The following is a 71,128-nucleotide window of genomic DNA, read 5'->3' as shown; positions in this document are numbered from 1 at the left end:
CGCGCCGGAATTCAAATTGGGCGGGTAGGGGGCGTGTTTCATTTAAATGAAGCGCGTCCCCGCGCCGAACGAACTGTCAATGCGCCGTCTGTAAAAACTCCCAGGGTGCATTGCTCCAAATGACGTCGCAAGGACGTCATTGTTTTCAACGTGAACGCAAATGGCGTCCAGCCCCATTCACGGACAACTTACGCAAACAACGTAACATTTTCAAAATTATACGCGGGAACGACGGCCATACTTAACATTGAGTACGCCACCATACAGTATAGCAGCTTTAACTATACGCCGGAAAAAGCCGAACGGAAACGGCGTAAACAAAATGCGACGGCCGGTCGTACGTTCGTGGATCGTTGTAAATAGCTAATTTGCATACTCGACGCGGATTACCACGGGAACGCCACCTAGCGGACGCCGAAAAATTGCATCTAAGATCCGACGGCGTAAGAAGACGTACGCCTGTCTGATATAACACAGATGCCGTCGTATCTTGTTTTGTGGATACCAAAACAAAGATACGACGCGCAAAATTTGAAATTAGGCGGCGTTTCAAGAGATTCTTTGAGAATCTGGCCCAAACTGTGCGACTCTGACCAAAGATGAATAAAGCCCTTACTATAGGTGTAGAAATGGCCAGATGTAGGTCATTTATGTATCACACGAAGCCTGACTGAAAAACTCCCTCTCCTGCCTTGTTGACACTCCCAGCCGTCAGCGCTCACCTTCCGCCATCACAGGAGTCAGCTCTTAAAGCTGCACAGTTTGCTTTAATCTACAGGCACCAGTTATCTCCATAGGGATTGTTTTTTGGTAAAGGTAAACTATACCTTCAAAATTTGGCGGTAAAGATGTCCTCTCTCAGGAAGTCGAAGCTGTGATACCAAGAGAGAGGTCATAGATGCAGAGCCGGCCCTATGATGGGACCCGGTGGTACCATGGGTACCAGGCAGCACTTTTAGGGGGGCAGCATACTGATGCCCGCCAGCCCGTTCCGCCAGCTCCGCTACCCAAATAAAATTGATGTCCTTTTTTTCCCACAAATAGAGCTTTCTTTTGGTGATATTTGATTTTTTTAACTTTTTGCTATAATAAATATCCCCAAAATTTAGAAAAATAAACAATTTTCTTCAGTTTAGGCCAATATGTATTTTTCTACATATTTTTGGTACCAAAAAAAAAAAACACAATTAGCATACATTGATTAGTTTGCGCAAAAGACATTGTGGCCGCCAGCAATTCACAGGTCTCTTTATACTCCTGGATTCATGTATAGAGCCCATGGCAGGTCCTTTTATACGCCTATGTGCATGTATAGAGCCATGGCAGGTCCTTTTATACGCCTATATGCATGTATAGAGCCATGATAGGCCCTCGTAATACTCCTTTATACATGTATAGAGCCATGACAGGTCCTCTTTATATTCCTTTACATGTAAAGAGTCTCGACAGGTCCTCTATATACATGTATAGAGCCATGACAGGTCCTCTTTATACTTCTTTATACATGTATAGAGCTATGACAGGTCCTCTTTATACTCCTTTATACATGTATAGAGCCATGACAGGTTCTCTTTATACATGTATAGAGCCATGACAGGCCCTCTTTATACTCCTTTATACATGTATAGAGCCATGACAGGTCCTCTTTATACTCCTATACATGTATAGAGCCATGACAGGTCCTCTTTATACTCCTATACATGTATAGAGCCATGACAGGTCCTCTTTATACTCCTATATACATGTATAGAGCCATGACGGGTCCCCTTTAGTTATCATGATATAAAATAATGAATGTGGGGGCCTTTTGGTTGGCGTGATTTTTTTTCTGAGGGGGGGGGGGGGGGGCAGCATTTCATTCTTGGTTCCAGGCAGCACAATGTCTTGGGCCGGCACTGCATAGATGTACAGTCCAACATGAAGCTGTGATACCAAGAGAGAGGTCATAGATGTACAGTCCAACATGAAGCTGCTCCAATAACCAACGTAGAGACCCAATAAACCACGACCAACTAGCAAAAAAAAAACACACACAGACTCTCCTCCTCACAAAGGAGCCACAAATATTAAAAATTTGAGAAATTTTACTTGGATCTTGGTTGTTGCAGAGAGAGAGTGAAAGGGAGGGGGGGAGAGAGAGAGTGAAGGTGAGATAGAGGGAGCGGGGAGGGAGGGGGGAGAGAGAGGGGGAGATAGAGGGAGAGAGAGGGGAGGGGGAGAGAAAGAGAGGGGAAAGGAGGGGGAGAGAGAGGGGGAGATAGAGGGAGAGAGAGGGGAGGGGGAGAGAAAGAGAGGGGAAGGGAGGGGGAGAAAGAAAGGGAGGGAGGGGAGAGAGAAGGGGAGAGGGGGAGCAAGAGAGATGGGGGGAGAGAGAAACGGAGAAGGGGAGAGAGAGAGGGGGTGATGGAGAGAGAGAGGGGGAGGGAGGGCGGAGAGAGGGAGGCAGGGGGAGAGAGAGAGGGGGAGGGAAAGAGAGAAGAGGGAGGGGAGAGAAAGAGAGAGGGAGAGAAAGAGAGAGAGGGGAAGGGGGGGGAGAGAGAAAGGAAGGGGGAGAGAGAGAGGTAAAGGGAGGGGGAGGGGAGAGGAGAGAGAGGGGGGAGGGAGAGAGAGCGGGAGAGAATGAAAGAGAGAGAGGGGGATGAGATAGAGGGAGGGGAGAGAGGGAGGTAAAGGGAGAAGGAGGAAAGAGAGAGGGCGATGGGGGGGGAGGGAGGGCGGAGAGGGAGGCAGGGGGAGGGAGAGAGGAGGGCGGTTTAGGGAGAGGGAGAGAGAGAGATGGGGAGAGAGAGAGAGGAGGATTAGGGTTGGGAGTTAATATTAGGGTTAGAAGTTAGGATTAAGGTTGAGGGGTTAATATTAGGGTTGGGGTTTTTTGTTTATTTATTCTATTATTTATGTGTTGTATTATTTATTTTGTTAGGTTAGAGTTTATAATTAGGGTTAGGGGTTAATATTAGAGTTTAGGATTAGGGTTGGGGGTTATTTTATTATTTATTTATGTATTTATCTATTATTATTTGTATTATTATTTATTTATGTATTTATCTATTATTATTATTATTTGTATTATTATTTATTTATGTATTTATCTATTATTATTATTATTATTTGTATTTGTATTATTATTTATTTAAGTATTTATCTATTATTATTATTTGTATTATTATTTATTTTGTTAGGTTAGAGGTTATAATTAGGGTTTAATAATAGGGTTGGGGGTTAATATCATGGTTAGAGTTTAGGATTATTGTTATTTAGAGTTTATTTATTTTATTACTTATTTGTGTATTTTATTATTTATTAACTTATTTATTATTATTATTACTATTTGTGTTAATAAAATTATAGCATTTGAGCAGAAAAATGCTCAGAAACACACAACAAAATGCACTAAAACGCTCATTGACTCAGGCGTTTCCATGCATTTCTATGGAATAAACAAACACTTAAAAAACGCACCAATCTGCCCGATTCGAGCTCCAGAACCCTTTTTGATCTTCAGGCGACTTGTAGTGGAGATCTGAACCGTCTCCAATAGAAATACGTTACGCCGCTGTAACTTATGACGCAAGTTCCGTATTCATAAAGAACTTGCACCCTAAGTTACGGCGGCGTAGCGTATGTGGTCCGGCGTAAGCCCGCCTAATACAAATGTGGATGATGTGGGCGTGTTTTATTTAAATTAATTGTGACCCCGCGTATTGGACGTTTTTTACGAACGGCGCATGCTCGAAATTACGCCAGCAAATCGTCAATGCTTTAGACGTGAACGTAACTTACGTACAGCCCTATTCGCGAACGACGTAAAATTTTCAAAATTCGACGCTGGCCCGACGTCCATACTTAACATAGGATACGCCTCATATAGCAGGGGTAACTTTACGCCAGAAAAAGCCTAACGTAAACGACGTAAAAAAATGCGCCGGGCGTACGTACGTTTCTGAATAGGCGTATCTACCTAATTTGCATATTCCTCGCAGAAATCGACGGAAGCGCCACCTAGCGGCCAGCTCAAATATGCAACTAAGATCCGACGGCGTAAGAGACTTACGCCAGTCGGAACTTAGCCTAATTTCGGCGTATCTTGCTTTCTGAATACAGAAAGAAGATACGCCGGCGCAGCTTTGAATTTACGCGGCGTATCTATAGATACGCCGACGTAAATTCTTTCTGAATCTGGCCCACAGAATAGACCGGTTAGGTTTGTCCTCATACTTGTAGATCAGAGTTTTGGAAACTTTAAAGCAACATTGTGTGGGGATTGTACAATCTGGTTGTATGGAGTATGGCCAGTCTTATGCACTTTGCCCCTTATCTCTAATCTTTATGTTGGTGAATTAGTCCGATGTCGGTGCCGATCTCTGCGCTCGCCTCCTTCCTCTCTCACAGTTGATGTAATCCTCTTGTGTTGCTTCACTCGTTTCCTCATTACATTACCCAGATACCACTTCCCCACCATCGCATACAGCAGCTTGTTCCTCGGCCCCCTCGCTCTCCGGTGTCCTCACGTCCTGTCCTAACTTGCTGCATCGACGACATCCGAAAAATCCACAACACTTTGGCATCTAATTTTTTTTTTTATTAATTGGATGAATGTGAAAACCTTCGCTGGCCATACCGAATTATGACCATCCTGTATTTTCCTGAGTTTGTTGGCTTCTATGATCGTCGGCTCCATCTGGTGGCCACAATGCATTTCTTTTTTTCCCCCTGAAGTTACCACACTAGATGGCGCTGATGATCAAAGGAAATCAACATATTAACCACTTAAGGACCGGACCAATATGCTGCTAAATGACCCAAGGGGTTTTTACAATTCGGCACTGCGTCGCTTTAACTGACAATTGCGCGGTCGTGCGACGTGGCTCCCAAACAAAATTGGCGTCCTTTTTTTCCCACAAATAGAGCTTTCTATTGGTGGTATTTGATCACCTCTGCGGTTTTTATTTTTTGCGCTATAAACAAAAATAGAGCAACAATTTTGAAAAAAATGCAATATTTTTTACTTTTTGCTGTAATAAATATCCCCCAAAAACATATATAAAAATGTTTTTTTCCTCAGTTTTGGCCAATACGTATTCTTCTACCTATTTTTGGTAAAAAAAATCGCAATAAGCGTTTATCGATTGGTTTGCGCAAAATTTATAGCGTTTACAAAATAGGGGATAGTTTTATTATTATTATTTTTTTTTTACTACTAATGGTGGCAATCAGCGATTTTTTTTGTGACTGCGACATTATGGCGGACACTTTGGACACTTTTGACACATTTTTGGTACCATTGTCATTTTCACAGCAAAAAGTGCTATAAAAATGCATTGATTACTGGGAAAATTACAATTGCCGTTTAGGAGTTAACCACTAGGGGGCGCTATAGGGGTTATGTGTGACCTCACGTGTGTTTCTAACTGTATGGGGGGCGGGGCTGGACTTGTGACGTCATTGATCGTCTATCCCTATATCAGGGAACAGACGATCAGTGACACCGCCACTGTGAAGAACGGGGAAGGTTTGTTTACACACAGCTCTCCCCGTTCTTCAGCTCCGGGGGGACCGATCGCGGGACACCAGCGGCGATCGGGTCCGCGGATCCCACGGCCGCGGTCACGGAGCTTCAGGCCAGGTCACGGGCGCGCGACCCACGGCTGGGCACTTAAAGGGGACATACCTGTACGTGCTTGTGCCCAGCCGTGCCAATCTGCCGACGTATATGTGCAGGAGGCGGTCCTTAAGTGGTTAATTGTCGCTCTTTTTTTTGTTTATAGAGCAAAATATTAAAAACCCACAGAGGTGATCAAATACCACTAACAGAAAGCTCTATTTGTGGGGAAAAGGAAATACGTTTAATTTAATGTACAGTGTTGCATGACGGCGCAATTGTCAGTTAAAGTTGCGCAGTGATGTATCACAAAAAATGGCCTGGTCATGAGGGGGGGGGGGGTAAATCTTCCGGAGGACAAGTGGTTAAACGCCATTTGTTGTTTTACATTACCGTATTTATCGGGGTATTGCGCGCTCCGGCGTATAGCGCGCACCCCTAAAGTTGCCCCGAAATTCCTGTGGAAATTTTTTTCTTTTAGTACTTACAGTTTTGGTGTCTTGCGCGACGTCCATCGGCGGCCTCGTCGGGTCCGGCGTCCTTCTGCGGCGTCCTCCCCGCTCGTTTCCCGCTTTCCCGCACCGAGTTTGAATACTGCTCCGGCATATACCGAGCGCAGTACACTCGTGTATTGTCGGGCAGGCTCGGCTACTGTCGCGCTCACGTCCTGTACGTTCAGGACGTCAGCGCAAGAGGAGCCGAGACTGCCCGACTATACACGAGTGTACTGCGCTCGGTATATGCCGGCGCAGTATTCAAACTCGGCGCGGGAAAGCGGGTATCGGCGTATATTGCGCACCCACGATTTTGCCCTGATTTTCAGGGCAAAAAAGTGCGCGGTATACGCCGATAAATACGGTAATTAACGGCTAGCGTGGTACTCTACTTCTACTGCGGATAACAAATCGTCCACAAGATGGCGGCAGGACTTAAAAAATGAATTCCACCATGGGATGCAGAAACACAGAGGCTGGTATGGAAGAATCCCGACCGCCGTCTCGTGCGCGGCCGGACTTTCTCATACTTTTTAATCTGGAGGAACCCTTGGAATCGCTTTTAGATTTTGGGGCAGCCCTGCTAAAACTAATTCATTTTCCCTGCTGGGAATAGGTGCAAGCCTACGTTTTTGGCTCCCTCCGGTGGTTGATAAAAGAAACTGCAGTTTCTAAATCTTCCAAGCCTTTTACATGCAATAGATATTTATATGGGCACCTTGATTGTCCTACGACCAGTGGCGACTGGTGCTCAAATTTTGGGGGGGGCGCAAAAAAAAGAAAGAAAAAAATTGCACCCTCACTGTGCCCATCAAATGCAGCCACTGTGCCTTCAATTGTCACCACTGTGCCATGCAACGCAGCCACTGTGCCATTAATTGTCACCACTGTGCCATGCAACGCAGCCACTGTGCCTTCAATTGTCACCACTGTGCCATGCAAGGCAGCCACTGTGCCATCAATTGTCACCACTGTGCCATGCCATGCAACGCAGCCACTGTGCCATCAATTGTCACTACTGTACCATGCAACGCAGCCACTGTGCCATCAATTGTCACCACTGTGCCATGCAAGGCAGCCACTGTGCCATCAATTGTCACCACTGTGCCATGCCATGCAACGCAGCCACTGTGCCATCAATTGTCACTACTGTACCATGCAACGCAGCCACTGTGCCATCAATTGTCACCACTGTGCCATGCCATGCAACGCAGCCACTGTGCCATCAATTGTCACCACTGTACCATGCAACGCAGCCACTGTGCCATTAATTGTCACCACTGTGCCATGCCATCAAACGCAGCCACTGTGCCATCAATTATCACCACTGTGCCATGCCATGCAACGCAGCCACTGTGCCATCAATTGTCACCACTGTGCCATGCCATCAAATGCAGTCACTATGCCATCAATTCGCACCACTGTGCCATGCCATCAAACGCAGTCACTGTGCCATGCCATCAAACGCAGCCACTGTGCCATCAATTGTCACCACTGTGCCATGCCATCAAACGCAGCCACTGTGCCCCTCAATTGTCGCCACTGTGCCCATTGTTGCCACTGGGCATGTCTCTGTGCCCTTTAATTGTTGCCACTGTGCCCATTGTCACCACTGTGCCCAATGTCACCACTGTGCCCTTTGTCACCACTGTGCCCATTGATGCCACTGTGCCCTTTGTCACCACTGTGCCCATTGATGCCACTGTGCCCTTTGTCACCACTGTGCCCATTGTTGCCACTGTGCCCATTGTCACCACTGTGCCCATTGTCACCACTGTGCCCTTTGTCACCACTGTGCCCATTGATGCCACTGTGCCCATTGATGCCACTGTGCCCATTGTCGCCGCTGTGCCCTGTAAAATGCACTTACCCTACTCCTTCCACGTCCCTCGATGTCCTCTTCTCCCGCTTTGGTGACGCTACAGCCAATCAGGTTACCGATAACCAGAATCAGAGAACCTGATTGGTTGAGACGCTGGCTCTGATAGGCACTTCCGCACAGCCAACCAGCTGCCGTTATTCAGGTGGCCGGCGCTCAATTTCCAGCCACCTGAATAGACCAGCGGCAGCTGGCAACAATAACATACATTCATGCAATGCATGAATGTATGTTATTAGACTCAGTGGCGGGCGAGAGCCGGAGGGGGCGGCGCTCCAGCGCCCTCTATGGACGAACCGCCACTGCCTACGACACACTGATATTCTCAAAATCGGTGGTCCGTGTGCCCGGGTGTGTTGGCATACTGACCTGAAATGCGTTTTGGGTGAATATGCTTGTACACAGACAATTCTGAATCTCCTGAAGAAGCTATGTATTCTGGCGAAACATGTCGAGAACCAAGTTTTTGTACAGTAGTTATACTTCATTCTTTAATGTTTTGGTCTGATTACGCTATTTTAAATGAAAAGATTGTTATATGTTTTTTAACCAATGTATTGAATAAAAATGTGTTACTTTTACTATACATGTTATAGTTTTTCATTGTTTTAGGCACCTTAAAAGTCCCCTTATTTCAATTTCTATATATATAGGGGCGTATATTTTATTCTATATATATAGGGGCGCTAGAGATGTTCGGAAATGCTGGGAAAATTTCGGAAATACTCAGTTCCCGAGTCTTTCTGAGGGTTCCGAGTTCAGCCGAGGTGTCCTCAGCCCTTTGCGGGTGTTTCTGAGGCTCTCCGGCGCCCCCACCTCTGGTCACATGCGGTATTGCATGCCATTGAAGTCAAGGCGGAACAAATTATTTTCGTTTCCATTGACTTCCATGGGGAAACTCGCACTTGGCCCACATGTAACTCCATTTCTCCTCTACAAGTGCGCAAAGTTTGTTGTCCGGGGGACCTACGGCCGGGGAGCACCGATGTTTCAAACCCGGGCACCCCTTCCATAGACTCCCATGTTAAACGCCCATTTCTCTGGTGAATTTGGGGACCCGACACCAGCCGGTTGTAGGTCCCCTGGACCCGGAACTTGGCACACATGTAGCCCCATTTCTCCTCTACAAGTGTGCAAAGTTTGTTGACTGGGGGGCCTATGGCTGGGGAGAACAGATTTTTCAAAGCCAGGCACCCCTTCCATAGACTCCCATGTTAAACGTCAGTCATGGGCACAGTGAGGCATGGGCACAGTGAGGCATGGGCACAGTGAGGCATGGGCACAGTGAGGCATGGACACAGTGAGGCATGGGCACAGTGAGGCATGGGCACAGTAAGGCATGGGCACAGTGAGGCATGGACACAGTGAGGCATGGGCACAGTGAGGCATGGGCACAGTGAGGCATGGACACAGTGAGGCATGGGCACAGTGAGGCATGGGCACAGTAAGGCATGGGCACAGTGAGGCATGGACACAGTGAGGCATGGGCACAGTGAGGCATGGGCACAGTGAGGCATGGGCACAGTGAGGCATGCACATGGACACCCTAGGCTTATACTCGAGTCAATACGTTTTCCCATTTTTTTGTGGTAAAATTAGGTGCCTCGGCTTATAATCGGGTATATACGGTAATCCAAAATATATTTTCTCAGTCACCCTGTGCCAAGATGGCACAGGGTAACTTAGACATAATGGGCAGGATTCAGATAAGAGATACGACGGCGTATCTCCTGATACGCCGTCGTATCTCTGAGTGCGCTCAGTCGTATCTATGCGGCTGATTCATAGAATCAGGTTACGCATAGATCTCCCTAAGATCCGACAGGTGTAAGTGTCTTACACCGTCGGATCTTAGGCTGCAATTCCAGGCCGGCCGCTAGGTGGCGCTTCCGTATTTTTACGCGAGGAATATGCAAATTAGTATTTACGCCAATTCAGAAACGAACAACCGCCCGGCGCTTTTTTTTTAACGTCGTTTGCGTTCGGCCTTTTTCCGGCGTAAAGTTACCCCTGCTATGTGAGGGGTATGTGCGGCGTATCCTATGTTAAGTATGGCCGTCGTTCCCGCGCCGAGTTTTGAAATTTTTTACGCCGTTTGCGTAAGTCGTTCGCGAATAGGGCTGGACGTAATTTAAGTTCACGACGAAAGCATGACGATTTGCCGACGTCATTTGGAGCATGCGCACTGGGATATGTCCACGGACGGCGGATGCGCCGTTCGTTAAAAACGTCAAAAACGTGGGGGTCACTACTATTTTACATAGTACACGCCCCCAACCAGCCTATTTTGAATTAGGCGGGCTTGCGCCGGCCCAGTTACGCTGCGCCGTCGTAAGTTTCAGCGCAAGTTCTATGTGAATACACAACTTGCTGCTCAAACTTACGGCGGCGCAGTGTATCTGAGATACGCTACGCCTGCCTAAAGATAGGCGAAGCTCTCTGAATCTGGCCCAATAGGTGCATAGGGAGCTGAAACAAGGGTTTCCCAACCTTTTCCAAGGGATTCTGGGTTCCACGGGCCCTCCCGTCACAGTGCGCCTCTGTGTGTGTCTGTGTAAATCCAGGAAGTGAACAGGCAGCAGCTTCAGCTGCCCACAGTTAAGATGGCTGCAGCCAGACTCAGTGGATGGAGATTTCTGCAGCATATTTGGCAATTACAGAATCACAGTATACAGAAAATAATATGCAGAGTGGTTGGAGGGAAGCTTCAGAAGGGCAAAGATGTTTTTATTACAAATGACATGAGCGGACTGCAGTTCCCCTTTAAGGCTTTTACATGACTTGCTTAAAGTAACCTCTGGTGGAGAGAGATAAGACCTAGTTCAGATAAATGCCCAGATAAGTGGACGATGCACTTTGTGAGCAGGAGATATACATACAGTATATACACAGACACACACACACATATATATATATATATATATATATATCTCACAAAAGTAAGTACACCCCTCACATTTTTGTAAATCTTTTCTTCTATCTTTTCATGTGACAACACTGAAGAAATAACACTTTGCTACAATGTTGTGTAGTGAGTGTACAGCTTGTATAACAGTGTAAATTTGCTTCCCCTCAAAATAACTCAACACACAGCCATTAACCACTTGCCGCCCGCAAGACGCGAGTAGAGGAGAGCCGATCGGCTGCTCCTGTGACAGGGTTTTTTTTTTGCTGATCGATTATCAGCACAGCCCCCCGAGGATGCCCACTGGACCACCAGGGATGCCCACTAGACTACCAGGTATTAAAAAATAAAGGTATGCCACCCTAGACCACCAGGGATGAGGACACAAAAAATGGATGCCAATCAGTGCCGCAATGGATGCCAATCAGTGCCCACAATGGGCATCACTGATTGGCAGGCATTGTTTGGCACTGATTGGCATCCAATAGTACAACACATACAATAGTGCCCATCTATGCCCATCCGTGCCACCTATCAGTGCCCATCCATGCCGCCTATCAGTGCCCATCCGTGCCGCCTATCCGTGCCCATCCGTGCCCATCCGTGCTGCCTATCCGTGCCCAGCCGCGCCGCCTATCTGTGCCCATCCATGCCGCCTATCCAAGCCCATCCATGCCACCTATCCGTGCCACCTATCAGTGCCCATCAGTGCCGCATATTAGTGCCCATCAATGCCACCACATCAGTGCCACCTCATCGGTGCCCATCAGTGCCGCCTTATCAGTGCCCGTCAGTGCAGTACCATCCGTGAAGGAGAAAACTTACTTATTTACAATGTTTTATAACAGAAACAAAAAAAATTTAGGAGATTATGGGGCCCCTGGGCAATAGGAGATCATGGGGCCCCGGGCAATAGGAGATTATGGGGCCCCGGGCAATAGGAGATTATGGGGCCCCGGGCAATAGGAGATTATGGGGCCCTCGGGTAATAGGAGATTATGGGGCCCCCCGGGCAATAGGAGATTATGGGGCCCCCAGGCAATAGGAGATTAAGCGGCCCCTGGCCAATAGGAGATTATAAGGCCCCCGGGCAATAGGAGATTATGGGGCCCCCCGAGTATTAGGAGATTATGGGGCCCCCAGGCAATAGATTATGGGGCCACACAGTATACACACACATACAGTATACATACACAATATATATACACACAGACACACACACAGTATACACACACAATATACACAACGCCCGACTGCGCAATTGTCAGTTAAAGCGACGCAGTGTCGAATCGCAAAAACTGGCCGGGTCCTTTACCTGCCTAAAGGTCCGGGTCTTAAGTGGTTAAGTTTGTAGGAACCCTTAGCTGAAAGAAGAGGATAGCAGAGAACAATAGGCGCACTAATGCCGCGTACACACCATCACTTTATGTGATGAAAAAAAATGACGTTTTTAAAAACGTCACTTTAATTGACTGTGTGTGGGGGAAAACGTCGTTTTATGTCTTGTAAAAAACGACCAAAAAAAAATGAAGCATGCTTCAATTTTATGTGTCGTTTTTCAAAAGTGCACTTTTTACTTCACAGAAATTGACCGTGTGTAGCAAAAAACGTCGTTTTCTAAGACGTTTTTTCATCCACGCATGCCCAGAAGCTACTTATGAAGCAAGCTTCAATGGTAAAACGTGGTGGAACGTAACCTCACTTTGCAAGAACATTGTGAGAAAAACGATGGTGTGTAGGCAACTTCGTCTTTGAAAATTGAAGTTTCAAAAACGTCATTTTTTACTTCACAGAAAGTGTCGTTTTTTTCCATCACATAAAGTGATGGTGTGTATGCGGCATTAGATGTCATGCAAGAAATTTCACGTTGCGTCAAATTAGGTGAGGAGTTCCCTGCCTAAACCCCAGGGCTCTACCATTGTGTCCCGGGTGTGTCGCTATTTAGGATACTTCGGGAATTTCGGCTTATGTATAATTGCAAGCTTACGGAGCCTGTGTTTGGCACAGAGCCATCTGGCATAGGAGGCACATTTCCCTTTTTCTTTTGGCAGCAATACAGAGGCCGCCCTTTCCCTCTCAGACTGGGCCTCTCCTCCTACCTCCTGGTCTCAGAACCGATTCTGCATCTCCCCGTTCCGCACACAGAAACGGCTCGCCAACCCCTCCCGGCTCTGTCCAGTTCATCCGTCAGGTAATAGACACTTTTATGACTTGTACGTGGCACAAATGCTGGAGATCTGCCCGGTCTTAAAGTGTATGTACAGCCAAAGCATTTTGGCCCAGATTCTCGTAGATTGGCGTATCTCCTACGGCGGCGTAACGTATCCGATTTACGTTACGCCGCCGCAACTTACACGGGCAAGTGCTGTATTCTCAAAGCACTTGCTCCGTAAGTTGCGGCGGCGTAGCGCAAATCCCCCGACGGAATTTAAATTCGGCGGGTGGGGGGCGTGTATCATTTAAATGATGCGCGTCCCCGCGCCGAACGAACTGCGCATGCGTCGTCCGTAAAATATCCCAGTGTGCATTGCTCCAAATGACGTCGCAAGGACGTCATTGGTTTCGACGTGAACGTAAATGCCGTCCAGCCCCATTCACGGACGACTTACGCAAACGACGTAACTTTTTAAATTTCGACGCGGGAACGACGGCCATACTTAACATTGGCTGCGCCTCATATAGCAGGGGCAACTATACGCCGGGACAAGCCTAACGTAAACGTCGTAACTTTACTGCGTCTGCCGCGTGCACGTTCGGGAATTCGCGTATCTAGCTAATTTGCATACTCGACGCGGAAATCAACGGAAGCGACACCTAGAGGTAAAAAAAAGAAAAAGCAGTTTAGATCCGACGGCATGAGAGACTTACGCCTGTCGGATCTAATGGATATCTATGCGTAACTGATTCTAAGAATCAGGCGCATTGATACGACGGGCCAGATTAGGACTTACGACGGCGTAGATGGCGCTGCTCCGTCGTAAGTCCTTTGAGAATCTGGGCCTTTATTTTTAACTAATCTTAAGGCCTCAAATGTTTTTTCAAAAACAAAAAAATGGTTCTGGCAGAGAAAGGGTTAAGCTTAGTTTCCATCGCATTGGTGTCTTCGAGGGACACACGACTGTTAACGTGTAGCGGTCTTTTGGGACACGTTTGCGCTTTGCGCAGAACCAGGGCAAATACTGCTGTGCAAAATGTAAGCACGTTTATTCCCTGGAAGGTTCTGAATCTAGGGAAGCAACTGTCCACACTGAAAAGAATCTCCATACTTAAGGCCTTGTACACACGACCGGATCTATCCGCTGGGATTGATCCGCGGATCAGTTCCAGCGGATAAATCCGGTCGTCTGTACAGCCTAGCGGATATTTATCCGCGGAGATTCCTCGGGCCGATCGATTTCAAGCGGATATAAATTACTTAGCATTCTAAGAAATCTATCCGCTTGAATCGGCTCCAGCGGATTGATCCGGTCGTCTGTACAGACTCACCGGATCAATCCGTCCGCTCCCCTCCCTCGCATGCGTCGTAATGATTCGACGCATGCGTGGAAGTACTTACCTTCCAGCGTCGCGCACGTCGCCGCGTCATCGTCGCGGCGACGGCGCGACACGTCACCGCGGATGAATTCCACACGGATTTGGATCCGATGGTGTGTACACGCCATCGGATCCAAATCCGGAGGAGGAATCTCCGCTGGAAAAAATCCGGCGGATCGTTTCCAGCGGAGATCCGGTGGTGTGTACGTGGCCAAAGAGTTATACGTATCTGTCTGGCGCTCGGCCCATCATTTGCATGGCTCACGCCCACTTCCACTTACACCTAGGAAACCCAGCGCAGTTTTGGCAGCACTGGCTTTGTGAATCCAGTGCTTGCCTCTCTGCGCTGCGTCGGCGTATCGTAAAGGAGATACGCTACGGCGGCATAAATGTGCGCCGATGTCTGTGAATCCGGGCCCAGATGTGTATAATTTTCTTTAGATTTCATTACATAATGTTCTGTTTTATGGTGAAGATTATTGCATCTAATTGTCAAGATGTTTTCTACAATAACTTTTGCACGTTTGTACAGCAGACCGTTCTGAAGACATGAGCCGTCCTCCGATAAAAATTGTCAGCGGGATGCCGATCCTCGGACCCTTTGCTGAAAACTGGGCCAATGTTCAGGTCTTCCAGGCCAGAGAAGATGATATCATGATTAATACGTACCCAAAGTCAGGTGAGAGGAATTCCTCAAGGTGAAATCTCCCATATTAATGCCGCGTACACACGACACACATTACGTTTTTTTTAATGTCATTAAAAACGATCGTGTGTGGGCTTCAGAGCATTTTTCACGATTAAAAAAAATGGGCATTAAAAATTTCGAAAATGCTCTATTTTTTTCACAACGTTTTTAACATTGTCGTTTTTAAGGTTGTAAAAAATGGTCGTGTGTGGGCTTTAACGACGTGAAAAAAACGTGCATGCTCAGACGCAAGTTATGAGACGGGATCGCTCGTTCTGGTAAAACTAGCATTCGTAATGGAGTAAGCACATTCATCACACTGTGCTATAAAAATGCACTGGCCCAGATTCAGTAAGCAATTGCGCCTGCGTAACCATAGTTACACAGCGCAATTGCTGACTTGCGCCGGCGTAACGAGTTCTCCTGATTCAGAGAACTCGTTACGCCGACTGCAGCCTAAAATCTGCGTGGCATAAGGCTCCCGCGTCGAAGTAAGCGCAAACAAGTAGTCACTTTGTTCTTTCCCAGGAACCACTTGGATGAGTGAGATTTTGGATTTGATCCTCAATAGTGGAGACACAAGAAAGACGACCAGAGGTGCAATATATGAGCGGGTGCCCTTCCTAGAGTTTGCAGTACCCAATGTGGCCAAAGGTAAGTCAGAACATAGCACAATTTTTTTATTTTCCTGAGCCAAGAGTAAAACAAGCATGATTTTTTTTTTGCTTAGAATAATGATCACGATTCTTGCGGCGTAACATCGTCTTTCACATTACAGAAAAAAATTGGGCTAACTTTACGGTTTCGTCGTTTAATAGAGTGTGTTTTTTTCCCCCAAAAAAATTGCGTTTGAAAGACCACTGCGCATATACATTGTGACATGAAATATTGCAACAACCGCCATTTTATTTTCTAGGGTCTCTGCTAAAATATATATATATATAATGTTTGGGAGGTTCTTTAACGATTAATCGTGCAGCTCTAACACAATGCTACAGTGTCTGGCTACCATGCCAGGGCAGCCATGAACTGAGCACAGTGAACACATACTTGAATTGAGCACAGCGAACAGGTACTTGTGGTTGTCAGACAGGCAGAGTAGTCATGAAAATGCGGGTTCTGGGCAGGCTATCTGAGTGTAGTTGATATCTGATCCAAGGTTTGTCAACAAGGGAATCCAAACTAGCAGGCACAGGAACAAGGCAGGCAAACAGGGAGCTGGACGCATGCATTACAAACACTATCACAAGCAAGACACTATGGGGCAGATCCACAAAGAGAGTACGCCGGCGTATCACTACTATCTGTGAAGTTTATTCATTTAGGAGCAGTTGTAAAAGCGTCCCGTATGCATATGGAGCCTAAGGGGCAGATCCAGAAAGCGAGTACGCCGGCGTATCTACTGATACGCCGGCGTACTTTCAAATTTCCCGCGTCGTATCTTTGTTTTGAATCCTCAAAACAAGATACGACGGCATCTGGGTTAGATCCGACAGGCGTACGTCTTCGTACGCCTTTGGATCTTAGATGCAATTCTTCGGCGTCCGCTGGGTGGCGTTCCCGTCGTATTACGCGTCGAGTATGCAAATTAGCTATTTCCTACGATCCACGAACGTACGAGCGGCCGTCGCATTCTTTTACGTCGTTTCCGTTCGGCTTTTTTCGGCGCATAGTTAAAGCTGCTATTTGGTGGCGTACGCAATGTTAAGCATGGCCGTCGTTCCCGCGTCGAATTTGAAAATATTTTATTTTGTTTGCGTAAGTCGTCCGTGAATGGGGCTGGACGTAATTTACGTCCACGTCAAAACAATAACGTCCTTGCGACGTCATTTAGCGCAATGCACGGCGGGAAATTTAGGGACGGCGCATGCGCAGTTCGTTCGGCGCGGGGACGCACTTCATTTAAATTAAACATGCCCCCTACTCGCCGATTTGAATTACGCGCCGTTACTCTGCGAGAGATGCACTACGCCGCCGTAACTTACGGCGCAAATTCTTTGTGGATTCAAAGATTAAAAAAGTAAGTTACAGCGGCGTAGCGTATCTCACATACGCTGCGCCCATGCAATTGTACGAGGATCTGCCCCTGAGAGTTTGGCTGGCTTAAATCAGGTTTGGTCTCCACCCAGAGGCTGGCTACATCAATCACTGTGCAGGTGGACAGACAGACAGACAGGGAGAATGCAGCTCAGCCAAAACCAGGATGCTGGAATGAGACCAGCAGCTGTCATGGAACAGGAGCACTGCACGCTCCTGACACTATCCCAGAATACATGGGCGGCCCGTCCATTAGGAGCGCCCGGGCACCGCCCCCTCTCTTCAGGCCACCCCATATATGCAATGGATAGATTCAGGCATAGCATGTTCAAGCTGGACCAATGAAACAATATAAAAATATACAGGCCCGGATTCAGGTAGATTTGCCCCTTATTTACGGAGGCGCAGGGCAGCGTTTTTGCCCTGCGCCCCCGCAAATTTACTGCGCTACCCGCGATTCACGGAGCAGTAGCTCCGTAAATTGCGTGTGCGCTGTGTAAACTTGCCCTGCGTAAGGGCGCCTAATGTAAATGATCCCGTAGGGGGCGGGAATCATTTAAATTAGGCGCGCTCCCGCGCCGAGCGTAGAGCGCATGCTCCGTCGGGAAACTTTCCCGACGTGCATTGCAGCAAATGACGTCGCAAGGACGTCATTTGCTTCAAAGTGAACGTGAATGGCGTCCAGCGCCATTCACGAATCACTTACGCAAATTACGTAAAATTCGAACGTCGCGACGTGGGAACGACGGGTATACTTTAGCATTGGCTGCCCCTGCTATTAGAAAGGGCAGCCTTACACTAAACACGCCGTACGGAAACAACGTAAATTGCGTACGCAGGGCTCGCGCAACATTGTGAATCGGTGTTAGTATGCAATTTGCATACTATACGCTGACCACAATGGGAACGCCCCCTAGCGGTCATCGCAAGAATGCAGCCTAGATATGCGTGGCATAAGAGCCTTATGCCACGCAGATTTTAAGCTGCAGTCGGCGTTACGATGTTCCTGAATCAGGAGCATTCGTAACGCCGGGGCAAGTAAGCAATTGCGCTGCGTAACCTATGGTTACACAGGCGCAATTGCTACTTGAATCTGGGCCATAATGCCTGGAATTCTTCTTTAATGGGAAATAGCGATAGTATACAGTATTTGGATAGTGAATTGAAAACACCAAGAAACAGCAGATGATTGAAAGGTAGGAAGTGGAGGGGGGAAAAATGTACATCAATATGGAATTCTAAAGAAAAAAATGAAATTTTGTTGCTTCTTCACCCCCCAGGAACTGAAATCCTGAATTCAATGGAGACTCAGCGCGTGATCAAATCTCACCTACCTATAGAGCTTGTCCCACAGAGCTTCTGGGAAAAGAACTGCAAGGTGCAAGGCTTTGGTGTGATCTACATTCCATTGGAGAGCTGGTCAAGCCCTGTTTCTGGAGATACCGATCTATAAAACTTAAAAAAGTAAAAAAAAAGGTGTCTCTACATACTAAATAGAAATGTGGAGGGGTGGAGCTCTCGGTATAAAGAGTACCAACATAACAAAAGCAACACACACCCGGTTTTGGGCTCAACGGACCTCCAAGACCTTCTTATCCCTGTTTTATGAACATCCAGGTCTACTACGAAATATTAAAATTATAGGAAAACAATACAAGACTGACAGATATACATACAACAAGCAAAATACCACCTTCCTAGCAAATAAACAATGGTCTATATTAGGGTTGTCCCGATACCACTTTTTTAGGACCGAGTACAAGTACAGATACTTTTTTTCAAGTACTCGCCAATACCGAATACCGATACTTTTTTTTAAATGTGTCCCCAAATGCAGCCATGTCCCCCCACAAATGCAGCCATGTCCCCCCACAAATGCAGCCATGTCCCCACACAAATGCAGCCATGTCCCCACACATATGCAGCCATGTCCCCCCCATATATGCAGCCATGTCCCCCCTATATATGCAGCCATGTCCCCCCACAAATGCAGCCATGTCCCCCCACAAATGCAGCCATGTCCCCCCACAAATGCAGCCATGTCCCCACACAAATGCAGCCATGTCCCCACACAAATGCAGCCATGTCCCCACACATATGCAGCCATGTCCCCCCCATATATGCAGCCATGTCCCCCCTATATATGCAGCCATGTCCCCCCATATATGCAGCCATGTCCCCCCCATATGCAGCCATGTCCCCCCCCATATGCAGCCATGTCCCCCCCATATGCAGCCATGTCCCACACAGATGCCGCCATGTCCCACACAGATGCCGCCATGTCCCCACACATGCAGCCATGTCCCCCCATATATGCAGCCATGTCCCCCCATATATGCAGCCATGTCCCCCCATATATGCAGCCATGTCCCCCTTATAAGCAGCCATCTCCCCCCCCCCCTTACCTGCATGCTGCCGCGCCGCTTAGTTAACACGAGCGGGGAACATTACAGCTTTCATTTGAATAGCTGTAATGTTTCCCGCCGCGCTGCGTATAGACACTCCCCCTTGCTCGGGATTGGACAGATCACCCGAGCAAGGGGGAGTGTCTATACGCGGCGCGGCAGGAAACACTACAGCTATTCAAATGAAAGCTGTAATGTTTCTAACCAAGCGGCGGCGGGATGCGGTGTAGCGGCGGCCGCGGCGGCGGGGGTTGGGGCTAGAGTATTCTATTTAGGCATCGGCGGTATTTGCGGGAGTACAAGTACTCCCGCAAATACTCGGTATCGGTCCCGATACCGATACTAGTATCGGTATCGGGACAACCCTAGTCTATATACAATAGGACTACACAAAAAGGTTACTTAGCTCAGGTTATAGCAGCTTCACGATCATCAGATGAAGTTTCTTCTGGCATAGACCTTCTTTGGTGTTTTACGTCATTATAGGGTCCTCCTGTCGGCTTAGGCTGTCGACCTTTTATTTGGAAAGTTCAGTTAGACAATCCCAATTAGACAATCCCAATTAGACAATCCCCCATTTTCTTACTACTTTTTTATGGGAGAACATTTCTCAACTCAACCTCTAGATGACACTGTTGTATCATACATGCCATGCGTCATATATGTCAAAACGTCAATCTATGTTGACCATTGGTTACCCGACTTGTTGCCTTCAGTTACATAATTCATGTAAAAACACTAGAAACATTTAACTGCCAACTGAATTTAGCCCAACATACAACAATAGTTCATTGTTTTAGAGCAGGGGTCTTCAAACTGCGCCCAAGGGCAGGATGTGCCCGTTGCTAGCCGTTATCCGGCCCTTGGGGCACCATTCCTACCACTGACACTGGGGGCAATATTTCTCACCAATACGAATGATGGGATACTATTCCTGTTACTATTAGGGGCACTACTCCTCCTACTGACCACCTTCACTGAGGCCATATTTCCCCCCCTGCTGGCCACAACCCGGTCCTCCTAAAGACTGAAGGACAACAAACTGGCCCATTGTTAAACAGACCCCTGTTTTAGAGGACAGTTTGTGTAAATGTTTCCCAGGCATTTGTTGAGTATCCACTCAAACACTCAAGGAAACTTAGGGCCGGATTCACGTACAGCCGCGTAAAAATTGTGCGGGCGTAACATATCTGATTTACGTTACGCCTCCGCAACTTACACGGGCAAGTGCTGTATTCTCAAAGCACTTGTTCCGTAAGTTGCGGCGGCGTAGCGTAAATCGGCCGGCGTAAGCCCGCCTAATTCAAATTTGGATCAGGGGGGCGTGTTTTATGTAAAACTACTGTGACCCGACGTGATTGACGCTTTTGCGGAACGGCGCATGGAATTTCCCAGTGTGCATTGCTCCAAAGTACGCCGCAAGGACGTCATTGGTTTCGACGTGAACGTAAATGACGTCCAGCCCCATTCACAGACGACTTACGCTAACGACGTAACTTTTTCAAATTTCGACGCAGGAACGACGGCCATACTTAACATTGGTACGCCGCACTTATGCCTCATATAGCAGGGGCAACTATATGCCGGGAAAAGCCTAACGTAAACGTCGTAACTTTACTGCGTCGGCCGCGCGTACGTTCGGGAATTCGCGGATCTAGCTAATTTGCATACTTGACGCGGAATTCGACGGAAGCGCCACCTAGCGGTCAAAAAAAAAATGCAGTTAAGATCCGACGGCGTAAGAGACTTACGCCTGTCGGATCTAATGGATATCTATGCGTAACTGATTCTAAGAATCAGGCGCATAGATACGACGGGTCGGATTCGGACTTACGACAGCGTACATGGCGATACGCCGTCGTAAGTCCTTTCAGAATCTGGCCCTTAATGTCTCCTTCTAAGGCAAACAAATAAACACATTCCTCTGGTACACATGGCATTGGCTGGTTTGACATTCGGCCCCTGTGTACGACAACCTGTTTGGCTTTTGTCAAAGGGGCATGCCAGAAAAACATCTGCCGATCGGCATCCGATCATCACTAGCGGCCAATGGCTGAGAGCGCTGACTGGAGTGTTCTGGCGGGGGGGCATCCCCCTGTCAAAACACCATAGCTCAGATTGCTGTACTAACATCAGAAAGAGGCCAGTGATGGTGGCTCCATTTGGTCATCTCAGCTCATCTACTGTAAAAGAGTGTTCAAGCTCTCAGTGTACACTGTTTGGAGCCTCTTATTATAGAATTCAGGTGCTCGCTGCCACTAAACAGCTGGAATATTTCACACGTTGCACAGATCTGTTTTAATTTTACAGATTATTTTCCATCTCTGTGCAGGTGATCTATGTGGCACGCAATCCTAAAGACGTGTTGGTATCATATTATCATTTCTACCAAATGGCCATTGTCCACCCGGATCCTGGGACATTCGAGGAATTTTTTCAAGGTTTTATGGATGGGACAAGTATGTATTCCTTTTTTTATACCTATCTTGGTTGTATGAAGGGCTTAAATTGGTGTTCATTGTTCATGAAATCCTCCTGAGGAAGACACATGACCCTGTGTCGACACGCGTAGGAGAGAGGCACGGACAATCAGGATATCAGGAACTAGCATGGAGCAGGTTTAATTTAGAAGTGTCAGGCAGGGCCGATCCTAGGGTCACAGACGCCTGGGTGCAGAAATATTTCTGCCGCCCCTACATGGGCGTGGTCATCTTACTAACTCATCCCCTTTACAAATGTTTCTATGGCTACGACTCAAACAGATGCTCCCCTAAGAAGTCTTCATTAGTGTCCATCAGAGCCCCCCCACAGCAGGTGTCCCTCTTTAGAGCCCCCCACAGCAGGTGTCCCTCATCAGAGCCCCCCCACAGCAGTTGTCCCCATAGATCAGTACTTATCCAATACTGTATGTCTAGTTCTGCTTTCTGTTATCACTAGTCACATATATACACCAACCCTGATCTCTTAAAGGGGAGTTCGATGTTTTTTTTTTGTTTATTAAAAGTCAGCAGCTACAAAAAGTGTAGCTGCTGGCTTTTAATAAACAGACACTCACCTGCTCCACGGTCCAGCGGCGCGCCGGCCGGAGCCCCGCTCCTCTGGCCCCCCCCCCCCCTTCTAGCTGTAATCGAACTGAAATTGTCATATTCTTTCTTGCAGTTGCCTTTGGCTCCTGGAGCCAGCATGTGAAGGGCTGGTGGAAGATCAGACAGCAGAAAAATGTGCTCTATATTTTCTACGAGGATATGCTGGAGGTGAGGCAGTCTCCTAAACTGCTAGAAGAGGATAGGTGAAACGGTTTCTTCACTTGGTCCTTAAAAACCACAGTTAAACTTTTATATACCTGTCACCAAAATGCCCCCTGGTCCTCCAATCAGCTGGTCCTCCAACCCTTACCTCCAATCAGCTGGTCCTTTGGTCTTGGTGCTATAGCTGGGGGTGTGTTGATTAGACCTGTCCACACCTGGTCCCACCCACTGCTTTCTGGATTACCTCCACTGCCTCTACTGCTGCAGTGTCCAGGAGGGGGAGCGTGTGAGGCACAAGTCAAGGAGGATTTGGCTCAGTCAGGAGAGGTAAAAGGAAGTTTTTCTTTTACATTATGAGGATAGTGCACATGGGCGTCTGCAGGTAGGGGCAAGGGGGGTCAAGTGCCCCCCCCCTGGAATCAGATATCGGATCGGCACATTCAGCACAGTGGCATCGCTATGGGGGTGCAGGCAGCCAGCGGGGTGACACCATCAAGGTGCTGTCAAGCCTCCCCATCAGTGTAGTGTGACTGTGGGCTCTTTTTCCTGCTCAGTCCAGCAGAGAACTCTGCGGCGCTGTGTCAGGAGAAAGGCGAGCTGCGGGCTGTCAAAGGTTTCCCCCGCTCGCCCCCCCCCCCCTTTCTCCTGTCAGGGAAAAGAAACATGGCTCTAATCAGGTTCCCCGCCCAGCTTCCTGCCCGCTCCGTTCCTTCCCCATTGGCCATAACTGAGGGCCAATCAAAGGAGACTAGGAGAGGAGAGCATCATGGGACATGTAGTCCCGAAGATTGGCGGGCCCATTTTCAACAGGAAGGAGGCCTCAGTTCGATCAAGGGAGAGATTGAGAGACTGCAGCCTGGAAAAAAGCTGAGGGGTGTGAGTGCTATAGGACAAAGAAAGAGGGGTGTGCTGGGCAGAAGCCAGAGAGAGAGCCATGCTGTCCAGCACCACCAGAGAGAGAGCCACGCTGCCCAGCGCCACCAGAGAGAGCTACGCTACCCAGCGCCAGAGAGAGAGCCAGGCTACCCAGCGCCACCAGAGAGAGAGCCACGCTGCCCAGCGCCACCAGAGAGAGCCACGCTGCCCAGCGCCACCAGAGAGACAGCCAGGCTACCCAGCGCCACCAGAGAGAGCCACACTGCCCAGCGCCACCAGAGAGAGCCACGCTACCCAGCGCCACCAGAGAGACAGCCAGGCTACCCAGCGCCAGAGAGAGAGAGCCACGCTACCCAGTGCTACAAGAGAGAGAAAGACTGAGCCACTGCCAAGGTAAAGACATGCTACACTACTGACCAGAATCACCCCCGGGGAACCCAAAGTGAGCGATCGGCCAGACGGAGGGATCACTGCTGTAGTTTTTTGCCGGGGTCGACCATTATATATTACTTATCCTAGGGACTGTACTACGTCTGCAGTCTCTGACCATGATATTGTGATAATGACATTGTCGAAAAGGGGCCCCTACTGGGCACTGAGAGCTCAATAAAAGCAATATAAATATCATTGGTTGAAAAGTTGAATATTGAATTTTGAAAACCTTGACAAGTCTCGTTTTCCCGACCACAACTGATCCTTGTGATGTCTTCTCACATTTTCGGTTGATGGCAGATTTTAGGTCTTCTAGTTCAGGGATCGGAGAAATGCTTTATGAATGTATCAGTCCTTTCCGCTAAGACCAGATTCATTGTCTCCATCTTCTTCTCTCTGGGTGAAGGATCCAAAGCGTGAGATCAAGAAGGTTTCGAAGTTCGTAGAGAAAGACCTTCCTGACGATGTTCTGGAGAAGATCCACCAGCACACCACGTTCAAGGCTATGAAGGAAAACAAAATGTCCAATTATTCTACCATACCCTCATCGGTCATGGACCACACCATCTCCCCTTTTATGCGGAAAGGTAAAGGCCCTCAACCTCACTCCATTCCAAATGATAAAATCGTAGTTTTAGTTAAGATGCATAGTTAAGAGCTGTCCTAATGCATGAGCTGTCATCTTGAGTGAGGGCAGATTGCCCTTACTCAAGATGTCCTAATGCATGAGCTGTCATCTTCAGTAAGGGCAGATTTCCCTTACTCAGGATGTCCTAATGCATGAGCTGTCATCTTGAGTGAGGGCAGATTGCCCTTACTCAAGATGCCCTAATGCATGAGCTGTCATCTTGAGTGAGGGCAGATTGCCCTTACTCAAGATGTCCTAATGCCTGAGCTGTCATCTTGAGTGAGGGCAGATTTCCCTTACTCAAGATGCCCTAATGCATGAGCTGTCATCTTCAGTAAGGGCAGATTGCCCTTACTCTAGATGACCACAGTTAGAAGTGGTAGAGGGTATTTTTCAAATTGATTTCTCGACAAAATAAATCATGGAGATATGGATGAGTGGGTGAGTTTGCTTTGAATATTAACTGCCTGCCGACCGCCGCACAAACTTATACGTCAACAGAATGGCACGGCTGCGCAAATGTAGAAAAATTGCCGCCGAGTGGTCGCGCGCAGGCTGCCGGCGCTGTGCTCGCAACCCTGTCGTGAGCTCCGTGACCGTGCCCCCGGGACCCGCGGACTCGATGTCCGCCATTTTCCGCGATCGGGTCACAGAGAAGAAGAACGGGGAGATGTCAGTGTAAACACAATGGGCCAGATCCAGAGAGAATTGGATCCGCGCAGCGTATCAGAGATACGCTACGCCGCCGTACCTTACCTGGCGGAATTTCGAGTCCTCAGCGATTTCGCGCCGTAAGTTACGGCGGTGTAGTGTATTTCTGGCGGCGGAATTCAAATCTGCGATCAGGGGGTGGGTTTCATTTAAATGAAGCGCGTCCCCACACCGAATGAACTGCGCATGCGTCGTCCGGAAATTTCCCGCCGTGCTTTGCGCGAAATGACGTCGCAACAACGTCATTTTTTTAACTTAGACGTGACTTACGTCCATCCCTATTCACGGACGACTTATGCAAAAAAAAAAAAAAATTCAAATTTCGGCGCGGGAACGGCGGCCATACTTAACATGGCAAGTCTATCTATACGCCACAAAATACCAGCTTTAACTATACGCTGAAAAACAGACTACAGACGACGTTAGAAAATGCGACGGCCGCGAGTACGTTCGTGGATCGTCGTAAATCGCTAATTTGCATACCCGACGCGGAAAACTACGCAAACTCCACCCAGCGGGCGCCGAAGTATTGCATCTAAGATCCGAAGGCGTACGAAGCCGTACGCCTGTCGGATCTTACCCAAATGCCGTCGTATCTTGGTTTGAGGATTCAAACTAAAGATACGACACAGGAAATTTGAAAGGACGCCGGCTTATCAGTAGTACTTGCTCTGTGAATCTGGCCCAACATCTCCCCGTTCTTCCCCTGACATGTCACTGATTGTCTGTTCCCTCTCATCAGGAACATCGATTAGTGACATGTCATTCGTAGCCACGCCCCCTAACATTTAGAATCACTCTCTAGGACACATCGGCCTAAACTGAGGATTTTTTTTTTATATATTTTTTGGGGGGATATTTATTATAGCAAAAAGTAAAAAATATTGAATTTTTTTTTTAATTGGCGCTCTATTTTTGTTTATAGCGCAAAAAGTAAAAACCGCAGAGGTGATCAAATACCACCAAAAGAAAGCTCTATTTGTGGGGAAAAAATGACATCAGTTTTGTTTCTGTGCCATGTCGCACGACCGCGCAATTGTCAGTTAAAGCGACGCAGTGCCGAATCGCAAAAAGTGGCCCTGGTCTTTTGCCAGCCAAATGGTCCGGGGGCTGAAGTGGTTAATACTGAATTAAATCGTGTTTTGATCTGTGGTGCTCAGATACCTTTTAGTTCCGCTTTAATGGATCGGCCTCTGCATGTCTCTGTCTCCAGGTGTCTGCGGGGACTGGAAGAATCATCTCACAGTGGCTCAGAATGAAATCTTTGATGCGTATTTGGAGCGGGAGATGTCCGACACAGATCTAACCTTCCGATTCCAAGACTGATGCTGCATTGAAATAAATCTCCTATTTATCCATTTTATGACTAAAATCATTTTGATCAGAAGACTTGTATTGCTATCCATTAAAAAAAAAGAAAAAAAGAAAATTGAGGTATAAAATGTTCTGGTATAGTCTAGCACAGTGATGGTGAACCTTGGCACCTCAGATGTTTTGGAACTACATTTCCCATGATGCTCAGGCACTCTGCAGTGTACTGGAGCATCATGGGAAATGTGGTTCCGAAACATCTGAGGTGCCAGGCTCATCTCATTTGGCTTCTTAACTGCAAGGGGCTGAGGGAAACATAAAGCTAAAGCTGGTTAAAACTAAAGCTTGCCCCGTGCCTGGTTAAAAGCGCCCCGCTAGCGGCCGAATAGCGCCGCAAAATTTACGCCGACACACACCCACCGCCCCAGTGTGAAAGGGGCCTAACTATTAAATTATAGGTATTGGAATTTCCTTTTAAATTTGGCTGTTAGTGAGCGCAACGAATATGAATTTATCTGAAGTTACGAATTATCCGAAAATAACGAAAGCCGCATCTAAATAAATGGAATGGCACAAATTAATAATAAATAATAATAATAATAAAACGTTTTTATTATTATTGTTATTATTATTATTATTAGATCCTTATGTTCCATTCGTTTAGATACGGCATTCGTTATTTCAGGTAATTCGTAATTTTGGATAAATTAATATTCGTTGGGTTCACTAACAGCCAAATTTGAAAGGAAATTCCAATACCTATCATTTAAAAGCTAGTTATAGTTAAGTTATTATTAACCACTTAAGGACCCCTTCATGCCGATATACGTCGGCAGAATGGCACGGCTGGGCACATCAACGTACCCGTACGTTGCCCTTTAAGCCCAGCCGTGGGGTCGCGCACGCGTGCACGTGACCCGGTCCGAAGCTCCGTGACCGCGGGACTCGCGGACCCGATCGCCGCTGGAGTCCCTCGATCGGTCCCCAGAGCTGAAGAACGGGGAGAGCTGTGTGTAAGCACAGCTTCCCCGTTCTTCACTGTGGCGCCGCCATCGATCGTTTGATCCCTTATATAGGGAATCACAATCGATGACGTCACACCTACAGCCACACCCCCCTACAGTTAGAAACACAGATGAGGTCACACATAACCCCTTCAGCGCCCCCTTTGTGGTTAACTCCCAAACTGCAATTGTCAATTTCACAGTAAACAATGCATTTTAAATGCATTTTTTGCTGTGAAAATGACAATGGTTTAAAAAATGTGTCAAAATTGTCCGAAGTGTCCGCCATAATGTCGCAGTCACGAAAAAAATCGCTGATCGCCGCCATTAGTAGTAAAACAATTTGTTTTTATAAAAATGCAATAAAACTATCCCCTATTTTGTAAACGCTATAAATTTTGCGCAAACCAACCGATAAACGCTTATTGCGATTTTTTTAACCAAAAATAGGTAGAAGAATACGTATCGGCCTAAACTGAGGAAAACATATTTTTTTATATCTTTTTTGGGGGATATTTATTATAGCAAAAAGTAAAAAATATTGAATTTTTTCAAAATTGTCGCTGTATTTTTGTTTATAGCGCAAAAAATAAAAACCGCAGAGGTGATCAAATAACCACCAAAAGAAAGCTCTATTTGTGGGAAAAAAAGGACGTCAATTTTGTTTGGGAGCCACGTCGCACGACCGCGCAATTGTCAGTTAAAGCGACGCAGTGCCGAATCGCGCAAAAAGGGGCAAGGTCCTGAACCTGCATAATGCTCCGGGTCTTAAGTGGTTAAAATATTTATTTTTGCTTATTATTATACCTTCTGTTTTGCGCTTGTGATCGCTGCACCACATCTGATAACCTTTACAATTAGATTATAAAATAACTTTTTCCGTTTGTTCTTTAGAACTTTTTTTTTTATAACAACAGTCACGGAAGGGCCCTTAGACACAATTAAATGCTGCAGGCAGAAAACACCGAATTTTATTAGACGAGGCGAAACCTTTTCACATCGAACGTTAAGACGTCATGCGATTTTTACGAGGCAGGTAAAAGTGTCTTGTGTTCTAGGCAGGGCCTGGCAGTGAATGGATTGAAATATAATCCCCGGCGCACACCCCCGCCCTCTGGGTGTCAGTCTCTGGTGCTATTGTTGGCTCACCGATTGCACTCCGTCTGCAGACCTGAGCAAAGGTGACCCGGCACTCCGAGAGTGACGCTCTTCTGTCCCACTGACCAGACCCCTGGAAGGTAAGACTATCACCGTGGCTGGGACTGCTAATCTGCTGCGGTCTGTGGATTGTACCGTAATCCATTTATAATTAGAAGATCGTGTTATGGGGCGGGCTGAGAAGTTAACCCTACGCGGGGCTCGTATTCATTCGCAGTAAAATTTGCAATACTTCAGGGGCCAGATTCACGTAGGAGCACGTATCTTTGTTCCGGCGTAGCGTATCCTATTTACGCTACGCCTCCGCAACTTAGACGACGGGCAAGTGCAGTATTCACAAAGCACTTGCTCTGTAAGTTGAGGTGGCGTAGCGTAAATTGGCCGGCGTAAGCCCGCCTAATTCAAATGTGGAACCCCGCGTAAATGACGCGCTTAAAGAACGGCGCATGTGGGCGCATGCTCAGTATCACGTCACATTTTTTCCCTAAGTTACGCCGGCTCAATGCGTGTGACGTGAACCTACGCACAGCCCCATTCACGTACGACTTACGTAAACGACGTAAAGAAATACGCTTGCCGACGTCCATACTTTGCATTGCCTACGCCTCATATAGCAGGGGTAAATTTACGCCGGACGTAAGCCTTACGTAAACAGCGTAGCGGCCGCAAGTACGTTCGTGAATCGGCGTATCTACCTAATTTACATATTCAACGCGTAAATCTACAGAAACGCCCCTTGCGGCCAGCGTAAATATTGCACCCAAGATACGATGGCGTAGGAGACTTACGCCACTCGTATCTTGGCCAAATCTATGCGTAACTGATTCGAAGAATCAGGCACATAGATACGACGGCTCGGATTCGGACTTGCGACGGTGTACGTGGAGATACGCCGTCGTAAGTCCATCGTGAATCTGGCCCCAGATGTCTAAAGTTTACAACCTGAAGACCCTTTTAATATCCTTTGTATCTCTTTCCTCTCCATGTGTTTTATATCGGTCCTTTACTGCTCTTCTATTTCTTACTTCCGACTTCTCTTATTCCTATACCGTTGTGCCATCCTTCACCAAAAATATTATTCCTGCGTCGTGCTTTTCTATTATGCAGCAAATAAGCTGTATAACATGCCCCTCGACATGTTTCACCACCTATGTAACTTCATCAGGGGTAAGGGGCTGTGAGGAAGTGTCAGTGTGACATAATAGTCGATTGATAGAACCAGGGCTTTTTTTCTCAGAGAATAGGTACAGGAATTCCCCCCTTCCGAGGCACACCTTGGGCCAGATTCAGGTAGACTTACGACGGGAGTATCAGTAGATACGCCGTCGTAAGTCCGAATCCGCGCCGTCGCAACTTTAAGCGTATGCTCAAACTGAGATACGCTTAAATGTTGCTAAGATGCGGCCGGCGTAGGTCTCCTACGCTGTCGTATCTTAACTGCATATTTACGCTGGCCGCTAGGGGCGTGTACGCTGATTTACTCCTAAAATATGTAAATCAGCTAGATACGCCTATTCACAAATGTACGCCCGGCCTTTCGCAGTAAAGATACGCCGTTTACGTAAGGGGTTTTTAGGCGTAAAGATAAACCACCAAAAAGATGGCGCAGCCAATGTTAAGTATGTAAGTCGGAACCGCATCAAATTTTTCAAGTTTTACGTCGTTTGCGTAACTCGTCCGTGAATGGGGCTGGCCGTAATTTTGTTTACGCCGAAAGCATTGATGATTTGCCAACGTCATTTGGAGCATGCGCACTGGGAAACGTCCACGGACGGCGCATGCGCTGTTTGATCGAAACGTCATTTACGTGGGGTCACACTTAATATACATAAAACACGCCCACAGCTTCAACATTTGAATTAGGCAGGCTTACGCCGGCCTTAATACGGTACGCCGCCGTAACTTCAGGGGCAAAATCTTTGAGAATACCATACTCGCCTCTCAAAGTTACGGCAGCGTTGCGTATAGGAGATACGCTACGCCCGCCTAAAGGTATGTGAATCTAGCCCCTCGTCCCTGCCCCCCTACCTCACGTCTGAGCATCGTTCCTTAGCTGAACCCCCTCCCCACCTTCCAGTACTGTCCCATTTAGAGAATACAGAACCAAGTATTATTTTGTGGTGCCAAGTGATTTGTATGGGATTTGTTAATGACAACAAGAAAGACAGTAAAACAGATTCCCTGTAGGGATCAATAGAACCTCCAGCACAACCTCAGCACCCCTTGCCATTACATACATTCAGTGCTGGAGGTTCCGGAACTGCATCCCCCCACAAATTTATCCCAGGTATGGTCATTGATCATTTTCAGTCATTGATGTCAGCCAGCATCTCAAACCCCCTTAATTTACATTTAACTGACGGCCAGGGAGCTGTCAGTTGTGTCCAGTGAGTCCAGTAAAAGAGGTCATGGTGTTTGTGTCGTCAGGATCACTGTTCACCTAGATTGATGCTGGACTATTTAAATTTTTTGTAGTTTTTCTGTGAATGAGTGACCAGGGGTACTCTTTACCTCCTACTCATTCATGTAGAGGGAAATTGGATAGCTATTCTAGAGGGGGCTTTTAGATCAATCCCCCCCAAAGACCCCCACCAGGCCAGGGTTGTGGGGATGAGGCCCTTATTCCAATTAACACATTATTATATTATTATGACATGGTGCCTTGTCAAGAGACCTTCAAGACACTGTCCTAGTGTTGAGGGCATCTGGCCTGTTTGGCTCAAGGTAAAAAGGAAAACTGGGGGGTTTGAATGCTTAGATATTTGGATTTGGGTCTGTTATGCATTTTAGGATTTTAGGGGGAACCTAAGCTGTTTTTTGGTTTTGTTTATTTTTTTTTGGAGGTCATTATTGGCCATATAGGTCTATAGCCATATTTGATAACCAGGGCCGATCCGCCCTATAGGCTCACTAAGCAAGCCGCTGCTTAGAGCCTCGCAAAGTTGCGGAGGGCCCCCAAATTACTAATTACTAATGTAAGATGTCAAGGTACGCGTTTCTCAACTTTAATCTTTATTGTGACATGTCACTGTCCGCAGCGCCCCCCCCCCCCGCTTTTCTTTTCGGCAGCAACCCCCCCCCCCCCCCCCGCTTCTCAACTTTAATGTGACATGTAATTTAGCTTAGGGCCCCAGGGAGGTCAGGATCGGCACTGGTGGTAACCATATGTGGTCAACCAGTAAGCTATCCATGAAAATTAGGAAAAACTGTCTGACGATAACCACGCCAAGTTCTTTGAGGACTCTTGGGTGTAAGCCGGTCTTGGTGATTGATTTGCATTACGTTTTTCAAGTCTAATTATTTGGACTCTGGCTTCTGTAAGCCACAAGGCTACATTCTGTGAACGGTTACTAATAATACAGTTTTGGTTACAATGCTCCTCCTTTTCCTTTATAAAAACTGAGAAGTACATTTGGAACAGTTGCCTTCTCCTTGTTATTTGTAACCAACTCCCCCTGGTCATCTTGTGTAGGGCCAATATGCTCTGACCTTGCTTTCTTACTATTAATATATATAAATATATATACTCTTCTCTGCTATGTGCCTCTTATGGTCTATTTTACCTTCCCTGATTGCGCTCTTACATTTCTTATAGCATTCCTTGTTATTGGAATGCTGACCATGACCCCTCAGCCTTATATTTTAACCTCTTACTGCCCGCTTCTACTCCTCTGCCTCCTGCAGGAATTCAGCAGCTGCAGGAGGAACATAAAGGGTATCAGCCTTCCTATATACTGCCCCTCCTGTCCAGCTTCCTTCTGCTGCCCGTGGCCCCTCTGCTCTCTCCTGGTTCCCCTGTAATCTTCCATGGCAACTTCTGTGCCCTCTCCATAACCACCCCCCCCATCCCCTCTTCTCCAGTCTCCTTGCTCTTTCCTTGTCCCCTCTTAACTGTTCTCTGGTCCCCATGCCCCATGCTCTCCACCCCCCCCCCAGCACCTGTCCCTGTCCCTCTCCCGTCCCCTCTCTTCTCCAGTCCTTGTGCTATCTCCCCCCCTCCTCCGCTCTTCTACAGTCCCCGTGCTCTTCTCTGGACCTCTGTTAACTGTTCTCTTGTCCCCATGCTCTCCACCCCCCCCTTGCAACTCTGCAGTCCCCCCCTCTTCTCCAGTCCCTGTGCTCTCTCAACACCCCCCCCCCTTTCTCCCACTCTTCTTCAATCCTCATGCTCTACTCTAATCCCTCCTGTACTCCTGTACTGTCTCCTGCCCCCCCCTTTCTGTCAGGATGGAGAGTGGGGAACGGGCCGGTATATATCTCCTTTACCGGCCCCTTCCTTGTCTAAAATGACCAATTGGTACCAATCACTGATTTTGTTCATTCATTACTGAAGTGTAGTAAACTGTGTTTTCTATGATTCAGTTTATTAATTGACAGGAAGCTCGGTACAGAGCTATTCCTGTCCATTCATTCTTTACACCTGAGCCTACAGAGATGGAGGGCTGTGTCCTCCATCGCCTGTATTTGTCTTAAAGGTGAAACATCAGAAGTCTGTTTAGACCCCAGATATCTCACCAAAGCTACCCAACGGGGCTTCTTAAAAATTGTAAATAAAATAGTTAAGAATTTTATTGTAAAAGAAAAAAAGAAAAAGACCGACACCAGTGGCGGAACTACCAGAGTCGCAAAGGTCGCACTTACGACTGGGCCCTGGTGTTCTGCCACTGGGCTCAGAGGGAAGGGCCCCCGGCCGGGGGTCAATAGGCCCTTAATGGTTTCTTGCACCCAGGCCTTGAAGGTTCTAGTCACACCTCCGGCTGTCCCCATGTACATATAGAGTTTTATATCAAAACAAGCAATTGACAACATGTTTTCATTAAAGGGGTTGTAAAGCTTTGCGTTTTTTCATCCCCCCCCCCCCCTTTACTTACCTGAGCCCTCGAAAGTCCCACGTCTCGGCCCGGTCTTCTCAGCTCTTCATTGGATGATTGATAGCAATGCAGCCATTGGCTCCCTTTGCTATCAATCAACTCCATGACGCAACGCGGCACGCCGAGGGCGGGGCCGAGTGATGCACTTGGCGGCTATGAACGCCGACTGTATCACGGGAGCGCGCCCGCAAGCTAATCCCCTTGGGAGAGCGCTTCCCAGAAGAGAATTAGCTCTTGCGGAGAGGAGCCAAGACAGCTGCTGAGGGACCCCAAAAGATGAGGATCGGGGCCACAAAACGAACTGCACAGTGGAAGTAAGTATAACATGTTTGTTGTTTAAAAAAAAAAAAAAAAAAAAGGACCTTTACTAACCCTTTAAACCTATATCATTCTCATATATCTCAATACATTAAAAAAAAAAAAAAATGATCGTTCTCCCTTTAAACTTTCTAGGCATTGACGACATCTGACGGCGTCTTCAAGGTGTTTCATTGGACAAGTAAATGGCGCAGCACACAATGACTCTTGCCAACATTTCCCCTGAAGACTTGGAGTCACTTAAACGCCCCCCACTCATATGGGTGAATGGGATGCCCATCATCGGTCCTTTTGCAGCCAACTGGGATGACATTGTGAAATTCCAGGCCCGAGAAGAGGATCTGCTGATAGCCACCTATCCAAAATCCGGTGAGGACAGAAATCAATAGTGCGTCAGTAGCTGTCCACCTTTGAAAAATAAATAAAAATGTAATACATTTAAAAGGGTTGTAAAGGTAAAAAATGTTTTCCCTAAATATCTTCCTTTCCCTTAGGGAGGGGGCGAGCACGACACTCCACACCAGGGAGAAGGCCTCGCATTACTGTTTTCTGCGTTACTCGTAAACCCAGGTTCCACTGTATATATATATATTTTTTTTAGCAGAGACCCTATAGAATAAAATGGCGGTCGTCAATATTTTCTGTCACACTGTATTTGCGCAGCAGTCTTGCAAACACATCTTTTTTTGGGGAAAAAAATCACTTTTAGCCAGATTCATAGAGAGTTACGCCGGCGTATCAGTAGATACGCCAACGTAACTCGGAATCTGTGCCATCGTAAGTTTAAGTGTATTCTCAAACTGAGATACACTTAAACCTATCTAAGATACGACAGCCTGCGCCGTCGTATCTTAGGCCCCATACACACGAGAGGATTTATCCGCGAATATGGTCCAGCGGACCGTTTCCGCAGATAAATCCTCTCGAGGATTTGTGCGGATTTCCATGCGATGGAGTGTACTCACCATCGCATTGAAATCCGCGCCGAAATCCTCTGGCGATGACGTGTCGCGCCGTCGCCGCGATTATGACGCGGCGACGTGCGCGACGCTGTCATATAAGGAATTACACGCATGCGTCGAATCATTACGACGCATGCGGGGGATCCCTTCGGACAGATGGATTCGGTGAGTCTGTACAGACCAGCGGATCCATCCGTTCGGATGGATTCCAGCGGATAGATTTGTTTAGCATGTCAGCAAATATTCGATCTGCTGGAATCCATCCCAGGGGATAAATATCCGCGGAAAAAGATCCGCTGGAGTGTACACACCATAGGATCTATCCGCTGAAACCCATTCGCTGGGATTTTTCAGCGGATGGATTCTATCGTGTGTATGGGGCCTTAGGGTGCAATGTTTACGCTGGCCACTAGGTGGCGCTTCCATTGAGTTTGGCGTAGAATATGTAAATGACTAGATACGCCGATTCACGAACATACGAGTGCCCGGCGCAGTAAAGATACGCTGTTTCCGTAAGAGTTACACTGCGTAAAGATAAAGCTGCCCCCTAGCTGGCCTAGTCAATGTTAAGTATGGCCGTCGTTCCTGCGTCGAAATTTGAAAAATTTACGTCGTTTGCATAAGTCGTCCGTGAATGGGGCTGGACGTCATTTACGTTCACGTCCTTGCGGCGTACTTTAGAGCAATGCACACTTGGATACGTACACAGACGGCGCATGCGCCGTTCGTAAAAAACGTCAATCACGTCGGGTTACCAATCGTTTCCATAAAACACGCCCCCCCCATCCTCATTTGAATTAGACGCGCTTACGCCGGCCACATTTACGCTACGCCGCCGTAATTTAGAAGGCAAGTGCTTTGTGAATACAGTACTTGCCTCTCTGACGATACGCTACGCCGCCTTAAGGATGCGGCGTCCTACCTGAATCTGGCTATTTGTTTCAATTTTGAAAAAGAAACAGTAAAGTTAGCCCATTTTTTTTTTGTATAATGTGAAAGATGAAGTTACGCCGAGAATCGCAAAGGTTGGTAGATGGATGGCCATGCAAACTTTGCTTTTTAGAAGTGGACCCCTTTAATACGTTTAATATTTGCAGGGACCACATGGGTGAGCAAGATCGTAGATCTCATCATGAATGGGGGAGACACGGAGAAGAGTCAGAAAGGAGCCATATTTGAGCGCGTGCCTTTCATGGAGAGCGGTGGACCTGGAATTCCCTCAGGTATATTTCCATATCAGGTTAACACAACAAAAGTCTAAAATCTCTTTATATGCTGTAGCATTAAATGTGACAGTGGTTGACAGCCAGTCATGGCGTAATGCCAGGCGCTGGGTGTGGGCTGGGCACTATGATCAAAATGATAATTACGTGAGCAAAGTCCAGAAATATGAATATAATAGATCACTGTAATCCTAAATCTTGTCTGTTCAGTAAATACAGATTTTGAGTTATTTTTTTAGCATTGACCTGTAGTACACTTTTATGCGCCTTTCAAATTTCTAGCGGTGCATTGATTATTTTATTTCTGTACACACCCGTCTGTACTGGTCGTCTGGGCCGCCATCAGGGGGGTACTGGCATTACACCTGTAAGGTCCCCAGGGGCCCGACTTGCCCCTCTCCTGTTTTTCTTTATTATTATTTTTTTGCATTACACCTGTAAGGGGCCCGATGGTCCCCAGGGCCCCTTACAGGCCCGACCGGCCCCCCTCCCGTGTTTTCTTTTTGCATTTTTTTTGCCTGACGGACCTTAGTGCCCCCCTCCTTCCTTATCATCTCGCATCAGAAGAGAAGATAGAAGAGATTACGCTTGTTTTTTTTGTCAGCACCCCCCCTCCCAGTTCTCTGCTCCAGGGGGGCCCTGCCTAAAGCTGTGTAAGGGACCCCAAAATTTGTGATGGCTCCCCTGCTGGTCGTACACGAGGGAATGTGGATAGCATCTCTCTTTAATAGACAGCTATCATGGTGCCCGTGCTCTTCCCTGGTCACCTCTTAACTGTTCTCTAGTCCCCATGCTCTCCACCACCAAAAGATTAAAAAATAAAAATAAATAAACTACCGACACCAGTGGCAGAACTACCAGGGTTGCAAAGGCCGCACTTACGACGGGGCCCTGGTGTTCTGCCACTGGGCTTGGAGGGAAGAGCCCCCGGCCTGGGGGTCGGGGGGCCCTTAATGGTTTAAAGTTTAAAAGTTAAAACAACAAGGGCAGGAGATTTAATAGATGGAAAGATGAAAAAAAAAGACTGAAGGTCCACTTTAAAGTAGCGCAGTGCTGAATAGCAAAAAATGCTCTGGTCGTGAAAGGAGTAAATTATTTCCGGAGCTCAAGTGAGCTTACTAAGCCATGACTAAGCACTGACGCCAGTGCGAAACGTTGGCCATACTGATTTTTGTGGGCTTGCAGTGACTGTATGCACAGTTGAAAATAAAGACATCTCTTTTAAAGAAAATTTTGGAGTGCGGCTGTCCAGCTTTTGTTCTTTTGTTTTTTTGCTATTACCGCATTGCCAGCACCCTGGTGGTTCAACAACCCCTGATCATCACGAGGCTCACCTGGAGCGGTGAGAATTCTGTCTGTGAGCTTACTGAACACGTGGGGGCGCTTGAACCTCCTGTATTTTTTCCACTGAATACAAAGCCTTCTCTGATTGAACAAGGTGAAAAGGAGGGGGGTGGATGATGTCGCCATCTCCGCCTCGTCCAATCCAGAGGCGGCTCTAGGCTTTGTGAGGCCTTAGGCAAAACTTAACATGGGGCCCCTTTCACACCCATGATGGGAAAAATAATTCAAGGGCAAGAGCATCTTCCCCACAACCCTGGCCCATGGTTGTGGGGGTCTGCCGGCGGGGGGCTTATCGGAAACTGGAAGCCCCCTTTAACAAGGTGGCCCCTCTTTAATAACTAAGGGGTGGGGGTCACCCGGTGATGTCACCTGGTGAACCCGCCCCCTTGTGACGTCATGCTGGGTCATTGACACCACAAGGGGTGGTGTCACCGATATTCACTGGTTGCTAGAGACGCTGGCGGCACCGCTCCTGAGTCACGGCTCTTAACGCTGCCTGAGCACAGCAGCGTTTAGGTCCCCTGTCCCTCAAAACTGGGGTAATGCATTGTGTAAGTTAGGCGGGCGCGAGGCCCCTGTGAGTGTGAGTCCTTAGGACCCGACGAGGAGGACACCACCGCAGACAGACGCCGGACCCGACGAGGCCGCCGATGGACACCACGCAAGACACCAAAACTGTAAGTACTAAAATGTTTTTTTTACAGGAATGCGGGTCCACTTTAGGGGTGCGCGCTATACGCCGGAGCGCGCAATACCCCGATAAATACGGTACTTATTTTCCTTCTAATCTTCTTTTTCAGCTACTACTTATTTTCTCTCTAATCTTGTTTTTTAGCTACTACTTATTTTCCCTCTAATCTTTTTTTCCCTCCAGCAACTGAGATACTGAACAAATTGGACTCACCACGTGTGATTAAGACCCACCTTCAGGCAGACGTTCTTCCGAAGAGCTTCTGGGAAAAGAACTGCAAGGTTTCCTTGTTTTTTTTTTTTGAGTATCTGTTGTATTTTGTATTTTGAATTTGTTAGAATATTTGAGTTAATTAGTCAATATGTATAGCTCACCTCTGTAGGGGCCGCTGGATTTTGGCAAAGTTTTTTTTTTTCTATTTAGTGCAGAGGCCGCCAGGCACACAGGGCCAGATTCTCAAAGGCGTTACGACGGCGCAACACCATTAGCGCCGTCGTAACACCTCATCTGGCCCCGGGTATCTATGCGACTGATTCTCAGAATCAGTTGCGCATAGGTACCCATTAGATCTGACATGCGTAAGGCTGTTACGCTGTCAGATCTTAAATGTATTTTTTTTTCCCGCCGCTAGGTGTCGCATCGTCGCTTTTCCCCGTCGTCTATGCAAATGAGGTAAGTACGGCGATTCCCGAACATACGCGAGGTCGACGCAGCGAATTAACGTCGTTTGCGTAGCGTACCCGACGCGTAAGGTTGCCCCTGCTAATTAGCAGGCGCAACCAATGTTAACGATGGCCGTCGTTCCCGCGTCGAATTCAATAAAAATTACGTCGTTTGCGTAAGATGTCCGTGAATGGCGCTGGACGCCATTTACGTATACATCTAGGCAAATGACGTCGGGGCGACGTCATTTAGCGCAATGCACGTCGGGTAATTTACCCGACGGAGCATGCGCAGTACGCTCGGCGCGGGAGCGCGCCTAATTTAAATGGTGCCCGCCCCATTTGAATTGGGCGGGCTTGCGACGAGCAATCTAACGCTACACCGCCGCAAGTTTACAGGTAAGTGTTCTGAGAATCAGGATGTAAACCTGTAGACCTGCGGCGGTGTAACGTAGATCTCATATATTCCGCTGCCCAGGAGCAGCGCGAATGTATGAGAATCTGGCCCACAGTATTTTAATAATCTAGGGCAGTGATCTCCAAATTCCGGCCCGGGGGCCAAATGTGGCCCTTTGCTTGCCCTTGTCCAGCATAGTCAGTAGGGCAAACCTAAATTTAATTTTGACAATATGGTAACCATAGGTCTCCCCCATTGCAAGATCTGAATTCCAAAATACCAGGCTGGTTCTGATGGGTGGTTTATAGGCTTCAAGGAAGCTCTCCAGCAATGGCGGTGCGTCCATTAAGGGCGCAAGGGCGCTGCCCCCTCTCTCTCTAGCCACCCCCTCTGTGTAGTATGTATAGATTCATGCAATCTATCCATGGGCGCTGTAGCCCCCCCCCCTTATTTAGGCATCCAGACCCTTTTCGGACGCCGTGCGCCTGAATTACAGCAGCAGGGGTGTGTTTTAAAAACACCCGATTAGAGCCACAGGCTCCAATAGGCTTAAAAAAAAGTGACCTGCGAGTGCAAACCATTGCGCTCGCAGTCCACCCAGGTGTGTTAGCATTGCAAATGAATATTTGCTTTGCTAACACAGAACCGCCTCTCAGCCAATCAGGAGGCTCGGATGTAATACTGGTCACCTGATTGGCTGAAGGAAGAGGCGATCCCATTGGCCGCTTAGCAGAACAGGATAAATACGTGCATGGTGACACAGGAGCCATCACCGCACAACCCGTCCCACAGCTCGCCGCCTGACCCGCTACTTGACCCACCACTACGATGGGGTAAGTTCCGGGCAAACAGCAGGGGGCACAGTGGCTGCATATTATTGGCACAGAGGCTGAAATTGATGGGGCACAGTTGGCTGCATTTGCTGGGCATAGTGACTGCATTTTATGGGCTCCAAGGCTGCAAAAGATGGGCACAGTTTGCTGCATTTGCTGGGCACAGTGGCTGCAAATTATGGGCTCAGAGGCTGCAATTGATGGGGCACAGTTGGCTGCATTTGATGGGCAAAGTGGCAGCATATTATGGGAACAGAGGCTGCATATGATGGGCACGCAGGCTGCATATGATGGGCACAGTTGGTTGCATATGATGGGCACAGTTGGCTGCATATGATGGGCACAGTTGGTTGCATATGATGGGCACAGTTGGCTGCATATGATGGGCACAGTTGGCTGCATATGATGGACACAGAGGCTGCATATTATGGGCACAGTTGGCTGCATTTGATGTCACAGTGGCTGCAATTTATGTTTTTTTTTGTTTTTTTTCTGAATTTTTCTGTTTGTTTGCGTCCCCCAAAAATGGTTGGCTGCATTTGATGGTCACAGAGGCTGCATGTGATGGGCACAGAGGCTGCATATTATGGGCACAGTTGGCTACATATGATGGGCACAGTTGGCTGCATTTGCTGGGCACAGAGGGTGCATATGATAGGCAAAGTTGGCTGCATATGATGGGCAAAGTTGGCTGCATATGATGGGCACAGTTGGCTGCATTTGCTGGGCACAGAGGCTGCATATGATGGGCACAGTTGGCTGCATTTGCTGGGCACAGAGGCTGCATATTATTGGGCACAGTTGGCTGCATATGATGGGCAAAGTTGGCTGCATATGATGGGCACAGTTGGCTGCATTTGCTGGGCACAGAGGCTGCATATGATGGGCATAATGGCTGCAATTGATGTATTTGATACAGTATTTTTCAGTTTTTTTGCGCCCCCCAAAAATGTTGAGCACCAGCCGCCACTGCTCTCCTGATTAGCATCTAGCATTTAGCATCTAAAGTACAATATTAAGCAAGGCTCAAGTGTGGGGTTTTACCAAGTTATTTGTCTTTCTTAGTCTCGAGAGTGACATCGCTACTTGACATTTCTTACATTGAAAACAAAAAGGTATAAAAGGCATCACCATCTTTTTCCAGATGATCTACGTGGCCAGGAATGCAAAGGATGTGGCGGTATCGTACTATCACTTCTACAGAATGGCCTATGGACATCCAGAACCTGGCACGTGGGATGAATATCTAAATACCTACATGGAGGGTAATGGTACGTGAGTCAGTAGCTGGGCTCTTAGAAACTGATAGTTCCCATGAAATGTCCATGTTCTGTGCCGTGGAATGGACAGACTGGAAAACACGCTTAGGCATTTCGAAGACTTTCCTAATGTTCTGTTTCTTTTCTTTCATGGTTGTTCTCTCAAACATTTTGCTTTGTCCGGCAGTCGCTTTTGGATCATGGGCCAAACATGTGAAGGGCTGGTGGGAGATGAGGAAAAACCACAGGATCTTGTACTTGTTCTACGAGGACCTGCTGGAGGTAACTTGACTTTGTCTTGCCATCATCTGGAAGACTCTTGACCTATAACAAAAAAATGTAATCTTATTGACTTTCCCCGATTCTGTTTGGTTAGGACCCAAAACGTGAAATCAGAAAGGTGATGAAGTTCATGGATCAGGAACTTCCTGAAGAAATTGTGGAAAAAATTCACAAGAACACTTCCTTCCAGGCCATGAAGGAAAATCCCATGGCCAACTATAGTACCTTCCCATTCATGGATCACTCAATATCCCCGTTTATGAGGAAAGGTGAGACTTCGCAATCTTCCTTATGTTGTTTTTTTTTGTTTCCTTAATTAAACAAGTATTGGCAAAATCAACAAAAAATTATGTTACCGTATTTATCAGGGTATAGCGCGCTCCCGCGTATAGCACGTACCCCTAAAGTTGCCCCGAATTCCTGTGGGAAAAAGATTTTTTGTACTTACAGTTTTGGTGACTTGCGCGGCGTCCATCGGCGGCCTCGTCGGGTCCGGCGTCCGTCTGCGGCTTCGGGTGTCCTCTTCGTCGGGTCCGGCGTCCTTCTGCGGCGTCCTCCCCGCTCGTTTCGTCCAGGACGTCAGCGCGAGAGGAGCCGAGACTGCCCGACGATACACGAGTGTACTGCGCTCGGTATATGCCGGCGCAGTATTCAAACTCGGCGCGGGAAAGCGGGTATCGGCGTATACCGCGCACCCACGATTTTTCCCTGATTTTCAGGGCAAAAAAGTGCGCGGTATACGCCGATAAATACGGTAATTCATTGCAGAGACGTACATGAACGGTCAATTATATGCAAAAGAAAGCCAATCTAATTATCAGCAAAAACAATCTAAGCACAAGATTATTATCATACCTTCTAGATCGTAAACTCTAACGAGCAGGGCCCTCTGATTCCTTCTGTATTAAATTGTATTGTAACTGTACTGTCTGCCCTCATGTTGTAAAGCGCCGCGCAAACTGTTGGCGTTATAATAATAATAAGATAACTGTATCTTCCCTTTATGTGGTCATTGTGCTATTTCTTTGCTCCCCACACTTTCTTGATTGGTTAGTGCATTGTGTATATAAATAGTTATGTTCAATTTTAAATGATTGGCTTAAATTAAAACATGAAAGCGAAAAATACAAATATAACAACAAACAAAATCAATAGATACTGTATATACTCGAGTATAAGCCGACCGAATATAAGCCGAGGCACCTAATTTTACCACAAAAAAATGGGAAAACGTATTGACTCGAGTAGAAGCCTAGAGTGAAAAATGCAGCAGCTACTGTAAGTGGAAAAGAGAGTCAACAATGCCCATCTGCATGCCTCACTGTAGCCATCTGCATGCCTCACTGTGCCCATCTGCATGGCTCACTGTGTCCATCTGCATGCCTCACTGTGCCCATCTCCCTGCCTCACTATGTGTGTTTTTTTCCGATACTCAGCATTGTCTTTAAACGCTCCTGAGGAAGCTCGTAGTGAATGAAACATGTAGAGCGAATCGATAAATCAATGCTTCATCTTGATTCTCCAAACTTCATCCAATGGAGATCGGACCTATTGATCGTAATTGATGTCATAAAATTGTCATAATAAAATGTTTTTCAATTTTTTACTTATTCTTTGATTCTTTAATCTTTATTTGCACCAATTAATAGCCCCTGGGTTCTATTGGTACCCCCTTCCCCCTTTCGTATTTTCTATTAACTAATTGGGGCGAGGTGTTTAGACAATCGACACATTTTCCACTAATCTAAATTTTTTCCCTGCCTCACTGTGTTCATCTGCATGCCTCACCGTGCCCATCTCTCTGCCTCACTGTGCCCATCTCTCTGCCTCACTGTGCCCATATCCCTGCCTCACTGTGTACATCTGCAGCCTCACTGTGTCCATCTCCCTGCCTCACTGTGCCCATCTCTCTGCCTCACTGTACCCATCTCCCTGCCTCACTGTGTCTATCTGCAGCCTCATGTACCTTGATCTCCAGAACACCAGTGCTGTGACATGCAGTCAGTCTAGTCGGCGGCCGTCCAGTGTAACAAAGCCTCGCCTCCTCCTCGTCCCTTGTCCGTGACGGAACACTGATTCAGTTTCCCAGCAGTGAGTCAGTGATCCGCCTATCACGGATGATGACAAGGAGGAGGCGGGGCTTTTTTTTTTACACTGCACGACCGCCGACTAGACTGACTGCATGTCACAGCGCCGGGAGATCAGGCGCATGAGGCTGCAGATGGACACAGTGAGACTCAATGCAGAACAAATACCGTATTTATCGCGGTATAACGCGCTCCCGCGTATACCGCACACCCCTAAAGTTGCCCCTGAAATTCCTGTAAAAAAAAATGTTATATGATTTCATTACTTACAGTTTTGGTGTCTTGCCCAGCGTCCATCGTCCAGTCCGGCGTCCGTCTGCGGCCTCGATGGTGTCCTCCTGGCTTCTCCAGCGCGCGCCTCAAGTCGAGTCCCCGCTTCCCGCGCTCAGTTCGAACGCCTCCGCCGACATATACCGAGTGCAGTACACTCAGGTACATTCGCAAGGCTCGGCGTCGCTCGCGCTCACGCTCTGTGACGTTTATGCGTGAGCACGAGCGAAGCCGAGCCTGGCCGAATGTACCCGAGTGTACTGCACTCGGTAGATGTCGGCGCAGGATTTCAAACTGAGGGCGGGAAGCGGCTATCGGCGTATATTGCACACCCACGATTTCCCCCTTATTTTAAGGGGAAAATAGTGCGCGATATACGCCGATAAATACGGTAATGCGAGTACTTTGGATTAGGAGCATTCTCCTGGAACGGATTATGCTCGTAATCCGAGGTTCCGCTGTACAGTCATCTTTTCTTGTCCATAGAGAGGTTATCCCAAAGCCAGGTCTACCCAATCAAAAGGTTTGTGGGGGTCCTGTAGTGGTCTAGAGAGTATTATATTATATTCGAGGGGGCAAAGACCCTTAATGCCAACTATCCAAAATACATTTATATTTCCATCTGGCAAGGTTTCAGAATCGGACAACCAACATATTGTTTAGCAGAATGAAATTACAATTTGCTAGATACCAAATATGATATAGATATTATATATGTTTCTATTAGGAGGTCTAATATGCCCCATTAGCCTTCTGATTCTTGTAACATATATGTGTTTGGTGTCTAACTAATTGGAATTTTACTATACGTTAGTGTAACTACTTTTGATGAAGATAACTTCATTGTAGCAGGATTTATGGATTATGTATAGAGTTTTGGCTTCGCAAGTTCAGTTTATGAATTAGAACCATACTCAAAGATGTGTATTGCAGTGGAGATTTATGACACTTCTGCTATTTGTCTATAGATGGATTGTGTTTCCTTAAATTTTCACACTTGTGAATTCTGTGGAAATTGAGGGCGGCATTAGGTTCAGTATGACTCCCCCATTTTCTCCATACAGTTTTGGGTTTGTCAGATCTTTCTATCCTAACAGCCATTATTTTTGTTAATAGATATCCTTATCCTAAAAAAACATCAACCCTAAAATGTAAGTAACCCTCCAATAATGCACTTCACCTATGTGCTCCCTTTTGGCCGTGATTTGTGCCCACCCACCTAGAATGTCGGTGGGCAAACTGCATACTGTGTGTGGGGGGTGAGTTTTCTGGAATTGGACCTTGTTTGTAAGTATGAGTGTGCAGTCCTCCATGATACCTCATGTGACATCTCTCTCCTCCCTTTAGGAATTCGGGGTGACTGGAAGAACCAATTCACCGTAGCCCAGAACGAGAGGTTTGATGAATATTACCAGAAGGAAATGTCTGACACAGATCTCACCTTCCGTATGTAACAAGGACCTAGTTGGAGCTACAACCCAGGACCAAAACCACCATCTACAAACTCAGGACCGGAACCACCGTCTACAAACTCAGCACCAGAACCACCATCTACAAACTCAGCACCAGAACCACCGCCTACAAACTCAGGACCAGAACCACCGTCTACAAACTCAGCACCAGAACCACCCTCTACAAACTCAGGACCAGAACCACCGTCTACAAACTCAGGACCGGAACCACCATCTTCAAACTCAGGACCAGAACCACCCTCTACAAACTCAGGACCAAAACCACCATCTACAAACTCAGGACCAGAACCACCGTCTATAAATTCAGCACCAGAACCACCATCTACAAACTTAGGACCAGAACCACCGTCTACAAACTCAGGACCAGAACCACCATCTACAAATTCAGCACCAGAACCACCCTCTACAAACTTAGGACCAGAACCACCGCCTACAAACTCATGACCAGAACCACCATCTACAAACTCAGCACCAGAACCACATCTACAAACTCAGAACCAGAACCACTGTCTACAAACTCAGCACCAGAACCACATCTACAAACTTAAGACCAGAACCACCGTCTACAAACTCAGGACCAGAACCACCATCTACAAACTCAGGACCAGAACCTCCATCTACAAACTGAAGACCAAAACCAACGTCTACAAACTGAAGACCAAAACCAACGTCTACAAACTGAAGACCAAAACCAACATCTACAAACTGAGACCAGAACCACCATCTACAAACTGAAGACCAGAACCACCATGTACAAACTGAGGACCAAAACCACCGTCTACAGACTCAGGACCAGAACCACCATCTACAAACTGAAGACCAGAACCACCATGTACAAACTGAGGACCAAAACCACCGTCTACAGACTCAGGACCAGAACCACCATCTACAAACTGAAGACCAGAACCACCATGTACAAACTGAGGACCAAAACCACCATCTACAAACTGAAGACCAGAACCACCATCTACAAACTGAGGACCAAAACCACCGTCTACAGACTCAGGACCAGAACCACCATCTACAAACTGAAGACCAGAACCACCATCTACAAACTGAGGACCAAAACCACCGTCTACAGACTCAGGACCAGAACCACCGTCTACAAACTGAAGACCAGAACCACCATCTACAAACTGAAGACCAGAACCACCCTCTACAAACTAAGGACCAGAACCACCATGTACAATCCAATGAACAGAACCACCCCGTGCAAACCCAGGACCAGACCCACTATCTACAGAAGTTAACTTTACATGGGGCTAGTAATCATCTATATTGATCACAAAGTTATTATTTGCCAAAAATAGAAGACCGGCCACCACTGTTAGATTGTAAAATAATCTGTTCCAATTGTTCTTTGGATTACATTTTTTTTTTACCAATACACAATTAAATCCTGCAGACTAAATAGAATATTATTAGATGATGGGAAACATTTTCAATTTGCATAAAGTTTTCAGATGTCAATAGATTTCTAATAGGTAGATTCAGTAAGAGTTATGCCGGCTTATCAGTAGATAAGCCGACCTAACTCAGAATCTACGCCGACTTATGTTTAATTGTATTCTCAAACAGAGATACGCTTAAACATATCTAAGATACGATGGCTTGCGCCGTCGTATCTTAGATTGCAATTTTTTGGATGGCCGCTAGGTGGCGCTTCCGTTGTAAATTGTAGAATATGTAAATGAGGAGATACGCCGATTCACGAACGTACGCCCGGCCGACGCAGTACTTTTACGTTGTTTACGTTAGAGATAGGCCGCGTAAAGTTAGAGCTTAGCCCTAATGGAATAGTAATGTCAAGTATTGCCCCGGTCCCGCGTCGAAATTCAAATTTTTTACGTCGTTTGCGTAAGTCGTCCGTGAATAGGGATTTATGTAGTTTACATCCACGTCGAAATCAATAGGCCCATACGGCGTACTTAGCCGCAATGCACACTGGGAAATGTAGGCGCCCGGCGCATGCGCAGTTAGAAAAAAAACATAAAAAACGTGAGGTCAAGCGCCATTAACATAAAACACGCCCCCCTCAAACACATTTGAATTAGGCGCCCTTACGCCCGCCGATTCAGGCTACGCCGACGTAACTTAGCAGGTAAGTACATTGTGAATCATGTACTTGCCTCGCTAACTTACAGAGGGCATAGCTTAAATTCCTTAAAGTTACGCGAACGTACCTGAATCTACCTATATATGTTCTAGGCGGGGCCTGGCAGTGAATGGGTTCAATTCTAATCTGTGTCCAACCTTTGTATGTCAGTCTCTGGCTCCATCCTTTTCACACCTTTGTACACCTGAGAAAAGGTGACCCGCGTCTACGTGTGTCACTCTTCTGTCTCACAGATCGGACCCCGGGAAGGTAAGACTATCATTACGGCTGAGACTGCTATTCTGCGATAATCTGCTAACTGTTCCGTAATCTATTTCCTCTGCTTTAATAAATACATTGTGCAATGTGCTCCCAACATGTTTCACCAACTACATGACTTCATCAGGACACGGATGCTTTGGGGAAGTGTCAGTGTGACATAATCACGAGGTAAGGGGCCAATCACAGTGGCCCTTTACCACACGATCAGCTGTGTCCAATGACAGCTGATCATGATGTCAACACAATCCGGTTATCGGCTCTCCTTTCCTCGCGCTGACAGTGTAAGGAGAGGAGAGCTGATAACCGGCTTGTATTAAAGGGACATTTACACCGATAATCAGGGAACTGATTATTAGTGTCCTGATTATGAGTGCAGTCCCAACAGTGCCCACCAGTGCTGCCAATCAGTGCCCACCTGTGCTGCCAATCAGTGCAGCCTCATCAGTGCCCATCAGTGCCCCCAATCAGTGTCCACCAGTGCCGAATACCAGTGCCCATAAGTGCCATCTATCAGTGCAGCCTCATCAGTGCCCATCAGTGCCACCTATCAGTGCAGCCTCATCAGTGCCCATCAGTGCAGCCTCATCAGTGCACGCCAGTGCTGGCTCATCTGTGCCGCCAATCAGTGTCCATGAGTGCTGACAGTGTCCACCAGTGCTGCCAATCAGTGCCAACTACCAGTGCCCATAAGTGCCATCTACCAGTGCCTATCAGTGCTGCCTCATTAGTGCCACCCAGGGGTGTATTTAGGTTTTGTGCTGCCCTAGGCCTGACTAAACTCGTGCACCCCCTAATTTAAATACGACCCACCCCTTCCTGTCAAGGCCACACCCCTTGCAGTTTAAGACCCACCCTGAAATGTTAGAGTTCTGATGGCCTGGGGGGGGGGGGGTCAATGGATTCCCTTAATTTGAATAGATTTCCTCTCACTTCCTGTTTGGCTATGGGGCAGGAAGTGAAGGGAAATCTCTGCAATGGGACAAATATGGTAAAAAATTAGAAGCCCCCCCCCCCCCCCACAGTTGCAGAATGCCAACCGCCCACACTGTCCATACTGCCCCCCTGCAAAGTGCTGCCCTAGGCCTGGGCCTTGTTGGCCTAGGCCAGGATACAGCATTGGTGCCACCTATCAGTGCCCATCAGTGCAGCCTCGTCAGTGCTGCCTTATCAGTGCACGCCAGTGCTGGCTCATCAGTGCCCACCAGTGCCGACTACCAGTGCTCATCGTGTCACCTACCAGTGCCTATCAGTGCCACCTATCAGTGCAGCCTCATCAGTGCCCATCAGTTCCACCTATCAGTGCCCATCAGTGCAGCCTATCAGTGCCCATCAGTGCAGCCTCATCAGCACACATCAGCGAAGGAGAAAAATTACCTGACTGCAACATTTTATAACAAACTGAAGATTTTTTTATTTATTTTCTACACAATTTTCTGTCTTTTTATTTTCATTTGCTTAGCAAAAAATGTAAACCCCAGTGGTGATTAAATACCACCAAAAGAAAGCTCTGTCCATGTGAAATAAAATAAAAACAATAAAAATGTCATATGTGTACAGTGTTGTATGACCGTGCATTTATCATTCATAGTGTGACTTTTTGGCCATTTCGGCGCTATCTGACGCCCCCCTACCTCTGGCTGCACTCGGTATTGCATCCCATTGAAGTCAATGCAGAACAAATTATTTGTTATTTGAATTAACCACATAGTGACCTCCGCACGCACATATACGTCTACACAATGGCACCAGCAGGTAAATGGGGCGTACCTGTCTGTCCCTTTAAATTTGCCGCCCAGCGGGCGCACGCCCGTCGCTTGCCTCATAAGTGCGCTCGCTGTTTCCGGGAACTGGATGTTCCCGGGCGGCCCGCGATTGCGGTCGGCAAAGCGACGCAGTGCCGAATCGCAAAAAAAGTGGCCCGGTCTTTGTCCAGCCAAATGGTCCGGGGGCTGAAGTGGTTAAAGTCGCACTCCGAAGAAGTCACAGGACTTTGGATGGGTTAAGGTGTGAATGGAGCCTGAATGGTGAAGGTCCTGATAACAGGAGCCGCTCGGGAGGCGGAGCAAAGGTGTGTTTTGGGAGAGGAGGAAAAAAGGTGAAAAGAGTTCATGAAGAACCAATTACATTCACAACAGGGACCCGCTTTGTTCAGCTGAGCTGCGCCCCCCCCCCCTGCCCCCGCTCAGCCACACGTGCTCTATGGTGATTCAGCAAATTTCCTGCCAGGGTTTTATAGTCCTCAGCGACTCAATAACACCAAAAAACGACTAAAGCAGAGCAAAGAGCAACATCCGTCCTGCAACCAATGAGCTTTACTGAGCTGTCTGTAATGTAGACATGATAAAAAATATGGTCAGAGACTGCAGGCATGATACAGGAGATGGTCAGAGACTGCAGACATGATGCAGGAGATGGTCAAAGACTGCAGACATGATGCAGGAGATGGTCAGAGACTGCAGACATGATGCAGGAGATGGTCAGAGACTGCAGACATGATGCAGGAGATGGTCAGAGACTGCAGACAATGATACAGGAGATGGTCAAAGACTGCAGACATGATATAGGAGATGGTCAGAGACTGCGGACATAATACAGGCGATGGTCAGAGACTGCGAACATCATACAGGCGATGGTCAGAGACTGCGGACATCATACAGGCGATGGTCAGAGACTGTGGACATTATACAGGCGATGGTCAGAGACTGCGGACGTAATACAGGCGATGGTCAGAGACTGCGGACATAATACAGGCGATGGTCAGAGACTGCGGACATCATACAGCGATGGTCAGAGACTGCGGACGTAATACAGGCGATGGTCAGAGACTGCGGACATCATATAGGTGATGGTCAGAGACTGCGGACATAATACAGGAGATGGTCAGAGACTGCAGACATCATACAGACGATGGTCAGAGACTGCGGACATCATACAGGCGATGGTCAGAGACTGCGGACATAATACAGGCGATGGTCAGAGACTGTGGACATAATACAGGCGATGGTCAGAGACTGCGGACATCATACAGGCGATGGTCAGAGACTGCGGACGTAATACAGGCGATGGTCAGAGACTGCGGACATCATACAGGCGATGGTCAGAGACTGCGGACATCATACAGGCGATGGTCAGAGACTGCAGACGTAATACAGGAGATGGTCAGAGACTGCGGACGTAGTACAGGAGATGGTCAGAGACTGCGGACGTAATACAGGAGATGGTCAGAGACTGCGGACGTAGTACAGGAGATGGTCAGAGACTGCGGACGTAATACAGGAGATGGTCAGAGACTGCGGACGTAATACAGGAGATGGTCAGAGACTGCGGACGTAATACAGGAGATGGTCAGAGACTGCGGATGTAATACAGGAGATGGCCAGAGACTGCGGACGTAATACAGGAGATGGTCAGAGACTGCGGACGTAATACAGGAGATGGCCAGAGACTGCGGACGTAATACAGGAGATGGTCAGAGACTGCGGACGTAATACAGGAGATGGTCAGAGACTGCGGACATCATACAGGCGATGGTCAGAGACTGTGAACATGCTATAGCAGTTGTTGAGGACAGGGGACATAGGTTTGGCACCAGGGATGTAGGGTGTCATGGACCCGCCCCCTGCAGGGGTCCTTCACACTCACTGTTTAATAATGCAGATCATTGAGGAACACCTACTGCTGGAAGAAGATCAGAAGAAGACATGTCCACCTGGAAAAGGTAAGTATAGAAAACAAAGCATACAATATATGGGGGGGGATTCACGGGGCAGAGGGGTCCTCTGGGAAAATGCGGGGGGGGGGGGGGGCAGGGCACAAAGTTGGGCTTTAAATGTAGCTGAAGATCTTTTTTTTGTACAGTTTGATGTCTTGTACTGAATATTGGGAACTCCTATCATTTACACAGCCAGGTCCTGAACTATGCAGCCTTCTCATGACATACAAGCCCTCAGTAACAAATAGCTGAGCTGGGAGATTTATCCAAAGACTTAGAGAATTAGTCTGGAGGAAACAATGGTGGGAATCCATAGCAACCCCTCCTGAAGACGCCCCTTTTCTTCACGGTTGTAACGTGATTACCATGGGATTGATGACTTCGTTGCGCAACTGCCACATAGAGAACTGCAGCCTGCAAATACCGTGATCCTTAAAGCACAACTCCAGCCACAAATAGATACAGGAGATAGAAATAAATAATTATTTAACCACTTAAGGACCGCCTCCTGCACATATACGTCGGCAGAATGGCGCGGCTGGGCACAAGCACGTACAGGTACGTCCTCTTTAAGTGCCCAGCCCCAGGCCGAAGCTCCGTGACCGCGGGACCCGTGGACCCGATCGCTGCTGGAGTCCCGCGATCGGTCCCCGGAGCTGAAGAACGGGGAGAGCTGTGTGTAAACACACCTTCCCCGTTCTTCACTGTGGCGCCGTCATCGATCGTGTGTTCCCTTTTATAGGGAAACACAATCGATGACGTCACACCTACAGCCTCACCCCCCTACAGTTAGAAACACAAATGAGGTCACACTTAACCCCTTCGGCGCCCCCCTGTGGTTAACTCCCGAACTGCAATTGTCATTTTCACAGTAAACAATGGGCCAGATTCAAGAAGCAATTGCGCCCGTGTAACCATAGGTTACACGGCGCAATTGCTTACTTGCTCCGGCGTAGCGAATGCTCCTGATTCAGGAACATTGCTACGCCGACTGCAGCCTAAAATCTGCGTGGCATAAGGCTCTTATGCCACGCAGATTTTAGGCTACATTCTAGCGATGACCGCTAGGGGGCGCTCCCATTGTGATCTGTGTATAGTATGCAAATTGCATACTAACACCGATTCACAAACTTGCGCTGGCCCTGCGTACGCAAATTACGTAATTTGCGTACGTTGGGTTTCGCGCAACGTTACACATCCTAATAGCAGGCGCAGCCAATGCTATAGGATGGCCACGTTCCCGCGTCGCGACGTTCAAATTTTACGTTGTTTGCGTAAGTGGATCGTGAATGGACGCCATTCACGTTCACTTTGAAGCAAATGACGTCCTTGCGACGTCATTTGCCGCAATGCACGTCGGGAAAGTTTCCCGACGGAGCATGCGCTCTACGCTCGGCGCGGGAGCGCGCCTAATTTAAATGATTCCCGCCCCCGGCGTGATCATTTACATTAGGCGCCCGTACGCCGGGCAAGTTAACACAGCGCCCCCGCAATTTACGGAGCTTCTGCTCCGTGAATCGCGGGCAGCGCAGAAAATTTGCGCGGGCGCAGGGCAAAAACGCTGCCCTGTGCCTGCGTAAGAAAGGCGCAGATTCTTACTGAATCTGGGCCAATGCATTTTTTTTTTTCAGGGATATTTATTATAGCAAAAAGTAAAAAATATAGATTTTTTTTCAAAATCGTCGCTCTATTTTTGTCTATAGCGCAACAAATAAAAACCTCAGAGGTGATAAAATACCACCAAAAGAAAGCTCTATTTGTGAGGAAAAAAGGACGCTAATTTTGTTTGGGAGCCACGTCGCACGACCGCGCAATTGTCAGTTAAAGCGACGCAGTGCCGAATCGAACAAAGTGCTCTGGTCTTTGGCCAGCCGAATGGTCCGGGGCTGAAGTGGTTAAAGTCCCAGGAATTGGAAATTGCGTCTATAGATTCTAAAGGAGTTGGACACTTTTGCCTGAACGCCTCTGGAATGCAGATGTTTAGAGACGACATATCCGTCCAGCGAGTCCCAAAAGGCCCCCACATGGAGGAAGGATTAGGGTGGGGGCGGCCTCACTGGAACAGAACAGACGGGCACAAAGAAGAGTGTGGGAAAGTGTTATGTAATTCAGGGAGTGACTAGGAGACTGCTGAAGCCTAGTAGGTGAGAGGTAAGTAGGTGAGAGGTAACCAAGGGGGAAAGTACGACCTACTGATCAGAACATGATTTTTTTGGTGACTAATCCTTTTTAAAAGTGAATAATTACCAAAAGGGACGGGTCACACCGGGACCTCAGATCTGCGAAGGACGCCGACGACGTATCTCAGCAACGTTCTTCATTCAACGCGGGCTGTCAAGATGAATTCCACGTCATCCGAATGGCGTAGACGAGATTTGGTGAACGTCCGAGGAGTTCCCATGATCTGCGCTTTCGCCCACAATTTGGATGAGATTACCGATCGATTCCAGGCCAGGGATGACGACATCGTCATAGCCACCTACCCCAAATCAGGTACCAATCTCTAGTCCCTGGCGAAAGAGACCCTCAACGCCATCATTGTTTAGGAATTGTGATGGTTTTCCTCTCCTAGGTACAACATGGATGAGTGAGATCGTGGATCTGGTCCTCAATGATGGAGACATCGAGAAGAGTCGGAGGGGCGCCATTTTCCAAAAGGTTCCGATGCTGGAGTTCCGCGTCCCAGGGGAGGTCCCACCAGGTCAGTCATGGGTTTTGGATGGTATTGATCTAGTGTATGGTACTGATCTAGTGTATGGTATTGATCTAGTGTATGGTATTGATCTAGTGTATGGTATTGATCTAGTGGATGGTATTGATCTAGTGTATGGTACTGATCTAGTGTATGGTATCGATCTAGTGTATGGTATTGATCTAGTGGATGGTATTGATCTAGTGTATGGTACTGATCTAGTGTATGGTATCGATCTAGTGTATGGTATTGATCTAGTGGATGGTATTGATCTAGTGTATGGTACTGATCTAGTGTATGGTATCGATCTAGTGTATGGTATTGATCTGGTGTATGGTATCGATCTAGTGTATGGTATCGATCTAGTGTATGGTATTGATCTAGTGTATGGTATTGATCTAGTGCAGGGGTCTCCAAACTTTTCAAACGCAGGGCCACTTTATTGTCCTTCAGACTTTAGGAGGGCCGGATTGTGGCCAACAGGGGCAGAAAATGTCACAGGCCCAGCATCAGTGAGAATAAATATGGCCTTGGGTTTGGTGGTCAATAGGAGGAGAGGTATTCCCCCTATTAGTAAGAGGAATAGTATCCCATCATTGGTATCAGTGGAATATATAGTGCCCCATTGTTGGTGTCAGTGGAAGAAATAATGCCTCATATCAGTGGGAGGAATTGTGCCCGAGGGCCGGATAAAGGCTAGCAAAGGGCCACATCTGGCCCTTGGGCCGCAGTTTGGAGACCCCTGATCTAGTGTATGGTATTGATCTAGTGTATGGTATTGATCTAGTGTATGGCATTGATCTAGTGTATGGTATTGATCTACTGTATGGCATTGATCTGGTGTATGGTATTGATCTGGTGTATGGCATTGATCTGGTGTATGGTATTGATCTGGTGTATGGCATTGATCTGGTGTATGGTACTGATCTAGTGTACGGTATTGATCTAGTGTATGGTATTGATCTAGTGTATGGTATCGATCTAGTGTATGGTATTGATTTAGTGTATGGTACTGATCTAGTGGATGGTATTGATCTAGTGGATGGTATTGATCTAGTGGATGGTATTGATCTAGTGGATGGTATTGATCTAGTGGATGGTATTGATCTAGTGTTTATGAAGGAGAAATAAAATAAGGAGATCCTGATGATCATGGTTGATCTCTCATGTGTAATAGTTTATGTCGCTGAGAGATGACGAGCAGAGAACATGTTCTCATCACAGGACACAACCCTTCTGTAATAAACTTTTACAGAGATGGGCGTTTTATGAAGGTGCCATCTGAAGATCTTCACTGGTTATCTCTGTAAAATATCTTCTCCAGCCCAGAGGTGGAGAATATACTGTAATACAGTGGCGGCTGGTGCTTTTTTTTTGGGGGGGGGGGGGCGCACTCAAACTGAAAAAAAAAAAAAATCAATTGCAGCCACACTGTGCCCATCAAATGCAGCCAGTTTTCCCCATCAAATGCCACCAGTTTGCCCCATGAAATGCCACCAGTTTTCCCCATGAAATGCCACCAGTTTGCCCCATGAAATGCCACCAATTTGCCCGATGAAATGCCGCCATTTTCCCCCATGAAATGCCGCCATTTTCCCCCATGAAATGCCGCCAGTTTGCCCCATGAAATGCCGCCAGTTTACCCCATGAAATGCTGCCAGTTTGCCCCATGAAATGCAGCAATACGCGTTTTACCAAAATGCGCACAAAAAAAATGCACTAATGGTGCGTTTAATGCCCCCATAGTGTCCTCAACCTCCAACAATGTACCACCTGCCCCACCCTATTAGATTGTAAGCTCTTCTGAGCAGGGGCCTCTTAATCTTGTATTTTATTGTATTATAACTGTATTGTTTGCCTTTTTATATTGCTAAGCGCTGGGTAAACTGTTGGTACTATATAAATCCTGTATAATAATAATGTTTGGCAGCCCTTGTAGGGCCCTTCAGCTTCCAACAGTGCCCCTGCAAAGCTCCCAGACCCCCCCCCCTCCTGGAGAGACCCCATCCCCCACATTTGCCTCCCCAGCTTCCTGCAATCATCTCCTACAGGGCCACCACGGCTGCGGCAGAGTCTCCTAACTCCATCCAGAAACCCCCCCACAGTGACACCCCCACCCCCCACCCATAACATTACAGTAGTTTAACCACTTCAATATCGGGCATCGGGCCAATTTTCAGTTTGTTTCTTTGTTTCTGTTATAAAGTTTTGTAAATAAGTACGTTTTCTCCTTCACTGATAAGTGTTTATAGGGAGGCATTATAATGCAGCACTGATGGGGAGGCACTAATATGCAGCACTAATGGGCACTGATAGGTGACACTGATGGGGCAGCCTTTTTGGGCACTGATTGGCAGACTTTATAGGCACTGATAGGCTGCAATGATGGGTAGCCTTTATGGGCACTGATAGGCAGCAATGATGGGTAGCCTTTATGGGCACTGATAGGCAGCAATGATGGGTAGCCTTTATGGGCACTGATAGGCGGCAATGATGGGCAGCCTATATGGGCACTGATAGGGTGCAGTGATGGGCAGCCTTTTTGGGCACTGATGTGCTCTGATGGGCAATGATGGGCACTGACTGGCATCACTGGTGTGCACTGACTGGCATCACTGGTGTGCACTGACTGGCTGCAATGATGGGCACTGATGGGTAGCCTTTATGGGCACTGATAGGGTGCACTGATAGGCGGCACTGATGAGCAGCCTTTATGGGCACTGATAGGCTGCAATGATGGGCACTGATGGGCAGCCTTTTTGGGCACTGATAGGGTGCAATGATGGGCACTGATAGGCGGCACTGATGTGCTCTAATGGGCAGCACTGATGGGCAATGATGGGCACTGACTGGCATCACTGGTGTGCACTGACTGGCATCACTGGTGTGCACTGACTGGCATCACTGGTGGGCACTGACTGGCATCACTGGTGGGCACTGACTGGCTGCAATGATGGGCACTGATGGGTAGCCTTTATGGGCACTGATAGGCTGCAATGATGGGCACTGATGGGTAGCCTTTATGGGCACTGATAGGCGGCAATGATGGGCAGCCTTTATGGGCACTGATAGACAGCACTGATAGGCGGAAATGAAGGGCATCCTTTTTGGGCACTGATAGGGTGCAATGATGGGCACTGAATGGGCGGCACTGATGTGCTCTGATGGGCAGCAATGATGGGCACTGGCAGGCATTGTTGATGTTGTCCTTATCTCTATTTTCCAGGGAGTGAAATATTAGAATCTGTACCCTCCCCGAGAGTGATTAAGACTCACCTACCAGTACCGCTCTTCCCAAAGTCATTGTGGGATAAGAACGTCAAGGTAAGGCCTTAGGGGGTGGCAGGTAGAATGTCTGCGCCTAGTCTGCTAGTGTATGTAGAACTTCCCATCACAAATGACTATTTCCAACAGGAAAGATGACGACGCGGTTCCCTTTGTAAAAGCTTCTAGACACAGTCCCTTAAAGAGGGTGTAAACCTCTAAAAAAAAAAATCACAAAAAAAACACCTGCAATACAAATTCATAATGAGCTAATATGCAAATCTAAATCTCATTCTGTCACCGATACTTTTTTTTTTTTTTTTGCTTTGGATAGAGTAGGAGTGGGTTAGGCCCCCTGTCAAGTTTGTATTGTTTATACCAAGATACAAAAAAAAAGAAAGAGAAAAATAAATCAAAACCTTTGGCGCACCCTAATTATAGTTTAACGTGAAAGCAGGGCCTGCCAAAAAAAAAAAAAAAGTTGATAAGTAAAGATCTGTCAAATATTTGAAGCCTCGGTGGTGATCATTAATCTGAAATCTTAAAGTAAACAATGTCACTCATCCAGCGCTTAGATAAAACCGTAGAGTTAAAAATTAATCGAACAGGCCGCTGCTATATTAACACATGCATATATATCATAAGTCTTAAAAAGTTAATCTCCGGTGATCCATAAGGCAATTCCGACGGTATAGCGCCGCTAAAAATAGCGGCGCTATACCGCCACCGCACCTCCCGCCCCGGTGTGAAAGGGGCTTATAAAGCAGCACTCTTCAGTGTATTAGACACAGGGGCCCAGATTCTTGTAGATCGCCGCAAAATTGTGCGGGCGTAACGTATCTCATTTACGTTACGCCGCCGCAAGTTTTTCAGGCAAGTGCTTTATTCACAAAGCACTTGCCTGTAAAGTTGCGGCGGCGTAGCGTAAATCACCCGGCTGAATTCAAATTCGGCGGGTAGGGGGCGGGTATCATTTAAATGAAGCGCGTCCCCGCGCCGAACGGACGGCGCATGCGCCGTCCCTAAAATATCCCAGTGTGCATTGCTCTAAATGACGTCGCAAGGACGTCATTGGTTTTGACGTGGACGTAAATTATGTCCAGCCCCATTCACGGACGAGTTACGCAAACGGCGTAAATTTTTTAAATTTCAACGTGGGAACGACAGCCATACTTAACATTGGCTGCCCCTCATATAGCAGGGGCAACTATACGCCGGGAAAAGCCTAACGTAAACATCGTAACTTTACTGCGTCGGCCGCGCGTACGTTCGGGAATTCGCATATCTAGCTAATTTGCATACTCGGCGCGGAAATCTACGGAAACGCCACCTAGCGGGTAAAAAAAACAAATTGCAGCTAAGATCCGACGGCGTAAGAGACTTACACCTGTCGGATCTAATGGATATCTATGCGTAACTGATTCTAAGAATCAGTCGCATAGATACGACGGGCCAGATTAGGACTTCCGACGGCGTACATGGCGCTGTGCCGTCGTAAGTCCTTTGAGAATCTGGGCCAGAATTTCACACAGTTTTATAATAATAAACCCTGTGACAGGTAAGTCCAACTGGAACATAGACAGGATATCGCTGACAAAAAAAAAAAATTACGTCATGGTGTAACCACTGTACAACATATCGCGATACTCGCTCACCCATCGTAGAATTCTCATCCGCAGTTATACCCGGGTAGAGCTCACAGCAGCTGACAGATTCACAAGCCGTATGATCACGCCTAGACGCGTTTCGTCATTACGTCTTTGTCAATAGGCGTGGCCATACGTTTTTTTTACAAAATTTCCCGATTGTAAAAACGATAAAGTTACGAGTCCGTCCTGTATGGCCACGCCTATTGACAAAGACGTAATGACGAAACGCGTCTAGGCGTGACCATACGGCTTGTGAATCTGTCAACTGCTGTAAGCTCTACTCGGGTATAACTGCGGATTAGGGATGAGCCGAACACCCCCCCCCCCCCGGTTCGGTTCGCAGCAGAACGTGTGAACAGGCAAAACATTTGTTCAAACACGTGAACACCGTTAAAGGGGTTGTAAAGGTACAATTTTTTTTTCCCTAAATTTTACCTTAGTGCAGTCCTCCTTCACTTACCTCATCCTTCCATTTTGCTTTTACATGTCCTTATTTCTTCTGATAAATCCTCACTTCCTGTTCTTCTGTCTGTAACTCCACACAGTAATGCAAGGCTTTCTCCCTGGTGTGGAGTGTCGTGCTCGCCCCCTCCCTTGGACTACAGGAGAGTCAGGACGCCCACTAACACACAGCTCCTTTCTCTATCTGCAATGTACAGAGCGTCCTAACTCTCCTGTAGTCCAAGGGAGGGGGCGAGCACGACACTCCACACCAGGGAGAAAGCCTTGCATTACTGTGTGGAGTTACAGACAGAAGAACAGGAAGTGAGGATTTCTCAGAAGAAATAAGGACATTTAAAAACAAAATGGAAGGATGAGGTAAGTGAAGGAGGACTGCACTAAGGTAAAGGAAGATATTTAGGGAAAAAAAATTGTACCTTTACAACCCCTTTAAAGTCTATGGAACACAAACGTGAAAAATCAGTGCGAATTGTAAGTTATTGTCCTAAAAAGGGTTTGGGGTCCCGGGTCCTGCCCCAGGGGACATGTATCAATGCAAAGAAAAGTTTGTGATTTTTAATAATGCTTAAAGTGAAACAATAAAAGTGAAATTTTCCTTTAAATTTCGTACCTGGGGGGTGTCTATAGTATGCCTGTAAAGTGGCGCATGTTTCCCGTGTTTAGAACAGTCCCTGCACAAAATGACATTTCTAAAGGGAAAAAAAAGTCAACTACTCGCGGCTATTCATGAATTGTCAGGTCCCGGCAATACAGATAAAAGTCATACAAAAAACTGGCATGGGGTTCCCCCTCAGTCCATTACCAGGCCCTTTGGGTCTGGAATTAATATTAAGGGGAACCCCCAAACCAAAATAAAAAAAAATGCGTGGGGGTCCCCACAAATTCCATTCCAGGCCCTTCCGTACTAGGCCACATGCCCTCAACATGGGTGAGGATGCTTTGGGGTCTGGACCCCAAAACACCATGTCACCATGTGAGGGTCTGCGGGGGGCTTATCGGAATCTGGAAGCCCCCTTTAACAAAGGGGACCCCCAGATCCTGCCCCCCCCCCATGTGAATTGGTAAAGGCAAAAAAAATTTGCATTGATACATGTCCCCTGGGGCAGGACCCAGGTCCCCAAACACTTTTATGACAATACCATGCATATAAGCCTTTCAAATGAGCACATTGGTTTTTCCTGTTAGTGTCCCATAGACTTTAATGGGGTTCCGCGGCTTTCGAATTTCCCCTGAACTCAGCATCTCAGATCTAGTCATGAAAGCGTTAACTGGACTACATTGACCTTTCTCTGCAATGCGTGAAGTTTTGACCAACATTTTCTGTTATCACTAGATCATCTACGTGGCGAGGAACCCTAAAGATGTAGCCGTGTCCTTCTATCATTTCGATAAGATGAACCAGCTGCACCCAGACCCGGGAACCTGGGAGGAGTATGTAGAGAGGTTCATCCAAGGAAATGGTGAGGGGTAACCACAAGTTTTATTTTTTTCACCAGTCGGCCATTTTATTGACCAACCACTAAGGCACTTCCTGTCTGTTGTAGTCGGTTTCGGCTCCTGGGGAGCTCATGTAAGGGATTGGTGGAATCTGAGGCAGCAGAAGAACATGCTGTACGTATTCTACGAGGACATGTTGGAGGTAAGTCTTCCTGTTCATCTGAGGGAGAAACATTTGAGCGCAAAGGAACATAAAAGGTAGACCTAAACCCAATCACTAAGGCCCGCAAGTTTTGCAGGCAAGTTCTTTATTCACAAAGGGCTGCCGACCCGCCCGCATCCACCACGTTAAGGAGCTTCTCTCGAGTGGACAAAGCTACCAGCTCGGTTCCCCTCCCAGGGCGGAAGCCCGACTGTAGATCGTGGAAGAGCAGGCCATCCTCACAATGAGTTTGGAGCTGGAGAAGAGCCACTCTTTCGATAACTCTAGCTGAAAAATGAGAAGCTGAAATGGGTCGGAAGTTGTTGGTGTCGCTCGAGTCCAAGCTGGCTTTTTTTAGAAGTGGAGTCAGAAAGCCGTGTTTTAGAGTTGTTGGAACAATCCCATGTTGGAGTGAGCGGTTGACTAGGTAGCGTAAATCATCAATAATGGTGTGTAAGTTCTCCTGGATGAGCCAAGCAGGGCAGACTTCTCCGGGGTAGTAAGCAGTTTTTAATTTCAAAATCAAGGCTTCCAGGTCGTGGGTCTTTACCAATTTGAAACTAAAAAGTTTTTTTTGGGCAGTGATTCGTGTTAAGAGGGGCTTGATTGGGGAGGCCTAAAGAGTTTTTGGCGCATTGCGCGAGGAGTATATATATATATATGTCGTCTTCTTTTCATTAGGATCCAATTGGCGAGATCCAAAAAGTTGTCAAGTTTTTGGGGAAAGACTTCTCCGAAGAGGATGTGGATAGGATTTGTCAGCACACGTCTTTCAAGGCAATGAAAGAGAATCCCCTTACTAATTACACATCTCTCTCTTCTACCATCATGGACCAATCCATCTCACCGTTCATGAGGAAAGGTACAGTACTGCCACCTGTCTGCTGAAACAGGAACTACTATATGTATACTATTTATAATATACTGTGTGTGTGTATATATATACACACACTATATTGCCAAAAGTATTGGGACACCTGCCTTTACACGCACATGAGCTTTAATGGCATCCTGTAGTCATGCTATAAATGAATCTATCCATTAACGATATGGGGGGGGGGGGGTGATAGTCGTGACACCACTTCCTGCCCGGCGTATTGTCATATGACAGCCGCAGGAACCGCAGAGGTGATCAAATACCACCAAAAGAAAGCTCTATTTTTTGGAAAAAAGGACGCCAATTTTGTTTGGGAGCCACGTCGCACGACCGCGCAATTGTCAGTTAAAGCGACGCAGTGCTGAATTGCAAAAAGTGCTCTGGTCTTTGGCCAGCAAAATGGTCCGGGGCTTAAGTGGATATATACACTATGGGCTAGATTCAGGTACGAGATACGACGGCGTATCTCCAGATACGCCGTCGTATCTCTGAGTTGCGGCATCGTATCTATGCGCCTGATTCTTAGAATCAGTTACGCATAGATTTGACTAAGATCCGACCGGCGTAAGTCTCTTACGCCGTCGTATCTTAGTTGCAATTTTACGCTGGCCGCTAGGTGGCGCTTCTGTCGATTTACTCGAGGAATATGCTAATTAGGTAGATACGCTGATTCGGAAACGTACGTACGCCCGGAGCATTTTTTTACGTCGTTTACGTTAGGCTTTTTCCGGCGTAAGTTTGCTCCTGCTATATGAGGCGTACGCAATGTTAAGTATGGACGTCGTTCCCGCGTAGAATTTTTACATTTTTACGTCGTTTGCGTAAGTCCTTCGTGAATAGGCCTGTACGTAAGTTAATTTCACGTCTAAAGCATTGACGATTTGCGGCGGAATTTCGAGCATGCGCACTGGGATTCTTTTACGAACGGCGCATGCGCCGTTCGTAAAAAACGTCAAATACGTGGGGTCACACTAAATTTGGATAAAACACAAATCATCCAAATTTGAATTAGGCGGGCTTACGCCGGAGCACAAACGTTACGCGGCCGTAACTTAGGGTGCAAGTTCTTTCTGAATATGGAACTTGCGCCCTAATTTACGCAGGGCTATCTGAATCTAGCCCTATATTGCCAAAAGTATTGGGACGCCTGCCTTTACACGCACATGAGGTTTAATGGCATCCTGTAGTCATGCTATGCCTAAATCTATCCATTAAGCATATAGGGGGGGGGGGGGGGGGCGGCGGCGCCCATGTGCCTTTAATGGACGGGCTGCCCCAGCTAAAATCTGATATCTAGTATCTCTCTGTGACATCAGCTTTACGTGTCTCTGATTTCTCTCCCCAGGAATCTGCGGCGATTGGAAGAACCATTTCACAGTGGCCCAGAGCGAGAGACTGGATGAGTATTACCAGAGAGAGATGTCCGGAGCAGACCTAACCTTCCGCTTCTAGAATCAATGGTTCATGTTCCACGGATTACAGCCAAACTGTGACCCCCAATCAATGACACAAGACCAGGACAGAATCTACACCGGGAATCTCGATTACGGTTTATATTTCCAGACTTTCGATGATGGTCAAGAGAGAAAAATGTGGACACCACAAATGTGATTTGTATGACTTTTTGTCTTATTGTTTGGCCTTCGTTCCAGAAAGCTGAAGAACTAACAAGCAGATGGTCAATGGATGAATATGAAGATGCATTTAATGACAACCGTATAATTCTTTCTAATAAAAATGTATAGAAATGACGAAATAATTAGTACAGTAAAACCTTGTGTAGCATTACCCCCGGAGGAGCTGCTGGATTTTTGGGCGGCGTGTTACCTCGTGGCTCCTCCGAATTCCTAGGGGTGAATGATGCGTATTGCATGTAGTGGAAGTAAAGGAATGTCCAGTCAGGTGCTCTTTGCTGTGCTCTTTATTACCCAGCCGGGTAAAAACAATAAACTTGTGTAGGTATATTCAGTAAGAGTTAGGCCGGCGTATCAGTAGATAAGCCGACCTAACTCAGAATCTACGCCGACTTATGTTTAAGCGTATGCTCAAACAGAGATACGCTTAAACATATCTAAGATACGACGGCTTGCGCCGTCCTATCTTAGGTTGCAATATTTTGGATGGCCACTAGGTGGCGCTTCCATTGCGGTCGGCGTAGAATATGTAAATGAGTAGATACGCCGATTCACGAACGTACGCCCGGCCGACGCAGTACTTTTACGCCGTTTACGTAAGAGATAGGCCGCGTAAAGTTAGAGCTAGGTCCTATTGGAATAGTAATGTCAAGTATGGCCGTCGTTCCCGTGTCGAAATTCGAATTTTTTACGCCGTTTGCGTAAGTCGTCCGTGAATCGGGATTTACGTCCACGTCAAAATCAATAGGCCCGTGCGGCGTACTTAGCCGCAATGCACACTGGAAAATGTAGGCGCCCGGCGCATGCGCAGTTCGCAAAAAACGTAAGGTCAAGCCCTATTAGCATACAACATGCCCCCCTCAAACACATTTGAATTAGGCGCCCTTACGCCCGCCGATTTAGGCTACGCCGCCGTAACTTAGCAGGTAAGTACATTGTGAATCATGTACTTGCCTAGCTAACTTACGGCGGCGTAGCTTAAATGCCTTAAGCTATGCCGCCGCAAAGTTAGGCATAGGTACCTGAATCTACCTAGTGGTGAGGAAAGTAAAGCTGAAGAAGAAAGGAGAATAGCAGATTCAGGCGTAATAATAGGATAACAGTCCTGCTCCCAAACGTAACACTTCTCTGCACCACTCCTGCCAGAGTGGGTTTAGTGTACCCGGACAGGCCTCTCTCACTGACCTGGCAGCCGGAATATCACTCAGACAATTGTAGGATAAAGTCTCTGCCACAGACCCTCCTTGGTGAGCCTCAGAAGATACCTCTGCCACAGGTCCCCTCTGGATTGAATTATTGGAGACATACCTCCTTAGATAAGTTACGTCTGGATCTCCTTCAACTTGTCGCCCAGGTACCGACCGGCAGGTGATCAATCCCTCAGTGTCCGGCTACCTCGATCCCTGGTGGTTTGTCGAGGCCCTTTTGGACCGCCAGCCTCTCAATGGCGCTCCTCAGACTGACTCCCCACCAAACAGCAGTACAGCTTGGGATCCTCAAAGGTGGGAACCCAGTCACTCACCGGGTCCCCGTCGCTGTTCAGATGCTCCGGAACCAGGAACACCGCATGGCACGCACGCCCCGGCCAGGTAGGCCATAACGCCGGGGCGCCGTGATGTGGCCACCCTAAAGGTGGGTGCCATGCTGGACGAAGAAGACTCAGAATGGCGTCTGCCCCATAAATACCCCTCCCCCCAGCATGCACAGCGAGGTCAAACCCTCCTGATTGGCTGCTGGGAAAGAGCACCCAAACCTTGACTTCACTGCTGCCACCTGCAGCACCGGGGTTGGAAGAACACCCCAGTACAGCAGAATAAACGTGCAGCACAGCCAAGCTGAGACAGAGACCCTGTTTTGCACCAATCTGGATCAGAGTCTAACTTCACTCTGATCTTAACCTTAAATTTGACTAGCACCGGCAGGGCCGATCCGCCCTATAGGCTCACTATGCAAGCCGCTTAGGGCCCCGCAAAGCTGCGGAGGGCCCCCAAAATTACTAGAGGCCCCGCCTGGTGAGAAGTAATTTTTGGCCCCTCACCCCGCTTCTTAACTCGCTGGCTGCATGGGAGAAGAGGAAAGAAGTCAGCACCCACCGCTTCTCACTGTAATGTAAGATGTCATTTCCGACAGCAGAACACCCCCTCCCCCTACTTTTCAAATTTAATCTTTAATGTAACAAGTCACTGTCGGCAGCGCCCCCCCTGCTTCTCAACTTTAAATGTGACAAGTCATTTTCGGCAGCCCCCCGCTTCTCAACTTTAATGTGACATGATGTCATTTTGCTTAGGGCCCCAGGGAGGTCAGGATCGGCACTGAGCACCGGTACTATAAAGTACACAGGCGCTACACTTGGTTTGAGAGCGTTTTGCAAGACAAGCAAAATGTTTTAATACATTTTGCCTTGCTATACAAGCGATGTCTTGATATAAGAGTAGTATCATGTCACAACTGTGTATAAAATAGAAGAGAGGCGCCTCTAAGTGTAGCAATATGGTTACATTTAATGAAGGTACAACAATTAGCAACTTATTGCTACACTAAGGCCCCATACACACGATAGAATCCATCCGCTGAAAAATCCCAGCAAATGGGTTTCAGCAGATAGATCCTATGGTGTGTACACTCCAGCGGATCTGTTTCCGCGGATATTTATCCCCTGGGATGGATTTCCAGCGGATAAATATTTGATGACATGCTATCAAATCTATCCGCTGGAATCCATCCCAACAGATGGATCCGCTGGTCTGTACAGGACTCACCGGATCCATCCGTCCGAAGGGATCCCCCGCATGCGTCGTAATGATTCGACGCATGCGTGGAATTCCTTATATGACAGCGTCGCGCACGTTGCCGCGTCATAATCGCGGCGACGGTGCGACACGTCATCGCCAGAGGATTTCGGCGCGGATTTCGATTCGATGGTGAGTACACTCCATCGCATGGAAATCCGAGCAAATCCTCAAGAGGATTTATCCGCGGATACGGTCCGCTGGACCGTATCCGCGGATAAATCCTCTCGTGTGTATGGGGCCTAAGGCTCCATTCACACCTAGGTGTTTTAACGCCTGAAGCCCGACGCTATTGCAGCCTGCAATACGCTGGAGGGGTGATTTAACATTGTCGGCTATGGAGATGGTTCACATCTCCACACCGAACGCCGAAACGCCGTACGCCTGAAGCTCAAAACAAGTCCCGGACCCTTTTTTCAGGCGGCTTTCGGCGTTTTGTCGGGGCAAATTGCGGGACAAAACGCCGCAATTTGTCGCGGCAAATCGCGGTACAATACGCCGCGTTCAGGTGTGAATGCAGCCTCAGGCCCATGTACACAGGACGCTGCTAAACTTACGTTCACAGGCAGTTGGATGCTTTTTTTAACTGCCCCTGAACTCATTCAATGTTATCCTATGTGACTATGTACACAGTGTCGTTTATTGCTGTTTTTAGGTAGTTGCGTTAATCAGCGTTTCTTTGAAAGCAAAAAAATGGGTTCAGACACAGAAGATTTCCACGTTTCAACTAAACGCGGGTTTTCGTTTTTGGCATTAAAAAAAAAAAAAAATATGTATGTATACGTATGTGTGTGTATATATATATAATTTTTTTTAAAACGCTTCTAAACGCAAACGTGGCTAAACGCGGCAAAACTGACGTTTTAAACGTGGGTTACGATCTGTCAGGTTTAATCATTTAGCCTTATGCCGCGTACACACGACCGTTTTTCATGTCATGGAAAAAACAACGTTTTTCTCTACGTGATTCCTCTCAATCCTGCCTTGCCTACACACGATCGTGATAAAAAAATGCTCGCGCAAAGCGCGGTGACGTACAACGCGTGCGAGGGTACTATAAAGGGGAAGTTCCATTCGAATGGCGCCACCCTTTGGGCTGATTATGCAAATAACTTCTCATAACTTGCTTCTGAGCATGCACGTTTTTTTTTCTGTTCAGAGCACAGAGGGATGGAGGTGCTTTCATTTTTTTTTTTTTTTTTTTTTTTTTTACACCGTGCCTTTTCATTTTTTTTATCACTTTTATTGCTATTAGAAGGAATATAAACACCTCTTGTAATAGAAATAAGGGTGACAGGTCCTCTTTATGGAGAAATCTGGGGGTCAAAAAGACCTCTAATCTCATCTTAAAAGCAAAAGATCAAAAAAATGTTTTTGATCTTTTGCTTTTTAAAAAAAAAAAATGGGTTTACTTCAGGCCTAGACCGGAAGTGATGTCATGACGTCGCTCCGGTCCTCCAAGGCCATAGAGGCGATCAGAGACAAGTGTCTGTCCGATTCTGTGACCAGCCGGCCGCACCATCAGGTCGTTTCTCAGGTGTGCGGGTGAAAATTTTAAGCCCGAAAAATCACCGACGAGGGGGTGGGAAGAGGGAAACAGCTAATGAACTGATTAGAATGCTTTTATGAGAGAGCCAGCCGCCGGCTGAGAAAATACACAGCCAGCAATAAATACCTGGCAGAGCTTCTATCTCTTCCACACTCCAATCAAAACGTTTAAATAAAAATCCCCCAAAGCACAAATTTTCCACAGCTGGTTACTCGGCAACATTCCTTGTGTAGCATTCCTGCCCGCTCCCGTGTGGCTCACAAATTGATCTTCGGCTCATGTTGAGTCTGCAATACCAGCATGAATGTGCAAAAACACAACATCATTTCCTTATAGTCCTAACCTGCTCTGCAGCATTGTGAGATTGCTTCACATGTTTATTCTGGTTCTTTTCCAGGATGGAAATGCCAAATGTAGGTGGAAAGTAACTGAGGAAAAGGTGAGAAGAAATGTATTGGACGCCATCGCTGTGCTCCTGAAACCTGGGCAAGCTGGGCTTTCCATCGCTTTTCTAGAGCAGGACTCTGCCACCCTGGCACACGTGTGATGACATTTTCTCTGCCATTGGCTGTACATGACTGTCCATTACAAAGCCTGGCCCAACCATCTCCCAGAGGACATTGGATGTGCTGTGTGCAAGAACCCAACCTGCGTGCGTACCCTGCATTCTTAGGAGTACAGAGTTTGGGGTTATTCTGAGGTCTTAAATGCATGCTTTGGGAGTGACTTGAGGTCTGAAGGTCATGAATTGGGCTGACCTGAGGTCTGAAGGTCTTGAATTGGACTGACCTGAGGTCTGAAGGTCAGGAATTGGGCTGACCTGAGGTCTGAAGGTCAGGAATTGGTCTGACCTGAGGTCTGAAGGTCAGGAATTGGTCTGACCTGAGGTCTGAAGGTCATGCATTGGGCTGATCTATGGTCTGAAGTTCATGAATTGGGCTGACCTGAGGTCTGAAGGTCTTGAATTGGACTGACCTGAGGTCTGAAGGTCAGGAATTGGGCTGACCTGAGGTCTGAAGGTCATGAATTGGTCTGACCTGAGGTCTGAAGGTCATGCATTGGGCTGATCTAAGGTCTGAAGGTCAGGAATTGGTCTGACCTGAGGTCTGAAGGTCATGCATTGGACTGATCTAATGTCTGAAGGTCTTGAATTGGGCTGACCTGAGGTCTGAAGGTCTTGAATTGGTCTGACCTGAGGTCTGAAGGTCATGCATTGGGGTTGATCTAAGGTTTAAAGGTCATGAATTGGGCTGATCTGAGGTCTGAATGTCATGCATTGGGGTTGATCTAAAGTCTGACGGTCATGAATTGGGCTAATTTAGGTCTGAAAGCCATGCATGGGGCTGATCTGAGGCTCATACATTGGGGCTGATCTGAGGTCTGAAGGTCATGCATTGGGGCTGATCTGAGGTCTGAAGATCATGCATTGGGCTGACCTGAGGTCTGAAGGTCATGCATTGGGGTTGATCTAAGGTCTAAAGGTCATGAATTGGGCTAATCTAGGTCTGAAAGCCATGCATGGGGCTGATCTGAGGGTCATACATTGGGGCTGATCTGAGGCCTGAAGGTCATGCATTGGGGCTGATCTGAGGTCTGGAGGTCTTGAATTGGGCTGACCTGATGTCTGAAGGTCATGCATTGGGGTTGATCTAAAGTCTGAAGGTCATGAATTGGGCTAATCTAGGTCTGAAAGCCATGCATTGGGTTGATCTGAGGTCTGAAGGTCTTGAATTGGGCTGATCTGAGATCTAAAGGTCTTGAATTGGGCTGACCTGAGGTTTGAAGGTCATGCATTGGGTTGATCTAAGGTCTAAAGGTAATGAATTGGGCTAATCTAAGCCTGAAAGCCATGCATGGGGCTGATCTGAGGGTCATACATTGGGGTTGATCTGAGGGTCATACATTGGGGTTGATCTGAGGTCTGACGGTCATAAATTGGGCTGAGCTGAGGTCTGAAGGTCATGAATTGGGCTGATCTAAGCCTGAAAGCCATGCATGGGGCTTATCTGAGGTCTAAGGTACATGCACTGGGGTAATAATACATGTGAAGGACATGCATTGGGGCTGACCATGTTGTGTGTACACTGGTGGTCAATCAATGTTTCTACTCATCGTTGCACTAATAGCAGATTAAACTCCATTAATTATTATATAATATTTAGGTTTAACTTTCCCATTAGCAGTATAAATACACACAAATTAAAAACAAAGACGACACCGCTCTATTATTCACTGACAAGCTGGTGGTCCAAAGCTTGTGAACATGTCACCTGATGAAGAAAATGCTGCCGACACCCGTCTCTGTCTTCATTCCTTTCCAAATCATTGACCTGATCTGACCTCACCTTCTGACACTGTGGATGGGGAGTCACCTGCTACTAGAAAATGACGGAAGAGGTATTAAAGAGAAAAATGACAGCCAGGCAACTGGCATTTTCAGAAGGACAGCAAATGGTAAAGACACAATTTGATGGTTCAAAACTGGTCCTGTACCTGTCTAGCTCCCATAGCTCACTCCTGCACAACAGCGACATCTTGTGTTTTGCTGTGGTAATGCAGTCATTCCGCTAAATATTAACTGTGGGCCATATTCTAAGGATACGATGGAGTATCTCTCTTTTTTGGCCAGTGTATCTATTCGAGTGATTCTTAGAATCATTTTCGCATAGATACGCTGAAGATCCGACATGTGTAAGTCACTTACACTGTCGGATCTTAAATGTAACTACTCCGCCCGCCGCTAGATGGCGTTTACGTTCAGGTCTCATTTGTTTATGCAAATGAGCCTGCTATGCCGATTCCCGAACAAATTTGCGTCGCGTAACCGTCGCTAACGTCGTTTGCGTAAGCGTAAACTTACCCCTACTATATGAGGGGTAAGTTTACGCAAGTCCCACGTAGGCC

General features: G+C 47.3%; 3 protein-coding genes across 7 annotated transcripts; all 3 read left to right on the top strand.

Moving 5' to 3' along the window:
• Window positions 1-12,939: 12,939 nt before the first annotated feature.
• LOC120943075 (sulfotransferase 1 family member D1-like) lies at window positions 12,940-26,795 on the top strand. Of its 2 annotated transcripts, none has more exons than XM_040356167.1 (8): window positions 12,940-13,068; window positions 14,944-15,090; window positions 15,628-15,753; window positions 18,417-18,514; window positions 21,874-22,000; window positions 22,701-22,795; window positions 24,504-24,684; window positions 26,650-26,795. In XM_040356167.1, exons 2-8 carry the CDS (start codon window positions 14,961-14,963, stop codon window positions 26,760-26,762), a joined length of 870 nt encoding a protein of 289 aa, XP_040212101.1. In that variant the 5' UTR covers window positions 12,940-13,068; window positions 14,944-14,960; the 3' UTR covers window positions 26,763-26,795. The 2 variants fall into 2 exon arrangements, with proteins under 2 accessions (XP_040212101.1, XP_040212100.1); XM_040356166.1 differs by having other exon boundaries at window positions 12,985-13,068; window positions 14,947-15,090.
• A 2,060-nt stretch (window positions 26,796-28,855) lies between these two features.
• On the top strand, window positions 28,856-46,982 carry LOC120943074 (sulfotransferase 1 family member D1-like). Of its 2 annotated transcripts, none has more exons than XM_040356165.1 (8): window positions 28,856-28,989; window positions 34,234-34,467; window positions 36,158-36,283; window positions 38,502-38,599; window positions 41,355-41,481; window positions 41,657-41,751; window positions 41,846-42,020; window positions 43,188-43,361. In XM_040356165.1, exons 2-8 carry the CDS (start codon window positions 34,284-34,286, stop codon window positions 43,226-43,228), a joined length of 846 nt encoding a protein of 281 aa, XP_040212099.1. In that variant the 5' UTR covers window positions 28,856-28,989; window positions 34,234-34,283; the 3' UTR covers window positions 43,229-43,361. The 2 variants fall into 2 exon arrangements, with proteins under 2 accessions (XP_040212099.1, XP_040212098.1); XM_040356164.1 differs by lacking the exon at window positions 43,188-43,361 and adding an exon at window positions 45,456-46,982 and having other exon boundaries at window positions 28,861-28,989.
• A 6,739-nt stretch (window positions 46,983-53,721) lies between these two features.
• Window positions 53,722-63,966, top strand: LOC120943073 (sulfotransferase family cytosolic 1B member 1-like). 3 transcript variants are annotated; one of them, XM_040356162.1, is made up of 8 exons: window positions 53,722-53,820; window positions 53,906-54,162; window positions 54,242-54,370; window positions 57,588-57,685; window positions 61,070-61,196; window positions 61,281-61,375; window positions 62,057-62,237; window positions 63,598-63,966. In XM_040356162.1, exons 2-8 carry the CDS (start codon window positions 54,009-54,011, stop codon window positions 63,702-63,704), a joined length of 891 nt encoding a protein of 296 aa, XP_040212096.1. In that variant the 5' UTR covers window positions 53,722-53,820; window positions 53,906-54,008; the 3' UTR covers window positions 63,705-63,966. The 3 variants fall into 3 exon arrangements, with proteins under 3 accessions (XP_040212096.1, XP_040212097.1, XP_040212095.1); XM_040356163.1 differs by having other exon boundaries at window positions 53,737-53,820; window positions 53,923-54,162; XM_040356161.1 differs by lacking the exon at window positions 53,722-53,820 and having other exon boundaries at window positions 53,832-54,162.
• Window positions 63,967-71,128: the final 7,162 nt, after the last annotated feature.

This window comes from Rana temporaria, chromosome 6 (assembly GCF_905171775.1).
Source record: "Rana temporaria chromosome 6, aRanTem1.1, whole genome shotgun sequence".
NCBI lineage: Eukaryota > Metazoa > Chordata > Amphibia > Anura > Ranidae > Rana > Rana temporaria.
Note: the sequence above shows the minus strand (reverse complement) of the source record. Positions and strands in the feature narration are given on the sequence as shown.

What these genes read in the sequence shown, in the direction of transcription:
- LOC120943075 (XM_040356167.1), top strand. Translation starts at nt 14,961, where the DNA reads ATGAGCCGTCCTCCGATAAAAATTGTCAGCGGGATGCCGATCCTCGGA. An exon ending in TCTGGGAAAAGAACTGCAAG is followed by an intron (nt 18,515 to 21,873) that starts GTGCAAGGCTTT and finishes ATCTCTGTGCAG; the next exon opens with GTGATCTATGTGGCACGCAA. An exon ending in TCTACGAGGATATGCTGGAG is followed by an intron (nt 22,796 to 24,503) that starts GTGAGGCAGTCT and finishes CTCTGGGTGAAG; the next exon opens with GATCCAAAGCGTGAGATCAA.
- LOC120943074 (XM_040356164.1), top strand. Translation starts at nt 34,284, where the DNA reads ATGGCGCAGCACACAATGACTCTTGCCAACATTTCCCCTGAAGACTTG. An exon ending in AGCCACCTATCCAAAATCCG is followed by an intron (nt 34,468 to 36,157) that starts GTGAGGACAGAA and finishes TAATATTTGCAG; the next exon opens with GGACCACATGGGTGAGCAAG. An exon ending in TGGACCTGGAATTCCCTCAG is followed by an intron (nt 36,284 to 38,501) that starts GTATATTTCCAT and finishes TTTTCCCTCCAG; the next exon opens with CAACTGAGATACTGAACAAA.
- LOC120943073 (XM_040356162.1), top strand. Translation starts at nt 54,009, where the DNA reads ATGAATTCCACGTCATCCGAATGGCGTAGACGAGATTTGGTGAACGTC. An exon ending in GAGGTTCATCCAAGGAAATG is followed by an intron (nt 61,197 to 61,280) that starts GTGAGGGGTAAC and finishes TGTCTGTTGTAG; the next exon opens with TCGGTTTCGGCTCCTGGGGA. An exon ending in TCTACGAGGACATGTTGGAG is followed by an intron (nt 61,376 to 62,056) that starts GTAAGTCTTCCT and finishes TCTTTTCATTAG; the next exon opens with GATCCAATTGGCGAGATCCA.